The sequence below is a fragment of the Vulpes vulpes genome, chromosome 12, assembly GCF_048418805.1.
Source record: "Vulpes vulpes isolate BD-2025 chromosome 12, VulVul3, whole genome shotgun sequence".
NCBI lineage: Eukaryota > Metazoa > Chordata > Mammalia > Carnivora > Canidae > Vulpes > Vulpes vulpes.
Window position 1 is genome coordinate 133,293,747 of NC_132791.1, and position 60,948 is coordinate 133,354,694.

At 45.2% G+C, this 60,948-nt stretch overlaps 1 protein-coding gene and 2 long non-coding RNA genes across 3 annotated transcripts; 1 reads left to right on the plus strand and 2 right to left on the minus strand.

Moving 5' to 3' along the window:
• Window positions 1-22,609: 22,609 nt before the first annotated feature.
• On the minus strand, window positions 22,610-26,288 carry LOC112924734 (uncharacterized). The gene is made up of 3 exons (XR_003235953.2): window positions 25,477-26,288; window positions 25,123-25,199; window positions 22,610-24,324 (listed from the first exon to the last, which is right to left on the minus strand). It is a non-coding gene; the product is annotated as an uncharacterized lncRNA (long non-coding RNA).
• A 14,150-nt stretch (window positions 26,289-40,438) lies between these two features.
• On the minus strand, window positions 40,439-43,198 carry LOC140594716 (uncharacterized). Its single transcript, XR_011995883.1, has 3 exons — window positions 43,066-43,198; window positions 42,817-42,976; window positions 40,439-42,701 (listed from the first exon to the last, which is right to left on the minus strand). It is a non-coding gene; the product is annotated as an uncharacterized lncRNA (long non-coding RNA).
• LOC112924804 (polyunsaturated fatty acid (12S)/(13S)-lipoxygenase, epidermal-type-like) lies at window positions 42,864-49,007 on the plus strand. Its single transcript, XM_072731950.1, is given in 17 exon segments — window positions 42,864-42,926; window positions 43,174-43,372; window positions 43,520-43,586; window positions 43,673-43,795; window positions 43,886-43,989; window positions 44,340-44,500; window positions 45,302-45,326; window positions 45,329-45,444; window positions 45,537-45,740; window positions 47,125-47,210; window positions 47,654-47,698; window positions 47,700-47,785; window positions 47,788-47,827; window positions 47,954-48,076; window positions 48,369-48,468; window positions 48,570-48,737; window positions 48,852-49,007. Coding segments are annotated over 17 exon segments (1,866 nt in total).
• Window positions 49,008-60,948: the final 11,941 nt, after the last annotated feature.

The window sequence follows — 60,948 nt, forward strand, 5'->3', positions numbered from 1 at the left end:
TGTCTTTCATGTAATCTTTATAATCAGTTTATAGGTAGTCCTTTCAAATCCCGGGACTCCTGGGTGCCTCAGTGGTGGAGCATCTGCCTTTCTCTCAGGTAGTGATCCTGGGGTCCTGGGATCGAGTTCTGCAATGGGCTCCCCGCAGGGAGCCTGCTTCTCCCTCTGCCTGTGTCTCTGCCTCTGTGTGTGTGTGATGAATAAATAAATAAAATATTTTAAAAATCCTTCCAAATCTTTACTGTAGCAACTTTATGCCAATTATTGATATGTAGATGTAAAATATTACATGCTTTGTATTTTATTTGCTAATGACCCTATTCTATCTTCTTTTCCTCCCTATTGTAAATTCTGGGCATCTCAGGGCAGATTTCCTAATGGAATTTCACTGCTTGGCCTTGAAACTCTAGGTTCTTCTAACTACCAGTGTAAGAACTCTCTGCAAGATAAGAGAAAATGTTGCATCTTCCCCTACAACTGCAGAGAAAAGTAGGTGGCATTCTGTCTGGTGAAACTATTCTTATAGACTCTCCTCAGTTAAATAGTCTTGTAAATCACCAGAACTTAGATATTTTTGCTACCTGTGAAAGTATTCCACAACTTCTAAGAAGTCTGTCATTCTGATTGGCCCATTTTGATTAATAATGTATTGTTCTACAAACATTTTTAATGGACATTTATGTTTTTAAAAAAGTATAAATACTTGTGAACTGCCTTTGTTTATGCAGAAAGGATCTTTGGCACTTCCTCCTCCTCCATGCATAAAACATAAAACAACAATTCTTCTAAATTTTTTTCAATTCTTCTAGATTAAAAAAAAAGATTTATGTATTTATTTGAGATAGATAGAGAGAGAGAGCTCACAGAGGGAGAGGGAGAAGCAGACTCCCCGCTGAGCAGGGAGCCCAATCCGGGGCTGGATCCCAGGAACCTGGGATCATGACCTGAGCCTAAGGCAGAGACTTAACCAACTGAGCCATACAGGTGCCCCTATAATTCTTTTAGGTTTTTTATTTCAGCAAAGATTTAAAAATTTTCATCTTATCTAAATAAACCAATGGTGCTGTGATGCAATTTTGATGAACTGAACACAAAGTGGTGCCCTGGGGACAATGTGAGCCGATGCACTAGCCAAGGAAAGCAAGTGAAGTTTAACTGTTGGTAGTCTACTGTGGAGTCCCTTGGCTTCTACCCACCATCTCCAACCAGTGGAAACAATGCTGAAGTGCTATTTTGCTTAGAAAATCAATGGGGACATTGCATATTAGGGTAGATTATAGTTATGATGAAGAGACCCCAAATATGCAGTGGGTAAGATAGGATCGCATTTCTCCTCATTGTACCAATCAGGCTGTCATTTTGAGTGAGTTAAGGAGTCTACTACTCAATTCAAGAGTCCAGTTTTCTTCATCTTGTTTTTCTTCCATTCCATAGGATATGATACTCCATGTGATTGAGGTTGGGTTGTAACCAGTAGGAATGAGAATATGACAGCATATTCTCTGTCGACGACAGTAAATAAAGCTGTATTACATACTTGAAATTTGCTAAGATTTAATCTTAATGGTTCTCCTTTTAAAAGAAGGTAACTGCCTGACTTTGACCACATCAACATTTTTTCCAGATAAGTCTCCTGAGGCAAGGAAAATAATAGCAAAAATAAACTATTGGGACCACATCAAAATAAAAAGCTTCTGCACAGCAAAGGAAACAACAAAGCTAAAAGGCAACCCATAGACTAGGAGAAGATATTTGCAAATGACATAGCTGATAAAGGGCTGGTCTCTAAAATCTATAAAGAACTGATACAACTCAACATCTCCCAACACAAATAATCCAATTAAAAATGGGCGGAAGACATGAACAGACATTTCTCCAGAGAAGACGTCCACTTGGCCAATGGACATATGAAACGATGCTCAACATCACTCATCATCAGGGAAATGCAAATCAAAGCCACAATGGGATATCACCTCACACTTGTCAGAATGGCTAAAATCAAAACCAGAAGAAACAGCAAGTGTTGGTGAGGATGTGGAGAGAAAGGAACCCTCTTGCACTGTTAGAAGGAATGCAAACTGGTGCAGCCACTGTGGAAAACATATGGAGGTTCCTCAAAAAGTTAAAAATAGAACTACCCTACTACCTAGCAATTATACTTCTGGGTATCAACCCAAGAAATACAAAAACAGTAATTCAAAGGGATACATGCACCCTATGTTTGCTGCAGCATTATCTACAATAGGTAAATTATGGGAGTAGCCCAAATGTTCATCAATAGATGAATGGATAAAAAAAGAAGTGGTATATAAATATAATGGAATATTATTCAGCTGTAAAGAAGTGTAAAATCTTTCCATTTGTAAGACATGGATGGATCTAGAGAGTGTAATACCAAGTGAAATAAGTCAGTCAGGGAAAGACAAACACTATATGAGCAAAGGGGAAAAAAGAGAGAGGGAGGCAAACCAAGAACCAGACTCTTAACGATTGAGAAGAAACTGACAGTCATTAGAATGGGTTAAACAGGGATCCCTGGGTGGCTCAGTGGTTGAGCATCTGCCCTCGGCTCAGGTCATGATTCTGGGATCCTGGGATGGAGTCCCACATCGGCCTGCAAGGAACCTTCCTCTCTCTGTGTCTATGTCTCTGCCTCTCTCTCTGTGTCTCTCATGAATAAATAAATAAAAGCTTTAAAAAAATAGAATGGGTTAAACAGGTGTCGGGGATTAAGGAGGGCACTTATGATGAACACCAGGTGTTGTATGGATGTGTTGAATCACTATTATTGTATGCCTAAGGCTAACATTACACTGCATGTCAACTACCCTGGAATTAAAATAAAAATTTAAAAAACCCATTTCTGGGGATCTCTGGGTGGCTCAGTGGTAGCGCTGCCTTTGGCCCAGGGCGTGATCCTGGAGTCCCGGGAATCTAGTCCCACGTCAGGCTCCCTGCATGGAGCCTGCTTCTCCCTCTGCCTGTGTCTCTGCATCTCTCTCTCTCTCTCTCTCTCTCTCTCTTTGAGTCTCTCATGAATAAATAAATAACATCTTTAAAAAAATTTAAAAACCCATTTCTAATGGGAAAAAAATAAAATACAAACAGGTAACTGGGAGACAATGGATATGTTCATTAGCTACATTATGGAATCACTTTTACCATGTGTACCTGTATCAAAACACTGCATTGTGCACTTTAAACATATACAATGTTTGTCAGTTATGCCTCAGTAAAGTAGGGAGAAGAAAAAGAAAGAGAATATTGAGGAGATGGGGTCTAATCTTGAGATGTTCCCCCGGGGATTAGCTGACATTGCACCTGCTTGCATTTGGTGGGAGAGGACTAAGTCACGTGACCATACCAAACTGCAGAGGAGGCTGGAAACTTCAGGTAGTTGGCTAGCCAGGAGGTAGGCTGCACTGCGAGTTGGATTGAATAAGGATAGACAGGACACTGCGGACAGGTGGTGACCGACATCGCACCTTGGAAAGGGCAAGAATTAGGTCTGCTGTCTTGCTGTTTTCTGTTGTCGTGGATCATTGTTTCTAATGTTTTTCTTTTGACAGATGGCATTGGGTGTGTGTCCGTGGAATACAGGTGACGTTTGATCCGTGAATCAGTAGCAGAGCTCAGAGGAAGAATTGCCTTTCTTGGAAAGAGTGTTTCTAGATCCAAAAGTTGGGTTTCCTTTGTTTGGGAACATTAAGACTCAACTGAGTGAGTTTTCTTGAGATGCTACTGGACCAGGCATAGAGTATGTAGTCTCCAAGACGGAAAGCGGGAACCTGAAAAAATGGCCTTTTCTCAAAATAGTTGCCTTCTAGGAGTATAGATAGAGGTGAAGTTTTGGGTCAGAGCTGTGCTTTCTATTCTGAATGCATGTGTTTTCCCGCTTTCTTTCCGTAAAGTAAGACATTCCACACAGTCTGCACTTGTGGAATTTATTTCTCACATTGTTTGAATATGAGATATTATGACTCAAGATATAGCCTCGAGTCAAAATCCATGTGAATTGAGGATTAAGAAGTGAAAATTGCAGGAAAATTCAACGACTCTAGTGGACACTAGATTTTCTGGTGTTAAAACAGTATGTTTGCCAAAGTTGTCAATTCCCCAAGGATTGGTACTATATAGACTCCGTGAATAAGAAAAAGATAACTTCCTTCAGGAAGTTATTTCCTTTAAATAGAAGCATTAGAAAATAAATATAATAAAATTCTTAAAATTAAAGAGCTTCTGTTTTGTTTAATTATAACAAATTAATAAGTGCCTATAAAAACCTAAAATAAGAAATCCCAGAGTGGCCAGCCTGTGAGAAAATAGAAATAAAGCCAAAATTGACAACGTTTTAAATATGACAGTCTTCTAAGAAAGATTCTCTTTAGGCTAGAAGTAAGAGACATACTGTCAGAAAAAAATGACATCTTAAAACTTCTCAGTCCTTGGAAAGAGAGCCAAGTCATTAATTACATTTATTACCTTCCACAAATACATTGACCCTGTTGGTTACATTAGTCTCAGAGGGATAAAATCTTATGGCTTTTGTGTTGTAAAAGCATATTTTTAAGTGAAAAATATTAATCAAATGATAAAATATTTAGTGAAAAGAATAATATTTCGCACTGATGAGAAAAAATAAAATCCACATGTTAACTGCGCAGAACAACTGTAATCAAAATTTTAATCAGTATTCTTATTTAAACACATTTTTTCTATCTCTCAAGTTTCTGAATGAGTAGAAGGAACACTTTTACTCATCCCTGCTGAGTGGTAAGCCAAAGGAAAAAAAATGTGTGAGTTTCTATCACACCAACTATTAGCAGTCATAAAAAGCTTTAAAGAACACTTTATTTTTTTTTTAAAAAGATTGTATTTATTTATTCATGAGAGACACAGAGAGAGGCAGAGACACAGGCAGAGGGAGATGCAGGGTCCCTGTGGGGACCCCGATGCGAGACTTGATCCTAGGACCCTGGGTTCATGACTTGAGCTGAAGGCAGACGCTCAACCCCTTAGCCCCTCAGGTGTCTTAAGAACACTCTATATGGCGATTTTTATTTATGTATTTATTTACTCATTAAAAATTTGTAAAAATGTAAGTATAGTTGACACAATGTTACATTACCTGCAGGTGTATAGCACAGCGATTTGACATCTCTATGTGTTATGCTGTGCTCACTGCAGGGGTAGCTACCGCCTGTCACCACACTGAGCTATTACAGTATGTGGACTAGATTCCATAAGGAGTCTTTTTATTCTTATAACTGACTCTGTAACTGGAAGCCTGGACCTCCTGTTCCCCACTTCACCCCACTTTCCTTTTCCTCAGGCCATCATCACTTTGTTCTCTGTATTTATAGGTCTGATTCTACTTTTTGTTTATTCCTTTGTTTTCTTAGATTCCATATATGAGTGGAAGCATATGGTATTTGAGTTTCTCAGTCTGACTCACTTCACTCAGCATTATACTCTTTAGATCCATTCATGTTGTCCCAATGGCAGGAGCTCATCCTTTTTTTTATGCTGAGCAATGTTGATATATGTGTGTGTGTGTATATTTATATATATAAATATTATATATATTATATATTTATAAATATACACACACACATATATCACATCTTCTTTTTTTTAGAAAGATTTTATTTATTTATTTATTCTTGAGAGACCCAGAGAGAGAGGCAGGGACACAGGCAGAGGGAGAAGCAGGCTCCCTGTGGGGAGCCTGATGTTGAACTCGATCCCAGGACCCCGAGGTCACGCCCTGAGCCAAAGGTAGAGGTTCAACCACTGAGCCCCCCAGGCAGTTTAATATGCAAACTTTCTCTTTTGGAACCGGATTTCATGTTTAGACGTCTTGTACACCTAATTGTTTGCTGTACCTGAGCATGCACACCATTGCATGCTGGGATCCCCATTCTCACTCCCGGCTCAGAGGAGGAGTGGGGCTCCAGGGGGGCATTGTTTGCTTTTCTTGCAGGAGGATCTTCCCCCGGTGATGGTGATGTCACCATCACCCAGGTCTAAGCTCGGGGGGGTGGGGTGGGGGGTGGGGGGGTGGGGGGGTGGGGGGTGGTGGTGGTGGTGGCGAGGGGGTGGGTAGTTTCTCCAGGATGATGACTCCCTTTCCTGGATGAACTTTGGAATTTCCCCTGATGGGATAGTCAGAAAATAAAATTCTATGAACCACCACCTCACCCCCCGCTGCCTGTCTCTGCCTCTCTCTCTGTGTCTCTCATGAATAAATAAATAAAATATTTTTTAAAAATGAAAGAACTGGGGAGCTGCACTACACATCCCTTTTTCAGACTTTCCCTCGGTCACCCCACTGCCTGTGGGGTGAAAGCTCTGCACTTACCCCTGCTCAGTGTTCACCTGACTGAACCAGTGCCTTGGCTTTGGAGCTGTGGAGCAGTTCGCAGCCTGCACAGAGCCTGCACGGCGTCCGCTCCAGGGAGGGCCAGCGGGAGATGCTTCAGAGGAAGTTTGGGGCAGTTTCCAAGTTTTATATAATTTTCCCGGATAACCCATCCCAATGCTCGTTTCTTCGTCAATACCCTCAGTCCTCTGTGATGGGACTTGATAATATGCATCCAACTAACTCTGATTCTGCACCCCACAGACTCTCTAGCCTTTTTTTTTTGAAGGCAACTCAGGAGTTAGAAAAGAAGACAAATTCTTTTAGAAGTGGTCATGAAATGTGTTTTACTCTGTGTTGAAAACCGGGATATAGACCCAGTGAGGTCTTTTTGCCTTCAAAGCCCTGAGAGTAGATTGCAGAGCTGAGGTTTATTTACAACATGACAGAATGTGAAAGCTCAGGGAACACCTATCTTTTCTTTTTCTTTTCTTTTCTCTTCTCTTTTTTCCTTTCCTTTTCTCTTCTTTTATTAATTTAATTTTAACTCCAGTGAGTTAATGCACAGTGTAACATTAGTTTCAAGTGTACAATACAGTGATCCAAACATTCTATACATCACTCAGTGCTCCTCACAAGTGCCCTCCTTCATCCATCACTCCATCCCCTCCCCTTCAGTTCGTTCTCTAGAGTTAAGAGTTGGCTTCTTGATTTGCCTCTCTTCTTTATCCATTGCTTGTTTGTTTTGTTTCTTAAATTCCACATATGAGTGAAATCATGCGGTGTTTTGTCTTTCTCTGACTGACTTATTTCACTTAGCACTGTGCCCTCTAGCTCCACCCAGATTGTTGCAAATGGCAAGATTTCATTCTTTTTGATGGCTGAGTCATATTCCATTGTATATATACAGCACATCTTCTTTATCCGTTCATCAGTTGATGGACACTTGGGCTGTTTCCCTATTTTGGCTGTTGTTGATAATGTTGCAGAAACACCCATATTTTAAAGGATAGGTCAGAAGGGGAAATGAGCAAAGGGGACAAGGGACACAACAGAAAGAGAAGACTAAGGAAGGGAGGTGTCTGAAAGCCATGGGTGGGTGTCAGAGTGCAGTAAACCTTGTGCATTATTAAATATTCTATGCAAAAAACATCTACTCAATAGGCAAGAATTAAGCAAAGAAAACCTTTCTGATTTAACTAGTTTGCTGTGCGCGCTTTGAATTGTTTTAACTTAAAAACATCAGATGAGCTCAGAGGGGCTCAGAGGACATGAGCAGAGCTCACACAGTGTTGGCTGCAAGTCACAGACATACCTCCACCCACCCACAGGGCCCCCTCACCGACCCGACCCTCCCTCGGGGGAGCAGGAGACCCGAGGCTCACTCTCTAGAGAAGGTGGGCTCTGGGCTCACCGACACCTGTGGGTAGCTGAGGATGGGAGGAGATGTAGTCCTAAAAACAGGGGATTGCATGAAAATCTAAAGGATGACCTCTGAGGTCCCCCCATTTCTTTCTCACACCAAATGCTGGTGGCCAACAGCCTCTTCCCCAGAAATTCCTATCAGATGAGTCTGATCGTCTTGAGGCAAGTACGGACAGCTGGGTTCTCCTAAGGACAGAGGAGGCTGGCAGCTGGCAGCTGGCAGCGGCAGGGAGGTCTGCCCTAGGGCGGGCCTCCCCCAGGCCCCAGGAGCTTCCCACCCTCTCCTCAGCCGCCCACTTTCTGGAAGAACCTCCCGCAGGAAACCAGTCTCTGCTCTTCCTCCCTCCCTGACCTCTCCGCCTGGGCCTTCTTTGCTAACACCCACTTGTGTCTAACTCGGGCCGGAGTACTGGTGGAGGTCGGGTCCCCGGGGAAGCCGGCACAGCAGGGGACGGCACGCTGTTGACACCAGCCCCCCGAGAGGCCGTGAGGGACCAGGATGGACACACAAGAAGACCCGCGGTGATGCTGATGGCGCAGGGAGGCCGGGGGGCGGAGCGGGGGGGCTGGTCCTTCAAGCTTCTCTGAACGCGTGCAAAGTTTGCCCTCCCACACTGACCCTGGTCTGATGTGGGTTAGGTCTCCTCCACGTGGGGAGGGTTTCTGGGCAGCGTGTCAGCCCTGCGGGGGCAGGTGGGGGACGCACGGCAGCTCCGCTCGGAGCACCGCCGCTCGAGCCCTGGGTCTCCTGCTCTCACCCCCTCGCGACCTCGTGCACGCAGGTGTGAAATATCACCTGTCTACTGAGACTCCCAGAATGCGCCTTCAGCGTGGCCCCACCCCTGGGCTCCAAGTCAGAAGCTGTGACTTCCCTTAAAATATCGTCGCCTGTGACGTCACAGCGTCTCACACCTCCGCTCCCCCCTCCCCAGTGCGCCGGCTCTGGGGGGAGAGCACCCCGGCCCTGGAGGCTCCCAGGAACGCCCCTCCGGGTCTCCTCCTGTCAGCCAGGCTTGTCTGCTCCCCCCGCGGCCCGGAGCCTCTGGGCCCCTGCTCAAGACCGCCTCGTGCAAGCCTGGAGCTCCGCCTGCGCTGTGGACAGCATCTCAGGAGCCCCGACTTCTGTTCCCATCTCGCTCCCCTCTCCGCAGGCTGTCAACCACCGCTGCCCCCCACTCTGCTCCTGGGGCGCCTCTCCGTCAGCGTCAGCGCCCAGCGCCTTCCCCCTGATTCCGAGTGAAAAGTGAGGACCCCGTGGTTCTCCCCACGGCCCGACCCATCGGGCGCCCCATTTCCTCTCTGAACTCATGCTCTGCCTCGCTTTCCATGGCTCACTCGGCTCTAGCTACAGGGCTTCTTTTCTCTTCCTCAAACATGCCAGGCACGCTCTCACTTTAGGATTTTTTTTAAACCCTTTACTTGCTGTTCTCTCAACAGCAAATGCTTTCCTTCTAGAAGTATCCATGGCTCACACTCCCTTAAGGATTTTCCTTAGAGGTCACCTTCTTAGCCGGGGCTTCCCTGGACACCTGTAACCCTCCTCCGCCACTGCCACACCTGCTCTTCTATTCCTCCATGGCACTCAGCAGTTTTGGGGGGCATATTATGTGCTTTACTTATTTACCTATTGTTTGTCTTCTTGTACTAAAATCTCTGGGCTCTGTGAGGCTGAAATTTTTCCTTCTTTATGTTTTGTTGACAGATTTATCCTCAGTAGTGGGGTGCCAAGGATGCTGTTCAAATTTGGGGCTCCTGTTGGCGTTTAAAATGTATACATCTAGGGATCCCTGGGTGGCGCAGCGGTTTGGCGCCTGCCTTTGGCTCAGGGCGCGATCCTGGAGACTCGGGATGGAATCCCATGTTGGGCTCCCAGTGCATGGAGCCTGCTTCTCCCTCTGCCTATGTCTCTGCCTCTTCTCTCTCTCTGTGTGTGTGACTATCGTAAATAAATTTAAAAAAATTAAAATGTATACATCTAAAGCACTGTAAGAATGGTGAAATGTGGGCGCCCAGGGGGCTCGGTGGGGGAGCGTCTGCCTTCGGCTAAGGACGTGACCCTGGGGTCCTGGGATGAGTCCCACATCGGGCTCCCCACAAGGAGCCTGCTTCTCCCTCTGCCTGTGTCTCTGCCTCTCTATGTGTCTCTCGTGAATAAATAAATAAAATCTCTAAAAAACAAAAAAGAATGGTGAAATGCATACCTACATTTTTGGCAAGAAAAAATTTACTACATGTGTGATATATTTGACAGACTTTGAAAACCATCTGTAAAATTAGAGCTTGAAAAAAAAAATTAGAGCTTGATCTTTTGCTACTTGCCTTAAAACTTAAACCGCCATAAAAACAATGACTGCTGTTTATGAGTGCATGGCTTTACTGGAAACTTCATCTCATAGAGGAGGGCAGCTGTGAGAAAATAACCCATTCCATGTGTCAGCTTTGCTGAGTATGTCACTTTGCTGAATTCTCAGAGCTTGGAACAGTGCTTGGCACAGACAGCATGCCCAGTATTTGTTGGGTGGAAGGATGAGTTGGGGAGCAGGAGATCTTTCAGAGGAGAGAGGAAGTGGATTTCCCAGATAGTGAAGAATTCACAAATGATAAGTGTGCAGCTGGTCCAGCGGGATGAGAGCCCAGTGGCAGGAGGAGCACGGAGGGCTCCTATAGAAATGATTCCAATCAGAAAATGAACTGCCAGCTTAACTTGTGTGTCTAGAAGTATAGGGAAGACATTTACCATCTTAATAAGAGTTTGGAGATGAATTAATGATAAGCATATAGGAAACTAAGTCAATGAAAAAATTTGGGCTATTATTAATTCCTAGAAAACATTTTTTTTTTTTTTGTAAGAAAAAAATACAAGAGCACCTGGCTTGGTCGGCTAAGCATCCAGCTCTTGATTTTGACTCAGGTCATGATTTCAGGGTCGTGAGAGTCCTGTGGAAAATATTCCACACTGTCTCCTGTGAAAATAACCCCAAGCCTCTAGAAAAAAATTTTTTTCAGTGAGGATGATAATAGCGATAATGTTTTTCTCTGACAGGAGTATTCATATTACCACCCTTGTTTTCATCCAACTAGAAACATCTACACATTTTATATCTTCATCCAGAAAAGGATCAGTCTGGCTTTCCTTTCTCCCCCATTCATGAAGAAAAATATAACAGGGGTGCCTCGATGGCTCAGTTGGTGAAGCGTCTGCTTTCCGCTCAGGTCATGATCTCAGGATCCTGGGATCGAGTCCCGCATTGGGTTCCCTGCTCAGCGGGGAGTCTGCTTCTCCCTCTCCCTCTGCAGTTCCCCTTGCTCATGCTCCCTCTCTCTCAAATAAAAAGTAAAATCTTTGAAAAAGAAAAAAGAAAAGGAAAGAATGACTCTTCTTGATTTCTTATTTAAGCAAAGAGCATGGAAGTCTTGCTTCATTAAAATTAAGAAAGAAAGGGTGCCATTATGTGGTTTGGCTGAACTGAGCAGAAAGTGGTGGATTGAAGGCTGTACCCACACCACAGCCGACCTGAGGCCTTGAAAGAAAAGTAAGATTAGCCTCTGTTCTGCACTGAAAGTTTGTGTCTCCCCCAAATTGGTATGTTGATACCCTCATCCCCAGTGTGATAGTGTTTAGCATGGGGTGTTTTGGAGGTCATTAGGTCATGGGGCTGGAGGCACCATGAATGGGGTTAGTGTCCTTGTAAGAAGAAGCAAGGGAGAGCCTGTTTCCTCTCCTCCACCCTCCGCCATGTGTAGGAACAATGGCATGATGACCAAGTGACGACCTGGAAGAGGGCTCCCACCGGGCACCGGACCTTGGAGGAATGGCCCCTGTTGGGTCCTGGTGAGGCCTGCCCACTCCACCATCTGTCTAACCAACGGTTAACGATGCCGCTGAAGAGCTACCATGTGAAAACATCTACAGCTATGAGTATTGATCAGGGTGGGTTGAGATCAATAGCTCCAGGAAATAGAACTTTATTTCTCTCTAAAGGAACAGCCCAGGGCAGGTGCTCCAGGTAACCTGGAAGCTTTACTCCATAGATCAAGGGCCTGGGTTTTGTAGCCGGGGGGTTTTATTTCCTGATCAAAGCTGAGTTGTGGTCAGCAGGCAGTGGAACACCATCTGGTCTTAGGGTGTGCCACTGGAGGCATGAGAATGGCCAGGCCACCTGCAGGGTCCAGCTCCCCTATAATTTCATCATTCCTCAGTCTTGAGGGATTGGGTGACCTCCGCTCTCCTACTTCCTTCTGAAAAAGGGTACTGTGTTGGGGATTTGGGGAATGAAACAACCCTGGCACTTGGCTTGACATGTGCAGTCTGTATGACTCAAACCTTAGCTGCCTCTTTGGTTCTTCTGGGGAAGCATGGAAAAGCACATTCTTAAAAAATTACATGTCCAACTAATGAGATGCAGAGTACAAATAACCCAAACCTTAGCATTCCTTGTGACATTGATCTAATCCCTTGAAGAATCCTGGAAAAGAGTCCAGTAAACCAATCAGTTCCTGCAGGCATCTCTGGGGAAATCTGCCACAGCCAACTGGCTTGCTTTCTGATTTTAACTAAATGAATTTTCACTTCTGGAGAACTGTTGATATAAACATAGTAAATTGTGTTAGTAAGGACAATGCACTCCACCCTGTTCTGCAAGAAAATAGTCCCAAGCAATTAAATTATCAAGCACTACTTCGGCTAATGAACTTCTTTCCTTTTGTGGCACAACAAGGCCAAGAGTAGTTTCTGTGGGCCACAGCTTCATGAGTGGTTTCTGCCACTCCTTGGAAAGGGAGAAAATTATTTTTGCTTTCTGCTAGGTTTTTCTTCTCTTCTGTTTGTTATATATTTTTGCTGGATGACACAGGGTATGTATTCATGAAATACAGATGACATTTATCTATGAGCTGAGGCAAGTGGATTTTTTCTCTTTGAGAAAATTGCAGCCCCTATGAATGAGTTTTATACTTTGCTGCTGGACTGTTGTGGGGTCTTGAATCTCAAAGAAGGAGAATCAGTGACCTAAGAAGGCTTCTTGTTCTCGATGACAGGAGCCTATCATCTTCTGAGTCCAGCTGAAGCTCAGGGCTGAGTTGTGTTTTTTGATTGCATACATTTTCCCCCTTCTTATCCTTGGAAGAAAAGAGATTGTATAAATACCCAAAGTTGCTCATCTCAATTCAATAGTTTTTTCCCATTGTTCATATAAGGAATGTTTTCCCCTGCATGAAAACCTATATTAATTGAGAGATGAATGATGGAGTATTGTTGATAATTCTGGGATTCTAACGGACTCTGGTTTTTCTGATGATGAAGAAATACATTTGAGGAAGCTGTATGTTCTTTAGTTTTTAAAAATATTTATTTATTTATTTTAGAGAGAGAGAGAGAGAGAGCATGTGCAAGCAAGTGCATGTGAGTCGGGGAAGGACAAAGAGAGAGAGAATCTCAAGCAAACTCTCCACTGAATGTGGAGCCTGACTGGATGATCCATCCCAAGACCCTGAGATCATGACCTGAGCTGAACCAAGACTGGGACGATCACCAGACTGAGCTACCCTGGTGTCCCTAAGCTGTATGTTCTTTAAAAAGTACTGGCATAAAAAAAAAAAAGTATTGGCATGGGGACATCTGGGTGGCTCAGTGGTTGGGTGTCTTCAGTGGTTGGGTGTCTCCAAACTGCCTTCAGTTTGGAGCATGATGCTGGTACAGAGATTGAGGCCCACATCGGGCTCTCTATGGGGAGCCTACTTCTCCCTCTGCCTATATCTTGGCTCTCTCTCTGTGTCTGTCATTAATAATAATAATAATAATAATAATAATAATAATAATAAAGAACTGGCACAATATTAGCAAACCAAATCTAACAATACATTAAAAAAAATCATTCACTACAGTCAATTGGGATTTATTCCTGGGATGCAGGAGTGGTTCAGTCTTCACAAATCAACCAATGTGATGCATCATATCAATGAGAGAAAAAAATGGGAACTGTAAGAACATTTCAATAGATACAGAAAAAGCATTCAACAAAGTATATCACCCCTTCATGATAAAAATGCTCAATAACTGGGCGTTGTATGTAAATGATGAATCACTAGAGTCTACTCCTGAAACTAATATTACACTATATGTTAACTAATTGGAATTTTTTTAACTAATTAGAATTTAAATAAAAATTTGGAGAGAAAAATCCAGATTAAGCAGACTGCAAAGCAAGACGAATGTGAATATCAGCAGAAAGAGCTGGAGAAAGTCTATAATTCCATCATTACCAATATGTAACAGAGTGCAGGAGGTGTGCCAGGAGGAATGTCTGAGGGCTTCCCTCATGGTGGAGCTCTTCCATCTGGTAGTGCTTCCTCTGGGTCCACCATTGAAGATGTTCATTAAGCCTGCCTGAGCATAGATTTAGCATTGTTCCACAAAACATCAGATGACTCAAATTTGTAGTAAATTCCATGGCATTTTAAAAGTTGAGCTTCTATAGTAAATAACTGGGCATTCTTAATAATTGAATGTGGAATATATGTACAGAGAAAGGAAATAACATTACACTTTATAAGTACTGTAGGTGGAAAATGCAATGTCTTAAATAAAAGTATATTTAAAATTGGCACCAAAACAAACAAAAAATCCCAAAAACCCCCACAAAAAATGCTCAACCAAGTAAACTTAGAAGGAATATACCTTAATGTAATAAAGGCAACATATGAAAACCCCACAGCTAACATACTCAATCGTGAAAAACTAAGAGCTTTTCCTCTAAGATCTGGAACAAGACAAGGATGTCCACTCTTCATCACTTTTATTCAACATGGTACTAGCAGTCCTATCCACAGCAATCAGACAAGAAAAAAGGAATAAAAGACATCCAAATTGATAAGGAAGAAATAAAACTTTCACTATTTGCAGATAATATGATGCTATACATAGAAAACCCTAAAGACTCCCCCCAAAAGCTACCAGAACTGATAACTGAATTCAGTAAGGCCCCAGGATACAAAATGAATATACAGAAATTTGTGGCATTTCTACACACTAACAATGAAGTATCAGAAAGAGAAATTGAGAAAACAATACCATTTACAATTTCACCAAAAAAGAATAAGATACCTAGGAATAACCTTGACCAAGGAGGTAAAAGATTGGTACTCTGAAAACTATAAAAACATTGATGAATGAAATTGAAAATGACACAAACAAATGGAAAGACATTTCATGCTCATGGATTGGAAGAACAAATATTATTAAAATGTCCATACTACAGATTTATTGCAACCTACAGAATTAATGCAATACTTACCAAAATACCAACAGCTTTTTTTTCACAAACTATCCTAAATTGTATATGGAACCACAAAAGACTAGGGTCTTAAGGTAGCCAAAGCAACCTTAAAAATCAAAAACAAAACTGGAGGAGTCACCATCCCAGAGATCAAGTTATACTACAAAGCTGTAGTAATCAAAACACTATGGTACTGGCATAAAAACAGACACATAGATCAACAAAACAGAATAGAAAGCCCAGAACTAAACCCAAACCTATATTAACCTTCAACAAAGGAGGCAAAAATTACAATGGGAAAAAGATGGTCTCTTCAATAAATGGTGCTCGAAAACTGGACAGCTACATGCAAAAGAATGAAAACAGGCCACTTTCTTACACCATACACAAAAATAAAATGGATTAAAGACCTAAATGTGAGGACTGAAACCATAAAAATCCTAGAAAAGAGCACAGGCAGTAAGATCTCTGACATCAGCCATAACAACTTCTTTCTAGATATGTCTCCTGAGTCATGGAAAAAAATTGGCTATTGGGACCACATCAAAATAAAAAGCTTCTGCACAGCAAAGGAAACAATCAACAAAACTACAAGGCAACCTACAGAATAGAAGATACTTGCAAATGACAGACCCAAAAAAGGATGAGTATCCAAAATCTATAAAGAACTTATACAACTCAATACCACCCCCGCAAACATACAATTGAAAAATGGGCAGAAGACATGAAGATATGTCTTCTCCAAAGAAGACATCCAGATGGCCAACATTATTCATCATCAGGGAAATGCAAATCAAAACCACAGTCTGTCAGAACAACTAATATAAAAAAGATGAGAAATAACAAGTGTTGGCAAGGATGTGGAGAAAAAGGAACCCTCGTGCACTGGGTCGGTGGGAGTGCAAACTGGTGCAGCCACTATGGAAATCAGTAGGGGAATTCCTCAAAATATTAAAAATAGAAATACCATATAATCTAGTAATTCTACTACTGGGTATTTACCCAAAGAACATGAAAACACAACTTTGAAAAGACATGCGCACCCCTATGTTTATCACGGCATTATTTACAATAGCAAAATTATGGAAGCAGCCCACATGTTCACTGATGGAGGAAAGGATAAAGAAGATGTGGTATGTGCACACACACACACACACTGGAATATGACTCAGCCATATAAAAGAATGGAATCTTGCCACTTGCAACAATGTGGATGGGTTCAGAGGATATCATGCTGAGCCCAAATAAGCCGGTCAGAGAAAGACAAATACCATATGATCTCACTCATGTGTGGAATCTAAGAAACAAAGCAAACAAAGAAAAAAAGAGACAAATCAAGAAACAGACTCTTAACTCTAGAGAAGAAACTGATGGCCACCAGAGGGGAGGTGGGTGGGAGGATGAGGGAGACAGGTGATGGGGACTAAGGAAGGCACTTGTCCTGATGAGTGCCGGGTGATGAGTGGAAGAGTTGAATCACCGTAATGTACACCTGAAATGCATACGATGCAGTATGTTAACTATCCTGGAAAGTTTTAAAAAGTACTGACATAATACTACAGATATGAGGAAGGAAAGTAATTTCCTTTAGAGAGCACTTCATTAATGATATGGGATGACCCATTTCTGGAGGTCACTTGAAAATAAAGAGTGCAAAGTCAAATTCAGCAGAGCTTCTATTTTATTAGTTATGAGACATCTCCAGGTGTTGATCACCACCTTGGGAACCTCAGACTCCAGTGCTCTGAGAAAGTCTTGGACAAGTCGAGGAGCCACAGGACAGAAATTCCTCAGTGAAGGAGTCTTGCTGCAGACAGAAATGGCCCAGCGGCTCTCTGGGGCTGGGGGGCATCCTGGGGAAAGCCCAGCCCGGGTGGGAGTGCCACAGTGATAGCTGGGGACGTGTGACAGCTGGAGGCTGTGTCCCCCCCTCCCCCACATTCCCTGCAGCAGACTCTCTTGAAGGGATCTCTGAGAGTCTCACCTCCATGGCCACTCTGGGGAGAGAATCTTATCCTTCCTCTTCTAGTTGTGAAAGGGAGTTTTTGAGTGAAAAAATTCACTCACTTTATGAAATATTTGGTTAGAAGATAAATTTGATATGCTTGTGGGGATATAAGGAAATCCATGGAAGTAATCATGCACAAATATTACTAATAAAAATTAAACTAATGTCTACTGAGTTAGCAGGTAAAGAGGAAATGTGTCAACTCTACTTCAATTTTAAAAATCCTTCCTTACACACAAATATCAAAAGAATGAACAGTTGACCATCAACAAATACTAGTAGATGTAATCTTAGAATAAAGAGCAGCTGTTTATATTAAATAAATCTAGTCTTATCAAGACTTTTTTTTTAAAAAAAGAACAAATATATAAATTTGTATCAGGCTAACTATTAATTAAAAGACTTTTAAGAAACTTAAAAAAATGATTTTATTTTTAAGTAGTCTCTACATCCAACATGGGGCTCGAACCTACAACTTCTAGATGAAGAGTCCCATACTCCACTAACTGAGCCAGCCAGGGGTGCCTAAGAAACTCTTCTATTAATTTTTTAAAACTATTTAATTAATTTATTTATTTGAGGGAGAGAGCGAGAGAGCAAGAGAGCACAGGAGCAGTGAAGAGGGACAGAGGGAGACGAGGAAGCAGGCTCACCGCTGAGCAGGGACCCTGATCAGGGACTCGATCCAAGGGCCCTGAGATCATGACCCACTGAACCACCCAGGTGCCCCAGAAACTCATTTCTATTGGGAATTCTAATCATAATATAGATGGTTTTAATATTACTTAGCAAAAGCAAAATGAGGGAATTATATACATATAAAGGAGCCCTATGTGGGCCCCGACCTCAGGACCCTGAGGTCATAACCAAGAGTCCGTTGCATAACTGATTGAGCCAGTCAGGCATCCCTAGGGAATTACATTTTAATTCAGATTCATCTAATTGTTCTCATCAAGGCAATCCTTTTGCAAAATTAAATGACTGTGTAAATTTTGGAGTTAAGGAATGGCTGTACATCATCTTGTGATTTTTTTCCATAGTGGGAAATAAAAATGCCAACTTGCTACTTAAGTTTGCTCAAGACTTTAGATCTTTTTAGAAGATTGTTGTGGCCTTTCCTAAAATCTTTACACTTACTATATAGGTCAGATAAATCCCTATATACACATTAGTACTTAAAAGTATGTGAATAGGTACATGACTTTAGTCAAAATTTTTACAATTCAATAATTAATAACTTTATAAACTGCTTCTTATTAATGTCAGATAATATTGCAGTATATGTGGTTTGACCGACTTACTCCATTCATTTGGATAGGAATTTTTTTTTAAAGACTTATCTATTTATTCATGAGACACACACAGGGAGGCAGAGACACAGGCAGAGGGAGAAACAGGCTTCCTGCGGGGAGCCTGATGTGGGACTCCATCCCAGGACTCCGGGGTCATGCCCTGAGCCAAAGGGAGATGCTCAACTGCTGAGCCTCCCAGGTGCCCTGGATTGGGAATTTTTAAGATGCATCTCTCTGGCAAATACTTAAAATCATGAATTGTTGTGTGGTGTTATGATGTCACTTATATGTACTTTATCGAATCCCTAGTTGGGATGGCTCCCTGGGCTAATGCAAAATTCAGGTAATTACTGAGTGATCTTAATTTATCTAGAAATTTGTCTTGAATTAAAATTCACAGGCACAGACAATCCCCAGTTTGTATGTGTGTGTGTATGTGTGTGAGCGTAAATATACTAGTTGTTTTTATTGAACACTCAATAAATCTCACTTAGAGGATATTGCCTCTTCAACTCTGGTAAAGAACAATCTTTTAGGTCCTCCCAGGGGAAGTAGTGTGAGTTCGGGCGGGTGGGACATTTGTGATGGAACTAACACAGCATTTTTCTGTCCCAGATCTTTGAAGCCCTTCTGCAACATGTCAAGAGTTTTATAGCATCTGAACTTCCTTTGCGTCATCGGACAGATCTGAGGACGTGTCATCCAGCAGAACCAAGTGTGAGAATCTTACCCACATGTGCAAATGCAGAATCTCTGTTAAGACCACACACTGCGGGGGTGCCTGGGGGGCTCAGGGGTTGAGCATCTGCCTTCGGCTCAGGGCGTGACCCCGGGGTTCCTGGGATCGAGTCCCGTATCGGAGTCCCCACAGGGAGCCTGCTTTTCCCTCTGCCTGTGTCTCTGCCTCTCTCTGTGTATCTCAGGAATAAATAAATAAAATCTTAATAAAAAAAAAAGTCCACATACGCAGATAGATTCAGCCTGACGTCATGTTCCTCTTCCATTGATTGATCATCCTCAAAAATTTCCGTAAGCAGTCTGTAAATTATTCCTTATATAAATACACAAATTCTGAATCCCATCAGCAGGTAAGGTTTCTCTTTCAGAGTCCGATTTTACACCTTACACCTGGACCCCTGGGATCCCACCCTGATTCCCAGCTTGTGGTGGATGGGGTTTGGGTCTGAGGGAAATTGCTATTATTATTATTTTTTGCATGGAGCCTTCCTCTGGCGAGGCAGTGACAGCACCTCTAAGCCAGGGAGGAGCAGCTCCTCAGCATCTCTAACGGATGGATGCCAGGAGCATGACTGTGTTTCTTGGGAATCTGCTTAACTCCAGAATTTCACCTAATGGGGCTAGTCAGAAGATAGTGTTCTATGAACTTTCTTTTTCAGGCAACAGCCCAACTGTCTAAATAAGACATATGCCATGATACTTAACAGTTCTGTGTGGGACCCAGGAAATTTAACAAAAATCCCCTACCCCTGGACAAGCAGAGCAGGACTGATTCCATTTTGTGCTACACCTGCCACCTCCTGTATGACCCCCACATGACCTGCTTATTGCTTAAGGCGCTGCCCCCCCCTAGTCAAGCCGCTGGGCACACCCTAATCAGAAATCGGCTCATAACAATGTAACCCTGCTTTGTGCCCACCAAAACTGTGCGCCGATTCTGACCAAAGTAATAGGCCAGCTCAAGTGGATACTAGAGGGTAAGGTGTAATTCAATCGGCCACCTGCGTGTGGACCGACATGACTGTGCAACTTTCTGCGTATCCCATGGGCCACTGGCCCCTATAAAGCTGCTACGCCTCTTAGTCTCGGGGTCCAAGTCCCTGCTCCGCTGTGTCGGGTGCACTTGGACCCAAGCTCGAGCTTGTAAATAAACCCTCGTGTGTTCGCATCGGTGTCGGCTCCTTGGTGGTTTCTCGGATTCGCAATCTTGGGCACAACATTCTGGTACAAATAAAACAATTTATTATGTAAGAGCTTTTGATAACAGAGGACTGACCAAGAGAAATCAAACATTTGGAGCCAGACTAGTGGCTTCTTAAATGCAATATGAGGCTCCGGGCACCTCCAAAACAGCAGGACGGAGACAGTGCTGGTTCTCTGCACTTGGGGGGACCCCACTTTGTAGGGTCTACTGAGTAAGTTACTGCCAAATGTCTTTGCAAACGTTCCATTGGTGGCTTCCCGACCAACACAGTAGATCTCCAGGTTTCTACCCTTGAGTAAATGTTGGTTTGACTGAACATCTTTGTCTCTGTGTTTTTGTTTTCAAACAGGATACACAGCCGTGGTTGGGTCTGGCATAGGGAGGCTAAGTCCGGAGCATGTCAGGAGGGTTTGGGTCTACCTGCAGCCTGCAAATGCTCCCTGATACCCTATTTGAATGAGTTGAGTCCCAGTTGCTCCCAGCCTGTGGCTTTCTTCAGTTCACAAAATCACATGGAACCTTCCTTTTTGTGTCCAGGTGGATGCTTTACGAAAGGTAAGGGACTCTGACCCAGCCACAGAAAGTCTCTGAGTTGGGATACCTGAGTGGCTCAGCGGTTGAGCGCCTGCCTTCAGCCCAGATCGTGATCCCGGAGTCCTGGGATCGAGTCCCACGTCGGGCCCCTGCGTGGAGCCTGCTTCTCCCTCTGCCTGTGTCTCTGCCTCTCTCTCTCCATGTCTCTCTTGAATAAATAAATACATTCTTAAAAAAAAAAAGTCTCTGAGTTGCAGTCACCTTGAAGCAATACATTAAGGATCTGAACTTGACGTCCTTGTTCAGTTTTCCATGGGCATCAGCAACAATCCTTGTGCCGTCCCCACAGTTCTGGAATTCCTAGTACTTTCCATGTCGCTATGTAGAAGAGGTGACCCTGATACACACAGTCCTGGCCTTTCTGACATGCCAGCTGCCAGGTGACCGCAGCAAGAACTTCATCATTCCATCACCAGATCCCAAGAACTCCTAGGGTCCCAGGCATTAGAATATTAACAAGAACTTCATCATCTGCTTCATCACCACCAGGTCCCTGAATCCAAATACCCCGTTTTTCCCTGAGATTCTGGGGTTTGCAATGTACTCTTTCTTCCCTCTTAATTTCTATCTTAGTCAACATTTTTTTTAAATTTGTTTTCAAGCAAAGATATCAGTTCCTGTCAACTCAAGCAAGTCTACAGTATATTCTAGATGCAATACCCAGAGAGGTGCCATTTAACATTTAAACATTAGCCTGATGGTGTCACTTCTCTGCCCAAGACTTCAATGTCTCCTGCCTCATTCAGTGTAAAGCCAAAGTTCCCACTGGAGCTCATTAGGTCCTGTACCATGTGGTTCTTATTCCTTCTTCGGCTTCACCCATTGACCCGTTTTCCTCTTCTTCACTTATTGTTACCCACAACTAGGCCACACGTGCTCCCACCTTGGGACATTTTTACTTATTTCTTCCTCTACTTTTTTCCCCCTACTTCCCAAGCTATAGGTACGTCTCATGCCTTCCTCCTTCAAGGCCTTGCTGAAATATCACCTTCTCTCTGAGGTCTCCTCTGAAGACTTTATTTAAAATTATAGGGGCACACTAGGGTGGCTCAGTCTGTTAGGTGTCTGCCCTTGGCTCAGGTTATGATCTCAGGGTCCTGGGATTGAGCCCCGAGTTGGGCTCCCTGCTCAACGTGGAGCCTGCTTCTTCCTCTGCCCCTCCCCTGTGCTCATGCTCTGTCTCACTCTCTTGCTCTCAAGTAAATAAAATATTTAAAAAATCATAACCCTCCTATCAGTCTTCTTCTCCCCCTCTTTGTCCTTTCTCCATCTCTCTAGCCTGTATCACCATCTGACATATATACATATATATTTTACTTCATTAGCTCTCGGCTCTATAAGGACGATCTCCCTGCTCCTGTTTTGCTCACTGATGTAACCTTAGCTCCCGGAACAGTGCTGCTGTGCTCAGCATACTAATGCCCTTTGTTTAATGTTTTTGATTCTTTCTCTACTTCTATGTGGCTGTCATCTGTAGAACTGTCTCAGGTTTATTAACCCAGTTTTCTGCTGTATTTTTCTGCTGTCTATCCACTGACTGAAATCATATCTCAGCTACTGCAATGCACAGTGCTACTGCTTCAATTAGACTTATTTCTTTAATCAGATTATGGGTCTGTGGTGAACTTTTTTTTTTAAATTTTATTTTTTTTAATTTTTTTTAAAATTTTTATTTATTTATGATAGTCACAGAGAGAGAGAGAGAGGCAGAGACACAGGCGGAGGGAGAAGCAGGCTCTATACACCGGGAGCCTGACGTGGGATTCGATCCCGGGTCTCCAGGATCGCACCCTGGGCCAAAGGCAGGCGCCAAACCGCTGCGCCACCCAGGGATCCCTCTGTGGTGAACTTTTTAAACCCTTTTGCTTATTTTCCTAAACTTTCTCTCCACTCCTGCAATAATTTGTTATCTTACAGATTCTGTTTTGTTAACTTTAATTTGTATCATTTGTGATTTTTTTCCCCTTTGGCTTTTTTTCCTTTGCACTTCTGTCTATGGTCCTGTCTCTTGGCTTGACTAGTGCTTTTTGATCGAATGCTGGAAAAAGTATGTAAAAATTGCAGAAACTCCAGCTGTCTTCCTCTAAAGAATTCTTGCCTTTCCTTCTGCTCGTTAGATCGCTCCAAACTGTATTCTAAACTATGTGATAATCATGTAGTTTGAATTCAGTCAACTGGCCCTTATCACTACTCTTTCAAGAGTAGCTGTAAGAATCCGTAATGTTGCAGATGCAATTTCTGTAAAAGTCTCTTCATTAGTGTTCATGGCCATTTTAGCTTTTGGGAGGCTTGGATCCTGCCTCGCATGACACCTATCCAGAAATAAATCCTTACATCATGAGAATTTTGACCTGTTTGAAAAGCACTAGATCACCTACTTCATCTTGAGTGGACCGCCTCTCATGGTCCTCGAGGAGGAGAATTTGAAAGCTATTATAGTGTGTGTGGTGGGGGAGGAGCCTTTGCCTGTGAGGATGCCTCCCATCTTTAAGCATTTTGTCAACCCTGATGTTGAATAGCCACCTGCTGGTTATGACTTAGATACTTCTTAGTGGTTTATAGTTTATGTGTGTGTTTGTATTAGTAAGATGATACTTTGTTTAAAAAAAATATCCCAACTTGGGGCTCTTGGGTGGCTCAGCAGTTGAGTGTCTGCCTTTGGCTCAGGTCACGACCCCGGGGTCCTGGGATGGAGTTCCGCATCGGGGTCCCCACAGGGAGCCTGCTTCTCCCTCTGGCTACGTAGAAACACAGCCTCTCTCTGTGTCTCTCATGAATCAATAAATAAAATCTTAAAAAAAGAAAAAAAAAAAAAGAAAAAGAAAATCAGGATCCTGGGTTCCTCAGTTAAGTGCCTGCCTTTGGTTCAGGTCATGATCTTCAGGTCCTGGGATTGAGCTCCTTGTCAGGTTTCCTGCTCAACCAAGAGTCTGCTTCTTCCTCTGCCCCTAACCGCACTTATGCTCTCTCTCCCTCAAATAAATAAATACAATCTTAAAAAAAAAGAATGTTGAAAAACTTGTATCTGTCTTCCTGGTAAGATTTTAGATTAAAGGAAAAAATAAATTTCAAAGCTAATATTATTTTTCAGTTCCTCTGTACAAGAAGCAGTTGGGCTTTTTTTTCTTTTAGAAAGAGAGGACTCCCCCCCCCCCCCCCCGATATCAAAATAATACCAATAGAAGTAATATTTTACTCTCCTCTTCATGGACATTAAGGAGCCTCTGGTAGTTATTTCAGATCCACGATGCTTAAAGATGTGTATCAGTAAATATAAAACACCCAACAGTAGGCTTATTCAGCTGTTCTTAAAGGAGCTCTGTTTGTATTCAAATCTTGTAACAGCCCAGTTTGTCTTGAAGATTTAAGATGAACAACTCAAAATTCATCCTCCTCCTTCAGTAGAAATAAAAGTGACTCTGATGGTGCTGAAAGCATAAACACAGTGCATAAGCTTGTTTGCTTAATTAACGACTGTGCCAGAGACACCCCTCCACCCCTCCTAACCTTTGCCTTCCCCAATTGGTGTGTCCTTGAGGCTCTTTCTCTCAGTGGATCTCCCTGGGCAGTGCTCAGAAGACCCTCAAAGCTCCCCTGGGGTGGGTGGGCTTCACCTAACTTTAGCATTGCTAAAGAGGCAATACCTGCTGGGGGGTTAGTGCATCTGGATCAGCACACCTAAGGTCCCTGGCTACATGGGGTAGGAGCTTCAATCTGCCCTCCACTGGCAATTAATATGAGGAAACAGAAGGTGACTGGGAGTTCACAGTGCTCCTATGTGCAGTAGGGTGCTCTGAGATAAAGCTGGACCATTCTGGAGTCTGGCTGGTGCTTCCCTGAGGGCGAGCAGTTGTCAAGGTGTGTGGAGGGAGCTTCAGATATTCCTTCTCCCACCCAGGATCTGGCCGCTTGACCTAAACTGGTTAGAGCCCACGCTGAAGACGCAGGCAAAAATCCACTGGTCATCGTGGTCCAGTTCTACTGCTGGCACTCTGGGGACCCACCTGCCTAAGGGTTCCTTAGGAAGGACCTCTTGGTAACTAACAGTGGCAGAGATGCAGCTATCCGGGGACCAAGCTGAGAAGGAAGGTCAGAAGCAGAGGCTAGGAGCCCAAAATGTGGTGCTGCCCCAAGGTGAGGGAGAGAGAGGGAGAGAGAGAGAGAGAGAGAGAGAGAGAGAGAGACAGAGAGAGAGAGGAAGCCACTGGCCTTGTCCAGAGACATACCCGCAAAGTGTACAATGTCAGTCTCTATCCAGGCACTTCCATCCTTAACCAGGGAGCTGAAGAGACGCATATGTGACCTGCAAGGAATAATAAGGTAAGGAAAGGGGGGAAGTCCCCTCTGCCCAATAGATCCTGCTCACCCTGGCCTTGGGCCACAGACACACTCCTGAAGCTTGAGCTTCCATGGTTGCCTGGACCTGCATCTCTTCTCGTGAAGAAGAGGATCCCTGGGGAACCAGGTCCTCAGGCAGCACCTCTGGACTGTGAGCCTCTTGGGTCGTTCACCTGGCTACCCTTGCATCACCTGTCCTCTCCCACCCTCCCCCTCCAGCAAACAGTTTCCAGGATTCTTACCTTTGTACCTGCTGTTCTCTCTGCCTCTGGGAACAAAAACAGGCTGGGGCTCTTCTGCACGTGCAACATCCCCTGGACTCCACTAAAGGCAGAAGTGACCCAAACCTCCTCCTCTTCTTCCTCTTCCTCTTCCATACCTGGGCCTGGCTTTTGTGAGTGTTTGAAGCTGACTTTCTCCCATCCTTGTCAGCACCCCTCCTACTGTGAACTCCATGAGGTCAGAGGTCATATCTTACTCACTTTTTTCTTTGGATATCTCCTCCCCCATTCCTCCACCCCAAACAGGCTTAGCAAAGCCCCCTTTTGGATGATGTCCAGCGGCCCCCTTACCCTTGCTCCCCAGGTCTCCAGGTGCAGGTGGCTGTGTGCAGGGCAAGGCCCCTCTGCGTCCCCAGGGAGAAAGCCCCCCACCCCCAAGGTGAGAGAAGGGGGTGGGATGCAAGGCATGCTCTCAGCTGGGCTGTGGCCGCTGCCCTAGCAGGCTTTGCTCCTAGCCCAGCTGGAGAACTGCCGGTCCGCCTGCACCCGGAGCCCCCATAGGGGTGGGGGTGGGGGGGCACTCTGCTGGCCCCGAGGTGTGGCATTCAGCGGCTGCACCCCAGCATCCTCTCCCGGTGAATCTCAGCCTTGGATTCTGGAGGCTGCCCTGCAGCTCCGTCCACGTTGCCCTCCAGCCTCAGAAGGGGCTCGGGGCGCCCCTGACACGGGGCAGGCTTCACCGGCTTAAAAATAGCAGAACTTTCTTCAGCAGCTGAAGAGGGTTTGCACTGCAGGATTCCGCCTCCAAGACCTGACCCTCCGGACCTAATAGTGATGGAGGGGAGGGAGGGAGCTGGAAGCGGGCAGGAGTGGAAAGGACCCCTTTTGTTTTGCCGGGGAGCTCTCAACGACCCCCCACCCCAGCCCTGAAGCCCATTCTGAGCTTTGGGCGCCACCTGCTGGCCGCGGGGCAGGACTGGACGGAGAGGACCTGCCTGCGCCCAGAGAGCAGGGAGAAGGCCCCCCCAATCCCCCCCACCCCCGCTGGCCTAGGAGCTGCGGCCACTTCCGCCCAGGGGAGCCTGGTGCTGGATGCGCCTTGGGCGCCATCGGGTCCACATCTTTAGCGGACAGGACAGACAGTCGCTAAGTCCAGCTTATCTTGTGTTTCTCATTTGCAGACCGTCTTCTGTCCCTGTCTAGATTCTCTGCACAGCCATCCTCCGCCTTCAGCAAAGATCTCATGCAGCATCTCCATGAGCTAAGTACTCTCCAGTACGTGATGTTGCTAACATCCTCAAGACACAGTGGCGAGGAAGGGGTTTGTTTTGCAAGTAGAGGCGGGCGGGGAAGGAGGCTGTCCCTTACCTCAAGGCAGGTTTACTCTTTACAAAGCCTGGAGGTCTGCCATCCTCCTTCCTGCAAGGCAAAGTCACAGATCCAGCCCATAAACCGTTAAACGAAATACTTTCTTCTACCTTGACAAATATTTCTTTGCATGGCCGGAATGAAAACCCGAGAAAACCAATGGGAAAGGAGATGGTCTGCAAATTATGAGAGGCGCTTGGATTTAACTACGATTGAGACCACAGGAGGAGATCCTGACCCTTGGGCTGGCAATGTCTGCATCCGTAATAAAATTAAGACACCCTTAAGACCTAAATTATAATGGGGGTGGGGCAAGATGGTGGAGGAGTAAGGTCCCCAAGTCACCTGTCCCCACCAACTACCTAGATAACTTTCAGATCATCCTGAAAACCTACGAATTTGACTTGAGATTTAAAGAGAGAACAGCTGAAACACAACAGAGAGAAGAGTTTGCGCTTCTCACAAGTACAACTCGTTTCTGGCCACTCTGCACTGAGCAAAATGACTAGAAAGAAGAACTCACCACAAAAGAAAGAATCAGAAACAGTACCTCTGGCACAGAGTTACAGAATTTGGATAACAATTCGATGTGAGAAAATCAATTCAGAAGCACAATTATAAAGCTACTGGTGGCTCTGGAAAAAAGCATAAAGGATTCAAAGGACTTAATGACTGCAGAATTTAGATCTAATCAGGCCAAAATTAAAAATCAATTAAATGAGATGCAATCCAAATTGGAGGTCCTAACGACGAGGATTAATGAGGTAGAAGAAAGAGTGAGTGACATAGAAGACAAGTTGGTGGCAAGGAAGGAAGCTCAGGAAAAAAGAGAAAAACAATTAAAAGACCATGAAGGAAAGGTTAAGGAAAATAAATGACAACCTCAGAAGGACAAACCTGCATTTAATTGGGGTTTTAGAGGGCGCTGAAAGGGACAGAGGACCAGAAGGCATATTTGAACAAATCATAGCTGAGAACTTTCCTAATTTGGGGAGGGAAACAGGAATTCAGATCCAGGAGATAGAGAGATTCCCCCTAAAATCAATAAAAACCATTCAACACCTTGACATTTAGTAGTGAAACTTGCAAATTCCAAAGATTAAGAGAAAATCCTTAAAGCAGCAAGAGACAAGAGATCCCTAACTTATATGGGGAGAACTATTAGATTAACAGCAGACCTGTCCACAGAGACCTGGCCGGCCAGAAAGGGCTGGCAGGATATACTCAGGGTCCTAAATGAGAAGAACATGCAGCCAACAATATTCTATCCAGCAAGGCTCTTGTTCAGAATAGAAGGAGACATAAAGAGCTTCCAAGATAGGCAGAAACTGAAAGAATATGTGACCACCAAACCAGCTCTGCAAGAAATATTAACAGGGACCCTGTAAAAGAAAGAGGAAGCCCAAAGAAATAAGCCACAAAAACAGGGACTGTATTATGATACTAAATTCATATCTTTCAATAGTACCTCTGAACGTGAATGGGCTTAATGATCCCATCAAAAGACGCAGGGTTTCAGACTGGATAAAAAAGCAAGACCCATCTATTTATTGTCTACAATAGACTCATTTTATTTATTTTTTTTAGATTTTATTTATTTATTCATGAGAGAGAGAGAGAGAGAGAGAGGCAGAGACACAGGCAGAGAGAGAAGCAGACTCCATGCAGGAAGCCTGATGCGGGACCTGATCCCGAGACTCCAGGATCATGCCTGAGCCAAAGACGCCCAACCATTGAGCCACCCAGGCATCCTAAGAGACTCATTTTAGACATAAGGACACCTACAGCTGAAAATGAAAGGTTGGAGAACCATTTACCATTCAAATGGTCCTCAAACGAAAGCAGGGGTAGCCATCCTCATATCAGATAAATTAAAGTTTATCCCAAAGACTGTAGTAAGAGATGAAGAGGGACACTATATCATACTTAAAGGGCCTATCCAACAAGAGGACCTAACAATCATGAATATTTATGCCTGTAATGTGGGAGCTGCCAAGTATATCAATCAATTAATAACCAAAATAAACACAAAGTTAGATAATAATACACTAATACTGGGATACTTCAACATGGTGCTTTCTACAAATGACAGATCTTCTAAGCACAACATCTCCAAAGAAACAAGAGCTTTAAATGATACACTGGGCCAGATGGATTTCACAGATATTTACAGAACTTTACATCCAAATGCAACTGAATACATGTTCTTCTCAAGTGCATATGGAACTTTCTCCTGAGTAGACCACATACTGGGTCACAAATCAGGTCTTAACAATACCAAAAGATTGGGATCGTCCCCTGCATATTTTCAGACCATAATGCTTTGAAACTAGAACTAAATCACAAGAAGAAATTTGGAAGAAATTCAAACATGTGGATGTTAAAGACCATCCTGCTAAAAGATGAAAGGGTCAACCAGGTAATTAGAGAAGAATTAAAAAGATTCTTGGAAACTAATGAAAATGAAGATACAACTGTTCAAAATCTTTGGGATACAGCAAAAGCAGTTCTGAGAGGGAAATACGTTGCAATACAAGCATCCCTCAAAAAACTGGAAAAAGCTCAAATACACAAGCTAACCTTGCACCTAAAGGAACTGGAGAAAGAACAGCAAATAAAACCTACACACAGCAGAAGAAGAGAGTTAATAAAGATTCGAGCAGAACTCAATGAAATAGAGACCAGAAGAACTGTGGACCAGATCAACAAAACCAGGAGTTGGTTCTTTGAAAGAATTAATATGATAGATAAACCATTAGCCAGCCTTATTAAAAACAAAAGAGAAAAGACTCAAATTAATAAAATCACGAATGAAAAAGGAGAGATCACAAGCAATACCAAGGAAATACAAACGATTTTAAAAACATATTATGAGCAGCTATACACCAATAAATTAGGCAATCTAGAAGAAATGGATGCATTTCTGGAAAATCACAAACTACCAAAACAGGAGCAGGAAGAAATAGAAAACCTGAACAGGCCGATAACCAGGGAGGAAATTGAAGCAGTCATCAAAAACCTCCCAAGACACAAAAGTCCAGGGTCAGATGGCTTCCCTGGGGAATTCTATCAAATGTTTAAAGAAGAAATCATACCTAGTCTACTAAAGCTGTTCCGAAAGATAGAAAGAGATGAAATACTTCCAAACTCGTTCTATGAGGCCAGCATCACCTTAATTCCAAAACCAAAGACCCCACCAAAAAGGAGAATTATAGACCAATATCCCTGATGAACATGGATGCAAAAATTCTCAACAAGATACTAGCTAATAGGATCCAACAGTACATTAAGAAGATTATTCTTAAAAAAAAAAAAAAAGAAGATTATTCTTCTTCTTAATGGAGATTTATCCCTGGGATGCAAGGCTGGTTCAACACTCGAAAAGCAATCAACGTGATAGATCATATCAACAAGAGAAAAGACAAGAACCATATGATCCTCTCAATAGATGCAGAGAAAGCATTTGACAAAATACAGCATCCATTCCTGATCAAAACTCTTCAGAGTGTTGGGATAGAGGGAACATTCCTCAGCATCTTAAAAGCCATCTCCGAAAAGCCCACAGCAAATATCTTTCTCAATGGGGAAGCACTGGGAGCCTTTCCCCTAAGATCAGGAACAAGACAGGGATGTCCACTCTCACCACTGCTATTCAACATAGTACTGGAAGTCCTAGCCTCAGCAGTCAGACAACAGAAAGAAATAAAAGGCATTCAAATTGGCAAAGAAGAAGTCAAACTTTCCCTCTTTGCAGATGACATGATACTGTACATAGAAAACCCAAAAGACTCCACCCCAAGATTGCTGGAACTCATACAGCAATTTGGCAGTGTGGCAGGATACAAAATCAAAGCCCAGAAATCAGTGGCATTTCTATACACTAACAATGAGACTGAAGAAAGAGAAATTAAGGAGTCAATCCCATTTACAATTGCACCCAAAAGCATAAGATACCTAGGAATAAACCTAACCAAAGAGGTAAAGGACCTATACCCTAAAAACTACAGAACACTTCTGAAAGAAATTGAGGAAGACACAAAGAGATGGAAAAGTATTCCATGCTCATGGATTGGAAGAATTAATACTGTGAAATTGTCAATGTTACCCAGGGCAATTTACACATTTAATGCAATCCCTATCAAAATACCATGGACTTTTTTCAGAGAGTTGGATCAAATCATCTTAAGACTTGTGTGGAATCCGAAAAGAACCCCAAATAGCCAGTGGAATATTGAAAAAGAAAACCAGAGCCGGGGGCATCACAATGCCAGATTTTCAGGTTGTAGTACGAAGCTGTGGTCATCAAGACAGTGTGGTACTGGCACAAAAACAGACGCATAGATCAATGGAACAGAATAGAGAACCCAGAAGTGGACCCTCAACTCTATGGTCAACTAATATTCGACAAAGCAGGAAAGACTATCCCCTGGAAAGAGGGCAGTCTCTTCAATAAATGGTGCTGGGGAAATTGGACAGCCACGTGCAGAAGAACGAAACTAGACCATTCTCTTACATCAGACACAAAGATAAACTCAAAATGGATGAAAGATCTAAATGTGAGACAAGATTCCATCAAAATCCTAGAGGAGAACACAGGCAACACCCTTTGTGAACTTGGCCACAGCAACTTCTTGCAAGATACATCCACGAAGGCAAGGGAAACAAAAGCAAAAAGGAATTATTGGGACTTCATCAAGATCAAAAGCTTCTGCACAGCAAAAGAAGCAGTCAACAAAACTAAAAGACAACCTACAGAATGGGGGAAGAGATTTGCAAATGACGTATCAGATAAAGGGCTAGTTTCCAAGATCTAAAATGAACTTATTAAACTCAACAGCAAAGAAACAAACAATCCAATCATGAACTGGGCAAAAGACATTAACAGAAATCTCACAGAGGAAGACAGACATGGCCAACATGCACATGAGAAAATGCTCCACATCACGTGCCATCAGGGAACTACAAATCCAAACCACAATGAGATCCCACCTCACACCCGTGAGAATGGGGAAAATTAACAAGGCAGGAAACAACAAATGTGGGAGAGGATGTGGGGAAAAGGGAACCCTCTTACACTGGGGGTGGGAATGTGAACTGGTGCAGCCACTCTGGAAACTGTGTGGAGGTTCCTCAAAGAGTTAAAAATAGACCTGCCTTACGACCCAGCAATTGCACTACTGGGGATTTACCCCAAAGATACAGATGCAGTGAAACGCCAGGACACCTGCACCCCGATGTTTCTAGCAGCAATGTCCACAATAGCCAAACTGTGGAAGGAGCCTCGGTGTCCATCGAAAGATGAATGGATAAAGAAGCTGTGCTCTATGTATACAGTGGAATATTCCTCAGCCATTAGAAACGACAAATACCCACCATTTGCTTCAACATGGATGGAACTGGAGGGTATTAGGCTGAGTGAAGTAAGTCAGTCGGAGAAGGACAAACATTATATGGTCTCATTCATTTGGGGAATACAAAAAATAGTGAAAGGGGTTAAAGGGGAAAGGAGAGAAAATGAGTGGGAAATATCAGAGAGGGTGACAGAACATGAGAGGCTCCTAACTCTGGGAAACAAACAAGAGGTGGTGGAAAGGGAGGTGGGCGGGGGGGTTGGGGTGACTGGGTGACCGGCACTGAGGGGGTACTTGATGGGATGAGCACTCGGTGTTGTGCTGTATGTTGGCAAGTTGAACTCCAATAAAAAATATACAAAAAAAGAACTAAATTATTACAAATTTATGTCATGTAATTTGTTTTTCTCGTTTTCAGAAAAGTAGTCAAATATGGTTTTTATGATCAGGATTTCACGACATTTGTCACCTAAGTGACAGCCCTGCCACATAGACAATCTTTGTTGGTCCAACTGAGTCATTGCAGTTCTTGGGATAATTTTGGAGAAACTTTACTTTGTTGATGCAGTTATAACTAGAAGGATCAATTCTTCAGGGAATAATGAGATTCATGAATAAGCCATGAATCTGACATCTTCACGTAATTTCACATATAGCCACGTGAGCTCATCCAAGACCATACTGCTCAAGCCCAGACAGGGGCACAAACCCGGATGCTTCGCCTTCAGATGGAAGCCCTTCATTCCATTTTCCTGGCACCAACGCGTGCTGTCCACACCCCCACCAGAACGATCGTCCTTAACCAATGTGTTCACCATCCCCGGTCTCTGCCTGGCTTCTCTCGGGAGTAGTTTAGGCTGGCTGTCCGCTCCATCCGACCCATCTTGACATCTCAGCTGTGCTAACCTTCTCCCTCCCTCATCTTGAGCTTCCTATCCTTACATTTTCTTCTTCTCAATGTGTTCTTTTACTTTGTCATGGTTGACGAAACTTTCTCAGCAGGCCCGAGTCCTTTTTAGTGAGAGACATGGTATGAACAAAGAGTCTAGGTCTACTCTCAGCTCCATGTAGAAGGCTCTCCACCAACTCAAATCCCTCACCTCATCCATGGGGTTTTTTCATTATTCTTGTTTGTTTGGACTTTGGTTTTGCCACCGACCTCCTACCTGAAATGCTGACTCTGCAGATCTTCAGACACGCCATGCGTTACTGTGCTTGCAAAGCCAGGTCAAAAATCACCTTCTCCAGGGATGCCTGGGTGGCTCAGCAGTTGAGCGTCTGTCTTTGAGTCAGGGCATGACCCCAGGGTCCTGGGATTGAGTCCCTCTTCGGGCTCCCTGCAGGAAGCCTGCTTCTCCCTCTGCCTGTGTCTCTGCTTCTCTGTCTCTCATGAATAAATATATAAAATCTTTTTTTTTTTTTTAAGTCACCTTCTCCAGAAAGGCTTCTCTGGTTTCACTAAACTCCTTCTGGCTCTCTTCTGGCTCTTCCTGAACTCCACATCCCCTTAGCACCGCACACCATCTGGGACCAAGGTACACTGAGCTTGAGTGGACATGTTCCTGGAGGAGCTCAATTGCTAGAATGAATTTCTGTGCATTAAGTCTCATTTTTCAATTTCCTTTTATTACAAAACTGGAGAAGAATTCCTTTTGTCATAAATACTTTGGTGGGGGAGAGAGCACTTTCACCACCAGGAAGATGCTGGTTATGTTTAACCATCTCTTGCCACCTCTGCCCTCTCAAAAATCTCTCTCTCGGGATCCCTGGGTGGCGCAGCGGTTTGGCGCCTGCCTTTGGCCCAGGGCGCGATCCTGGAGACCTGGGATCAAATCCCACGTCGGGCTCCCGGTGCATGGAGCCTGCTTCTCCCTCTGCCTATGTCTCTGCCTCTCTCTCTCTCTCTCTCTCTCTCTCTCTCTCACACACACACACACACACACACACATACACATTCGTACATCATCAAAATTCAGCCAATCACAGATTTCCATCTTGACGAAATGGGTAGATGATAAAGAAATGAGTAAGACTGGCTGTTTTCAGCAGTTAGTGTGGATCAGATTTTATCAGATTTTCTGATATTGGGTTGTAATAGTTCTTTATGTATTTTGGATATTAACCCCTTATCAAGTAGATAATTTGCAAATATCTTCTCCCATTCAGTACGTTGGTCTTCCTCCTTCTTCCTCCTTCTTTGGGCCACTTTCAACTACTATCTCATTTCTGGCAATATTGACTGGTGTCCCAGCATGTTCAAGGTTGCAGGGAAGTCAAGGGTGGGGATTACATTAATTATTAATTAATATTAATAATTAATTAATAATTAATAATAATTGCATAATTATGTATTGTGCATAATCGGTGTTGACAGAGACTGATGCTTTGTGGTCTGCACCCTTGAATCTTTGACAAATCAATTTTATTTTTTTTAAGATTTATTCATTCAGAGAGAGCAAAGAGAGAGGCAGCAGAGACACAGGCTTTGTGGTCTGCACCCTTGAATCTTTGACAAATCAATTTTATTTTTTTTTAAGATTTATTTATTCATTCAGAGAGAGCGAAGAGAGAGGCAGCAGAGACACAGGCAGAGGGAGAAGCAGGCTCCATGCAGGAAGCCCGATATGGGGCTCGATCCCAGGTCTCCAGGATCACACCCCGGGCTGCAGGCGGCGCTAAACCGCTGCGCCACCGGGGCTGCCCGACAAATCAACTTTTTTTTTCTGGTTGGCCTATTTTATTTATTTTTTAAATAAATTAATTTTTATTGGTGTTCAATTTACCAACATACAGAATAACACCCAGTGCTCATCCCATCAAGTGTCCCCCTCAGTGCCCGTCACCCATTCCCCCCCACCCTCCTCCCTCCTCCCCTTCCACCACCCCTAGTTCGTTTTCCAGAGTTAGGAGTCTTTATGTTCTGTCTCCCTTCCTGATATTTCCCACACACTTCTTCTCCCTTCCTTTATATTCCCTTTCACTATTATTTATATTCCCCAAATGAATGAGGACATACACTGTTTGTCCTTCTCTGATTGACTTACTGCACTCAGCATAATACCCTCCAGTTCCATCCACGTTGAAGCAAATGGTGGGTATTTGTCGTTTCTAATGGCTGAGGAATATTCCATTGTATACATAAACCACATCATCTTTATCCATTCATCTTTCGATGGACACCGAGGCTCCTTCCACAGTTTGGCTATTGTGGACATTGCTGCTAGAAACATCGGGGTGCAGGTGTCCCGGCGTTTCATTGCATCTGAATCTTTGGGGTAAATCCCCAACAGTGCAATTGCTGGGTCGTAGGGCAGGTCTATTTTTAACTCTTTGAGGAACCTCCACACAGTTTTCCGACAAATCAATTTTAGATGGAAGTCCATGGGAGTAAACCTAAGGCTTTCCTCCCCACTGTCCAGGTCCATGACAGGTCCCAGTCTATCTTGGTTTAACTGTACATCTTTATTATTTTGGTCTTCTCAAACCACAGGGAGACATCTCTGGGTCCTACAAGAAACTGCACTATCGATAAAGATCTGAAAGCCCTGGAGAATAGGACCCTAAAATTAACCTAAATAGTGCAGAAAATCCCTGCCTTCAAAATAGTTTAACTTTCAGGTATTCACACAGCCACAGCATGATTTGCAATTGCAAACCACTGTAATTAATGACTTCAGCTTGGTCCAATTGTGCCCAAGTATGAGTCTTCTTATGTTTCAGTCACATGCTCTGCTTCCTTTTAAATCTTGGGGTTTCCTTGTGCATAATAATCATCTCTACCATGTGTTGAATGCTTATTAAATATTATATATTGTGTTAAGAGCAGAGTTCATTGTAACTTTTAATGTCTAAGCAGCTCTATGATGTAAGTGTTATTATTTTTATTTTGTAGGTGAGGACGCAGGGACTCTGAGAAGCTCAGTAATGTATCACAGATACAAGTTAGAGGGAGGATTGGACTCAAATGTGGCTGGCTCAAAAGCTTGTGCCTTTAACCACTACTCCAGACTTCCTCCGTCATCTCACACTCTGAGATTCTTCCCTTGACATGGTCTCAAATCTTCAGGTCTCACTCACAGCAGATGACTTTGTTTGAATATGACTTAACCTTGTTTTGACTTGGGGGATTGTCCCATCGTCTAAAGGTTGTGCAGTAGTGAGGAAAGGGTAGAACTTCCCAAAGTCACCTCAGCAAGTTTAATATTAATTTTTTGATTCACATTTCCTAATTTGGGATAATGGATATAAATAATTTGTAGTTTCCCTCCTAAAGGGGATATTTGCTGAAGGCATAGTACCATGGCCATCTCTTGGCAGCCATACTCACTTTCCTATGTTGTAGAGGAAAAAAAAATTCTATATTCTCTCCCTCTCTGTATAGATATCTATAGATCTATATCTATAGAAGTAGATCTATATCCATCTAATTATATTTAGCTATATCAATATATTTTTAACCATCTCCCCTATGATTCCTGTCTCTGAGAAAGAAATTCACGTAGAAATCTGCATAGAGGGCAGCCCAGGTGGCTCAGCGGTTTAGTGCCGCCTTCAGCCCAGGGCGTAATTCTGGAGACCTGGGATCGAGTCCCGCATCGGGCTCCCTATATGGAGCCTGCTTCTCCCTTTGCCTGTGTCTCTGCCTCTCTCTCTCTCTTTCATGAATAAATAAATAAAATCTTTTTTAAAAAAGAAATCTGCATAGAAGTTTATTTTTTTATTTTTTATTTTTTGCATAGAAGTTTAGCATAACTATTTGGTGCAAGGGTAATCATTAGAAACTTAATGGCCACGTGGAGTTTAAGTGTCTTGGCATTGAGCCTGAAACTCTACGTATCTCTGCTGACCTCTTGCCTTGACTTGGGGGCACAGATGGGCAGTGCAGAGCAGCATGGAAATCCAGCTCTTAAACGTTACCATCCTCCTGCTCACATGCTGCATTCACATAATAATGGTGGAAATCACCTAACAGTGAAATATTCTAATACCTTTGATCATAAGTGGACCAATCCTTAATGGATTGGTGAGGCCTGTGGAGAGAGCTCCCTAAAGTCTCTTGTTCTACCTAGGTATCTCCTTCAGTTAGATTCTCTACTTTCACGGATATTAATACCAACTCTGCTGTTAGGAACCAGGTGCTGAGATGATTTGGAAGTCATTATTCATTAAGACTCACAATCAATTTCTTTTGGTACCCATTGTCTCAAATCCCTGACTATGATCAAAAAGTGTGCCCTCACAGCACAGAGTTATGTAAGTATTCTGCTTTTCCATCTGTCTTCAGAGGGGAAGGCGTCAACTAAATTTGTCTCTCCTGCTGCATCATAGAGTCACAAGAGTGCTATTCTTAGATTTGGCTACGACGTCCCCCAAAGCCTTGCCCTTAGTGGTCATACAGTATGAGCCCCAGAAGACAACTGGCCATTGCTTAGCCAAGTGTTTTTCTACTGCCTATTTCCCATCCCAGGATGGCAGACCCTCACTGGCCCCCCCATTCCATCTCAATTTCTCCACCCCATGCAGAGCTTACTGAAGGCATCAGTTCAAAAATGATTCTGGTATCAACCACCTTATTCTGGTCAATATAAAAAGGGACAGAACAAGTCACCAGTGTTCATGGAGTTCAGTGCTTCGAAGGGAAATTTCCTGCCTTCCTACCATCATGAGAGAGGGACAGGGTTGTTTTCTTTATTTGATTTTTTACAAATACTTTTATTCATGAGAGGCACACAGAAAGAGAAAGAGAGACACAGGCAGAGAGGGAGAAGCAGGCTCCATGCAGGGAGACTAACATGGGACTCGATCCCAGGTCCCCAGGATCACACCCTGGGCTACAGGCAGCACTAGACCACTGCGCCACCCAGGCTGCCCTGGTTCTTTTCTCTTTAAAGCCAAGGGTGGAGGGAGGGTGCAAGAGAAGTTCTCATAAAGACTGAGGATGTCTGGGAATGTTCTGGATAAATTCCTTTTGGGTCTCTAAATCCATTTTGTACTTTTATGCACTGTTCTGTTTGACCTGGGAAAATGATCTTAGGGGATATATATTAAAATATATTTTAATATATTTTAAAAATATATTATTAAATTCAATATACTTTCAAATATATATTTTAAATTTAATATATTTTAAAATATTTTTAAATTTAAATAAATTATTTAATTTTTGTCAGTTAGCATTAGTGCAATATTGGCTTCTGGAGTAGAATTTAGTGATTCATCACTTACATACAACACCCAGTGCTCATCACAACAAGTGCCCTCTTTAATACCCATCCCTCACACCCCTCCCTCCATCAACCCTTAATTTGTTCTCTGTTGTAAGAGTCTCTTATGATTTGTTTCCATCCCTCCTTCTTTTTCTTTCCCCCTCTTCCCCTGTGTTCATCTGTTTTCTTAAATTCTATATATGAGTGAAATCATGTGATATTTGTCTTTCTCTGACTGGCTTATTTCGCTCAGCATAATACACTCTAGTTCTCTCCACGTTGTTACAAATGGCAAGATTTCATTCTTTTTGATGGCTGAAAACTGTTCTGTTGTATATACGTACCACATCTTTATCTATTCATCAGTTGATGGACATTTGGGTTTTGCCATGGTTTGTCTATTGTCGATAATACTGCATAAACATCGGGGAGCATGTACCCCTTCAAATCAGTATTTTTGTAGCCTTTGGGTAAATACCTAGTAGTGCAATGGCTGGATTGTAGGGTAGTTCTATTTTTAACTTTTTGAGGACCCTTCATACTGTTCTCTAGAGTGGCTGTATCAGGTTGTATTCCCACCAACAGTGCAAGAGGGCTCCCCTTCTCCACATCCTCGCCTACACCTGTTGTTTCTTATGTTGTTAATTTTTGCCATTCTGACAGGTGTGAGGGGACATCTCATTGTGGTTCTGATTTGCATTTCCCTGATGATGAGTGATGTTGAGCATTTTCCATGTGTCTGTTGGCCATCTGGATGTTGTCTTTGGAAAAATGTCTATTCATGTCTTATGCTCATTTCTCAACTGGATTATTTGTTTTGGGGGTGTTGAGTTTGGTAAGTTCTTTATCGATTTTTGGATACTTATCCTTTATCAGATATGTGGTTTGCAAATATCTTCTCTCATTCCATAGACTGCCTTTTAGTTTTGTTGATTGTTTACTTTGCTGTGCATAAGCTTTTTATGGGTTGTATTAATGGGCTTTCATACCCCCTTGGTTTCTAGCTAGATTTGTCCAATGGAGAGCTTCCATAGGAGGTCAAAGGGAAGGAGGAGCATGAGGTCAGCATGTTTATTACCCTGGGTCCCTCCCTAAAAGTTCATTTTAGGCTATGTGACTTGACAAAAGGACACTGCACCTTTCAAGGAAGCCTTCCCTAGAAAGCTTTCTCTTTCTAGGTTTTAGTAATCTTTTCCTCGGCGGGTGGGTGGTGACAGCTTTAGGGCTGATGGACTCAGGATCTTGTATTCCTTTGTGGTTCTCTCACGCCCTACCCCTTCTTTATCAATTGTCTCCTCCAATTATCCTATTTTAAATGTGTCATCTGTCTTCTATTGGGTCCTTGGCTGATGCAGGAAACCAGCAGAATGTGAATCTCCCAGAGCCATCACTGGCATGTAGGACAGTGAAATAAAAGTTAGTCTAAGGGTTCTGATGCCCCAGGAGTATGGAGGATTGCCATTTCAGAAGCACAGGGAATGATTTGTCTTCTGAATTTGGAGACATACTTTAAAATAGAAACTTGTGTTTGCTACTGGTCTGGAGGCTTTGGAATGAAGGAATCTTATTGGGGAGTTTTGAATCAAGTAAAGAGTTCCAAGAAGGCCTGAAAGAATCTTAATATATTTTGCCCTGGATCCATTGTCAACTCATCCTACTTCTCTGCAGTCTTTAAGGTGTACAGAGGAGGGTATCAGTGATTCCTGTGGCTCCATGTGAATGGGCAGAAGCCAAGGGACTGCAGGTTTTTCCAGGTCAAACAACGGGACATCTAGCCTGAACGTGGCATTGGAATATTGCACTGAAGAAGCCTGGCTCCTGCTCTAGGAGTTGTTTCGATAGGAAGGATAAGCATGAAGCTAAATGCTGCTCCAAGGACCAAACATTACTTGTATAGACCATCATATCCACACAAGCAACCAGTGGTGGATGGCAGACATACCTCTGATGAGCGACGTCAGTGAGATTTCTCTATGGTCTCCTTCGAAGGATGTAAGAGAGCACAAAATTCAAAGACAGAGAAAGAAACCACAGTAAGAGCGACATACTGCAGGTGGGTTTTTTTTAAAGATTTTATTTATTTATTCATGAGAGAACCGGGGAGAGAGAGAGAGAGACAGACAGAAAGAGAGAGAGAGAGGCAGAGAGAGGAGAGAAGCAGGCTCCATGCAGGGAGCCCGATGTGGGACTTGATCTCTGGTCTCCAGGATCCCACCCTGGGCTGAAGGCGGCGCTAAACCACTGAGCCACCCGGGCTGCCCTGCAGGTGGGTTTTAAGTGATAATAAATGGTGTGTAAATTGTGATCGGATTGGCAGGCAACTGAAATGTGAAATGTAGGATCTGGGGGCTGAGTCGGTGGAGAGAGTGTCAGAAGGTTCTTCCTTAAGTAGAATTTGAGGCTCTGGAGGACAATGGTAGGTTACAGAATAGAGGTGATGTCTGTCAGGGGTTGGAGTCAATGTGAAGAAGAGGAGAATGCCTCTAATTTGGGGGGAGGAAGAAAACAGGGTTTACTGGCAACGGTGTAAGCGGTGCAGAAGAGAGTCCCTGAGGGATGGCAGTAACACTGCTCTGTGGGTGTGTTGTGTGGTGAGCATTGAGGTTGCTCATGGTCCCTGATTCTTGAGTATTAGGAGAGGTGGCTTCAGTAGACAAGGTAGCATCTGAGAATGACTCGATTTTACAACGAAGCTTCCAAATCACCTATATTGAACCATCTTATCAGGTAATAGACACTGAGCATCTCTCCAATGAACACGGACAGGCCCACAGTGTGCCAGAAGCACATGGCTAGTGGACTCATTCCTGCCATACTTGTCACCTGATGCCCACCCCTGGAGGCCTTCTGTTTATCACGAATAGTGTGTACACCCCCTAGACTATCAATGTGTCTCATACTCGTTATTGTAACTATGCAATTTACAAACAAACTGATGGAAAGAGTAAACAGAAAGGCATTGTTTTTATTAAAACCAAGTTGACTGCTTTACGACCGTGAACAGGGATCGTTTAAAAAAAAAATCACTGCCAATGCGTAGGAGTAGACAAGACAGCTGTAAATGGTTTGAGGAAAACTGGACATATCTGAAAAGATATTGAATGTAGTCTTTCCTCCACAAGAATCTTTAGGTTTGAGCTCCTTTTTAAATAATGTCAACTCACCTGGGTGTAGTTTACACAAGAAAGACCCAGGGAAGCTCTTATTGTGGATTCATGCTCAGAAAACATTTGAGCGTGACTGTTCATTTTTGGTTCTGTTTTATTTTTTTTAAGATTTTATTTATTTATCCATGACAGACACAGAGAGAGAGGGAGAGACACAGGCAGAGGGAGAAGCAGGCTCCCTGCGGGGAGCCCGATGCGGGACTCAGTCCTGGGACCCCAGGATCACTCCCTGAGCTGAAGGCAGACATTCAACCACTGACCCCTTTGGTTCTGCTTTAAAGCAAAAATGTTTAAGATTTGTATGTCTACTTTTTGAGTCCCTCTTGATCCAGCTATTTTGACTAACCAATTATAAGTCAATATGCAGAGCTAGAAGCAACGTTCGAGCAGAAGGCTGTGGATTCAAGGCCTTCTGTTCGCAACAGAACAGGAGGTCCAGGCAGGAGGCAAGCCCACGATGCGCAGGAGTGCTGGGGAGGGATGGATAGAAATGAGTATCTGAAGAAGGAATCTGGGAGGGATTTGTGCCTGGACAGCAACTGTCCCTAAGCAGGAAAGGATAATAAATAGCAAAAATCAGATAACAATACTTCTATTATAATAGACACCATATTGCAAGTGCATTTAAAATTAGCAAAGATCAGGAGGTAGCAGGGGGAAGAACTGATCCTGATGGGACCCTTTACAGGTGCTCAGCTGAGGTGCTGGCTCCACAGAGCCTGTTTCAGGAAAGCCCCATGGAAACTTCATGATTGTTTTGAAGAAGAATTCCCAACTCTCCCTCTTGACTCCACTCAGGACAACATGCCCGACTCCTTCACCTGTCCAGCAGTATCTCATACTTGTCCTCAACAACAAGCCCTGGATCCTTGTCAAGATGGTTTACTCACTTTCCACTGAAAAAAACACCCCCGCACTTCAAACCTCCCACGGCTCCACTGTTGTCACCTCATTCATATACTCATTTATTCACTATTTGGGGGGTGGCTCGTGGGCCAGTCTGAAGGCCCCTGTGTGTAGTTGGCTACTGGGTGTGGACCTGATACCAGGGAACGTTTCCAAATGGATCCGGGTGGGTTGTCCCTTCAGGAGCTGCCGTGAGAATCCTCGGGTGTGGACGGTGGTAGGGACACAGGTGTCTGGGTGGAGCGGACCTGTGGGTGGGAGGCAGGGACCTTGGGAGCCGAGGCCGCAGGGACACTGGTCTGGGGCGGCCTCCCGGGGAGGGGGGGCAAGGGGGCTGGGCCTCCCACTGGTTAAATTGCTCACCTTCCCCAGCCCCGCTCCAAGTCCGAGCGGCTCCAAGCCTGAGCGCGATGGGCAAGTACACGATCCGCGTGGTCACCGGGGACTCGCCCCTGGCGGGTTCCTGCAACCAGGTGCAGCTGTGGCTGGTCGCGAGCACGGGGAGGCCGACCTGGGGAAGAAGCTGAGGCCCGTGCGCCGCGGGGTCAGTGCGCAGCCGGCGGGGTGCGGGGCTCCGGGTGGGGGACGGGTGGGGCCGCGGGGCCGCCTCACCTGCAGGCTGACTCGGGTCTCTCCGGGGGCGACTCCGAGGGGAAGGGGGCTCTCTGAGGGGGCGTACCCCCCCACCCCGTCTGAGCTCGCTCCCCGCCCCACCGACAGACCGAGTTCAAAGTCCGCGTCCCCCTCCACCTGGGCCGCCTCCTGCTGGTGAAGCTGCGCAAGGACGAACACTTGGGGGACTTCGACTGGTTCTGCAAGTGGATCTCCGTGCGCAGCCCCGGGACCAAGGGCGAGGCCCTATTCCCCTGCTACAGCTGGGTGCAGGGCTCTGGGATCGTCTGTCTGCCCGAGGGCACCGGTGAGGGCCGCGGGGCAACGCGGGGGGCGGCGGGGGGGGGGACGCCGGAGGAAGAGGGGTGGGGGATGCTGTGATGTAAGAGGGGAACACGTGAGGCAGGACAGGTTGTGCAGGGTGAAAGGGTGGGCGCCGTGTCCCCTTCCCCAGCCCGGACCCAGAGCCTGTTTAAGACGCACCGAGAGCAGGAAATCCAGAAAAGAAAGAGGATGTACCGGTGAGTCCAAGCAAGCCTCTGATCCCCCACCAGATCCCAAGAAACCGACCGCCCCACTCATCCCCGATTCCGTGTTCTCCCTCCAGGTGGGGCTCCTGGAAAGATGGGTTAATCCTGCCTGTAGCAGGGAGAACACCGTGGGACCTCCCCAAGAATGAGAGATTCTGGGAGGATAAGGATTTTGACTTCTCTTTCTCGCTGGCAAAAGCGTATGTGCCAGGTAGTAGGTTGGCACCTGCACCTCAGCATGCAAAGTAGGGTCCTTTCTTGATCTCCTAGCATTGCCATTCTTTCGGCAGGTTGGAGGGCTTGGTCCTCAAGGGGACACTGGAGCTCACAAATCCAGTTAAAAGACTGGAAGATTTCAAAAGAATATTCCCAAGTGCGAAGACTGCGCTGGCTGGTCAGTTACTACAATCTCCCCAAATCTATGTACATATTTCCAATGCAAGGCTTTGTGGGTTTTTTTAAATAAGATTTTATTTATTTGTTCATGAGAGACACACAAAGTGAGGCAGAGACTCAGGCAGAGGGAGAAAAGCAGGCTCCCTGCAGGGAAAACGATGGGGGATTTGATCCCAGGACCCTGGGATCACAACCTGAGCCAGAAGGCAGACGCTCAACCTCTGAGCCACCCAGGTATCTCTCCAATGCAGGGCTTTGACAGAAGAGGGGGAGAGGGTAGGGAGAGCGATCTGTTAGTAGGATCAGAGGCACAGAACTTACAGCATGCTCCCCACCTGATGTCTTTAGAGAAGGTTCGAAATTCCTGGAAGGATGATGCCCTCTTCAGGTACCAGTTCCTCAGTGGTGCAAACCCCATGCTCCTGAGGTGCTCGAGCAGCCTCCCAGCCCGGCTGGTGCTGCCTCCAGGGATGGAAGACTTGAAGACCCAGCTGGAGAAAGAACTCCAGGTGCTGTGCTCTCTCTTGTTCATCCACAACCCCAGCCATGCTGCCTCCTTCTCCTACCCGCCCCTCCTCATTTCCTCCATCAAATACTTTAATCTACACCCTCCTCCATCTACACTTAGGGTTTCTCAACATTGACAGCCGAGATTTAGGGACAGATAACTGTCGTGGGGGCTGTGCTGTGCGTTGTAGGATGCTTAGTGGTATGAGATGCTAGCAACACCACCCTCATCGTGACAACCAGAAATGCCTCCAGACATTGCAAAATGTCCTCTGCGGAGGGCAAAGATCACCCCGGGTTGGTGGAGGACCACTGAATTAACCATCTGCTCCTATTATCCCTCTTTTCTTCCCCCTCTTCCTCCTTTGTAAGAAGCATTCCAGCCTTTGGGAAAAGCTCAGGCTTCTGGAAGGAAAGAAGAAGAGAGATTGAACAAAGCCCCAAAGAGCTCTAACTATGGGGTTTTTTTTTGAGGAGAGGATACAGGAACTCCTGTGTGCTACATTTAGCTAAAGCCTGAGGGGGGATGACTTGATTGTGGGGGTTGAGGGCATGGTGGAGAACCAGGAAGTTCACCTCAAGAAGCTCCAAGTCTGATGGAAGATACTGGGTGTGGAAACCTCAAATTCGGGGCTTGGATTAAGGGAAAACAGATTGATGTTGAAAGGAAAGACTTAAAGAGAGAGAGAGAGAGAGAGAGAGAGAGAGAGAGACTTGATGGACAGAGGAAGGGACCAGCCTCCCAAATGAAATGGGAGGGTCCAGAATGACCTCATTATCTACCCCTGCTCCTCACCCTCCAGGCTGGATCTCTATTTGAAGCTGATTTCTCCTGCTAGATGGGGTCAAGCTTAATGTAATCATTTTAAAACAACAATATGTGGCCGCCCCTCTGGTTATGCTGAAGCTGCAGCCTGATGGGAAGCTCTTACCCATGGTCATCCAGGTAAGAGGCCCCAGGTATCTTTTGCACAGACACGGATCCCCTTAGAGACTGGGGCACACAGGTCCCGACCCCTCCCCTCTCTCCTGCTCCAGCTGCAGCCTCCTCATCACGGCTGCCCCACACCCATGCTGCCCTCCAACCCCCCTATGGCCTGGCTGCTGGCCAAGACCTGGGTCCATAGCTCTGACTTCCAGATGCACCAGCTACAGTCACATCTCCTGCGGGGACACCTGATGGCTGAGGTTATTTCTGTGGCCACGATGAGGACCCTGCCCAGCCTGCATCCTATCTACAAGGTATGTCAGCATCTCTTCTGTATTTGACTGCACTTTGTGTCACACACCCTTTGAAGCCTCGGGAAGCACCTCCACAGAGTCTGACCTTGTACTAGAGGAAGTCGTCTGGGGTTTGTAGCTACAGTGGAGGATTTGGCCTAGGACATAACAGTAGGTAGGATGTGCCCGGCCTTTATAAACTGTGAGTGAGGAGTGAAGGAAGACACGGAGCAAGACAAGGGACATCCACTGAGGTGGGAGGGAAACAAAAGGCTTGGTGTCATGGAGGCCAAGGAGAGAAAGCACTTGAAGAGGGAGGCATGGTTATCCGTGTGACATGCTGCCAAGAAGCCAGCGACATCACAGCCAGAGGAGCCACATCTGGACGTCAGTGTGGAGGCCATTGGTTAATCCACTGACGAGTGATGTCTGGGGGAGTGGAGGTGGCGGCAGGTGACGCAGGTGATGGGGGAGAGATGGGGCAGAGGGAGCCTTTTGAGAAGACTTGCTGTGGAAGGGAAGCAAGAAGTGAGGAGGCTGCTGGGAAGGCATGCATGTGGGGAGAAGCCAGGGTTTTCTGTGCGAAGGTATCCAGGATGAGGCATGTGTGTGTGTGTGTGTGTGTGTGTGTGTGTGTGTGTGAAAGAGAGGGAGACAGAGAGAGGGACAGGACGGGGGCGAAGGACAGGGTGGAGAGAGGAGGAGGAGGAGCGAGGAGGAGAGGAAGGAGAGATTGCCAGGGGTGACATCCCAGGGAAAGCACAAGAGGACAGGAGACATTTGCCTTTGCAGGGAGCAGAGATACTTCTTCTTCTTCTTTCTTCTTTCTTCTTCTTCTTCTTCTTCTTCTTCTTCTTCTTCTTCTTCTTCTTTTAGATTTAATTAATTTATTTATTTAAGAGAGAGAGAGAGAGAGAGAGCATAAACAGGGGAATGGGCAGAGGGAGAAGCATACGCCCCATGGAGCAGGGAACCCGATGCAGGACTCAATCCCAGGACCCCGGAATCATGACCTGAGCTGAAGGCAGAGGCTTCACCGACAGAGCCCCCCAACCCTGGTGCCCCCCACCGATACTTCCTTGAGGGGAATAAGACACAGGCATGAGATAGTTTCACATGTGGGACCTTTGCTAGGTTTTGTGGTGCGAGACCAGAGAGTCCTGGGATTCTTAGAGATCATGTGAGACTGTACACTCCTCAACCTGGGGAGACCTTGGGAAGACCTTTCCCCATCTGTCTTCTCCCACATCTTACCCTGACCCACTCCAGTCCAGTGGGAGGTCTGTCATTCTCGTGGAGACCTGCCCTCTGCCTTCTTCTCTATCCTTGCTCCTTAAATTTCCACTCCCCTCCTGGACCCCAGGATCCCCCCCTTACCAGTCCTGTTCCTTTCTCCCACATTCAGCTCCTGATCCCACACTTCCGCCACACCATGGAGATCAACATCCCCGCCCGGAGCAATCTTGTCTCCAGATGGGGAATTTTGACCTGGTACGGAGTAGGATGGGTAAGGAGGGCAGAGGGCTCAACAGTGAAAGCACCCGGGGATCCCTGGGTGGCTCAGTGGTTTGGTGCCTGCCTTTGGCCCAGGGCGCGATCCTGGAGTCCCGGGATCGAATCCCACGTCGGGCTCCCGGCATGGAGCCTGCTTCTCCCTCTGCCTGTGTCTCTGCCTCTCTCTCTCTATCATAAGTAAATAAATAAATCTTAAAAAAAATAAAACATTAAAAAAAAAAAAAAAAACAGTGAAAGCATCCCGATGGGTGTTTGGCTGGCCCCACCACCGCCAGCCCTGCATCCCCCATGAAGGCATCTCCCTGATTCCCTCACACCCGGGCAGGGACCTGAGAGGGACCATTGACTAGAATCTGACCCTGAAACCGGCCCCCCACCTCCACCCCCCGTGGCTGATCCTGGCATCTGCGGTGGGGTAGTCCTCAGGGGGTGAGCACCAGTAGCGGAGGCCATGTGGACATTCTCCAGAGCCACAGCTTGCTTGACCTATCATTCCCTCTGCCCTCTGGCCGACCTGGCTGACCGTGGGCTCTTGGATGTGAAGGCTTCTCTCTAGGCCAAGATGCCCTCAGGCTGTGGGGGATCATCAGCCGGTGAGGGTGACGCAGAGAGGGCGACCCAGCAGGCTTGTTGGAGAGAACGAGGAGGGGGTGGGCCACAGGTCCAGCTGGCCCCGCGGTCGGCCGCCTGGGACCAAGGGCTTTCTTGCCGGGGAGCAGGTACGTGGAGGGGATGGTCGGTCTTTTCTACATGACTGATGAAGCTGTGAGGGATGATCCAGAGCTGCAGGCCTGATGCAGAGAGATCACTGAGACGGGGCTGCAGGGTGCCCGGGACCGGGGGTAAGTGTGAGCCCCTCCCCACGACCCGTGTCACCTCACCCGCCCATCAGCAGTGCACACTCACAGTGTCGTAAGCCCCCTACCGTGGGTGCCCTGAGCACCCCGGGGGGCTCGCCGGAGCATCTTCCAGAAATCCTCTTGCCCTCGTGCACCCAGAGCTCCCTCCGCAACCAGACCCTTTTCTCCCAAGTATTTTCCATCCTTTCTGTAGCACCTGACAGTGCCTTTCACTGACATGATGCTTCTGTCATGTCCTGGTCTCAAAGTCGCTGCTTCCCTTCTAGTCACCCAGGTTCCCCGTCTCCTTAGACACCTGGGTTCAGCTCTGCCACTTTGTCACCATGTATATCTTCACGTGCCCAGGTCAGCATGCCTCTGCCCACCTGGGCCAGGTAAGCGGCTGCGATCAACCCTAGGGGCTCCCGGGATGGAGTCGGCAGGAGGTCGAGTGCTCTGTGGTCGGCCTGGGTTCCTGAGGCTCCTGCACCTGCAGCTGGACTGGTACTCCTGGATCCCCAACGGCCCGTGCACCACACGGAAGCCCCCGCCTGTCTCCAAGGACGTGACAGAGAAGGATATAGTGGACTCGCTGCCCACAGCCCACCAGGCCCACAAGAAGAAGACCTTCACAAAGTTCCTTGGCAGACGCCAGCCCATCATGGTAGAGACCGATGCCTGGGCCCTGGGGGCTGGCGGGGAGAGGAGGCGGCTTAGGAGGGGTGGTATTCTTGGCTGAGGGGCCCAGGGCTGAGCCGTTTCGTTCTCCCCTTCTCAGGTGGCCTTGGGGCAGCACAAGGAGAGATATTTCTCAGGCCCTCGGCCCCAGGCCGTGGCTGCTGTGGACCAGGAGATAGAGGCCCACAATGCAGGCCTGCAGCTGCCCTATGAGTACCTTCGACCCAGCATGGTGGAGAACAGTGTGACCATATGAGAGGGGTCACCCCGGAGCTCCGGCCTCCCCAAGTGCCTCTGAGCACCCTCCACGTTCCTTGGCCACATCCTCTTGTGACCAGACTGCCCTCCCCCCATGCTGTGTCATCCAGGCGCCCAAGGCTGCTGCCTCAAACAGCTCCAGGGGACTCACAGGGAGGGGTTCCTGTGGACTTCTGGAGCCCAGCATCCCCTGTGCCCACCCTACCTTAATGTCCAGCCTGTCCTGCACTTCGGCCCTCTCCTTTTCCCCAGAGGATCTGGCTTACCCATCAGTAAAGAAAGACCTGATTAAATAATAAAGTTGGTTTTGTGAGGTCTGTTGCCCTGCCCTCATTCAGATTTCAAGGAAGAAAAATAAGTGCTGTCCTGGAGTAAAAAGGTCTTCCCGCAATGAGTGGTCCCTTCAAGGGCTTCCTTCCGTCCACCGACAGAAGTTTTGAGCGGCTTCTTGGAACCCGGCTGCGGACAGTAGCTCTTGCCTTGATGCTTCTTGGAGTCCTCACCCACCGCGTCCCATAGGCTGCCTCCAAAGGTCTCCAGCGTGACCCCCTAGCCCCGCCTTCCCTCCATTGTGTTCCTTGCCTGGGCATCCCCCACGTCCCTCCCCAGGACTCCCGATAAACCCTCCCCTCGTTTCTGCTTCTTCCTCCCTCTGGCCATCCAAATGTACATGGTAGCCCACAGTCTGAGACGCTGCAAACAGACAAATAAGGAACTAGCTAGAGCAAGTACCAAGGGGTTTCAAATACATGATCTCAATTTATCTACATTGTACTGATGATGATGATGATTATTTTTATTTTGCCCAGGCACTTCTGCGTACAGCAGGCGTACTGTTGCCTCATGAGAGTACTGTGGTTGCTCATCTCCAGCTCAGGAAATGCACTAAATCACATGCCTGGTTGGACCTGCATTCTGGTGCTGTTTTGTGCTATTTTACCAGAATGATGGTGTTATCTGGAATTTTGCGGCACAGCAGCCGTATGTGGGGGGCAGGGGGAATGAATGTGTGCAAACATCCTGAGTTCTTGAGCCCCCGCACCATTCCATTAGGCTGGGCACCCTGTTCCAAGCTCATCTCTCCATCTCTGTCGCATTCTATTCTGTGGTAATGTAACAGCAGGTCCTCCATATTCGTTTCTGGCCCATAGAGGGATTTCGATTCAAATATCACAGGATTGTCCAAAAAAATTTTTATATCATCTATCTATTATCTATCTATCTATCTATCTATCTATCTATCTATCTATCATCTATCTATCATAGAATTGTCTCCAAACCTCTACCAGGCTGCCAAGCGGCCTTAGTATGCTTCCTTCTTTGGAGCATTTGCATTGTTTCCCCCCCTTCCCTTGTTTTGCAATAAGCCAAAAGCAACCTAACAAAACCAATCTCCTATTATTTACAAATAGAATAGTTAATGGTTGGACATGAAAGGATAAAGGGCCACAGCATTTGGCCAGTGTGGACTAAGTACTTTGGACAAAGCAGTTCTATTACATCTGGGTTTTAAGTCTGCTAGTGTAGATTCTAACTAGATTTTTAGTTTCTAGTCATTCTTACTAGATTTATCTGCCTTTGAATAGGATGCTAGGCTTGAGGGGTACTAGTGATGGATCGCAGATCTCCTTAATCCCATCAGGGGCTAAGTTTATTGGATGTCGGGCTTCCATTCTATGAGGCCAGAATGTCTAGCCCACTCCTCGGGTGGCCGATCTTTCAGGTCCCAACCAAAAGTGAGACAGAGGGGACACCTGGGTGGCTCAGTCAGGGAAGCATCTGCCTTGGGCTCAGGTCATGATCTCAGGGTCCCGGAATAGAGCCCCCACGTTGGGCTCCCCACTGAGCAGAGTCTGCTTCTCCCTCTCCTTCTCCCTCTGCCCCTCCCCTCTCACTCACTCACTCACTCACTCACTCACTCTCTCTCATAAATAAATAACATTTTAAAAAAGAGTGAGAAAGAGTGAGCAACAGATATGGTGAACAATTAATCACACACATCAACAGCCACAGATTAAAATACTCCTAGAAGCCCCAAACAGGACACAAAAAACCAAAACAAAACCACACTTCTTCCTAAATTAAGGGGGGGGGGGGGGGAAGCATGGAAAGAAATGTAAAAATGCTGAAAACCAAAGATGGAAGAAAAACTTTACAAGCAGCCAGAGGGAAGAAAAATCCCCTTAACTTCAAAAGGACATCAAGAAGAGTGTTTTTCTTCTTTCTTTTCTTTTCCTTTCTTTTCTTTCTTTCTTTCTTTTTCTTTCTTTCTTTCTTTCTTTCTTTCTTTCTTTCTTTCTTTCTCTCTCTCTCTTTCTTTCTTTCTTTCTTTCTCTTTCTTTCTTTCTCTTCTTTCTTTCTTTCTTTCTTTCTTTCTTCTTTTTTCTTTTCTTTTTTTTTTTTTTTTTTCAAATGAAACACTTGGAACAACACGCCGGGTGCTGGAAGACAGAAGGATATCTTCCGAGTGGTAAAAGAACACTGCAGGCTAGAATAAATGAGGAATTTCTACAAATCAATAAGAAAAGGCAGGCAACCCCGTATAGGAATGAACAGAAGACTTATGGTCCCCAAGGGGACACCCAAAGGGCAGCAAATAGACGGAAGGGGTTATACTCATTGATTGTGTCAATTCTGCATCACTTTAACATGTCTGAGGTACCTAGAGGCAGGTGCAGCCTGAGCTTCCTAGGGGCTTCCCCGATGGACTTTGAGGACCACCCATTTCACGGCCACTGAGTGATGGTTAGTGAGGGCTTTTTTTTAAAATTGAAGGATAACTGACATACAATATTGTATTCATTCCAAGCATACAGCATAGTGATTTGATATTTATATACATTACAAAACAGTCACCACAATGAGTCTAGTTACCGTCTGTCACAAAACAGAGTTGTTTTAATATTATTGTCTAGACTCTCTATGCTGTGACTACATCCTGGTGTCTTAATTATTTTATATCTGGAAGTCTGTACTTCTAAATCTCCTTTCCCTATTTTATAAAAGATGTTATTTATTTATTCATTAGAGACACATGGAGAGAGGCAGATACACAGGCAGAGGGAGAAGCAGGCTCCCTGTGAGGAGCCCAATGCGGGACTTGATCCTAGGACCACAGGATCATGCCCTGAGCCAAAGGCAGACGCTCAACTGATGAGCCACCCAGGTGTACCACTTATTTTATTTTCAGAAGGAACCTACTAGAAGATTTCAGCAACTAACATAACACTTTTTACTGGGAGAGGCAATCTGCTCTGGACCCTGAGTACCTCTGAGTACCTGATTGCTCTTGGGCTATTTCTCGGTGTTGTTTTCACAACAAGTAACCATAACAAGGTAATATTACCCAGAGACAAAGAACAGAGTTGAATCCACTCATTATAAAAATGTTGGGTTTTCCCCCAAACCAGTGGTCTCTCCTATCATGCAACCTGTTTGTGTGGTCATCCATCTAGACCCGCTGTACCTCACTCATGGGTCATGGGAGAGTGTGAGGGACTCATGCCAACATGGGCTCTTCTATTGCTCTTCCTTTGTGTAACCATGTTCTTTGTCTCCAAAGTGGGAAGCTTGAGTCTTCTGCAAACCCCCCAAGAGTAGCAGGCTAGCTGGCTAGTTTTATTATTATTGTTATTATTCATGAGACACACACACACACACACACACAGAGAGAGAGAGAGAGAGAGGCAGAGACACGGGTAGAGGAAGAAGCAGGCTCCATGCAGGAAGCCCGACATGGGATTCGATCCCAGGTCTCCAGGATCACGCCCTGGGCTGAAGGTGGCGCCAAACCTACGAGCCACCCAAGCTGGCTAGTTTTGAGTGGGCTAAAGTCTCTGACCCTTCACAGTTAGTTCTTGACACAGTTATCCACTGGCAAAAATTAAAAAGTGACAACATTCTGTTCTGGTGGGGGTGTAAAGAAAAAGGCACCCGAATACTATCCTACAGGCTTTCTGGATAGCAACTTGTTAATATCTAATATACTTTGAAGTATGTGTGTCCTCAGATTCACTGAGTTTATATATTAATTATGCAGAGCTTTTTACATGTCAGTCGTTTGACAATGACTCCCACGCAGATGAATCAAGATAGTGCAAAAGTGGCAGCAGTGACCTCAGCCTCATGATGTTAACATCTCCTTTTGAATAGTCATCCCAGTTGCTAACAAATGGAACCTGCTTTCACTCTTTCTGGGGTGACATGGCTTCAGGAATCATTCCTGGTGATCCCCCTTGTTTGTACAAATACAAAAGCTCCCCCGGGGGTGGACTCTGTGTGTAGCTTACCAAGGAGCGGGCCCACTTTGGTTTGGTAAACACTAGGAGCAATGATCTTACTTGTCTCTGTTTGCAATGTCAAGCATGGTGTCTTACGTGTGATTGAGGTCAGTCAATGCTTAATTCCCGTTCACTGCAGATCCAGCATCCCTCACCTCGCTGCTGTTCCTGCCCTCAGACCCCCACTTGCCTGGCTTCTGGCAAAGGCCTGGGTTCTAAATTCTGATTTCCAGCTGCACCAGCTCCAGTATCATTTGCTGAACACTCATCTGGTGGCCAAGGTCATGACTGTGGCCACCATGAGGCACCTCCCAGGGCTGCACCCTATCTTCAAGGTACATCCTCTACCCTCCACGTCCCATTTCTCTTCCATATCAGAGAAAGCAAGCAACCTAACAGCTGCCTAGATTTAAAAAGCCCAAGCCATCTGGCTGGGAACACATCAACAAAGCTGCTTGGAATTCAGCAGGCATCTGTATGTTATTGGAGCAAAGAATCTTTGTAACAATTTGTGAATGGGGGAGAAAAGAAGGATAACTCATCAAGATCTTGAGCCTTGTAGCTTTATTTCTAAAGTTTACATTCTTTTTTTATTTTGAGATAATTATACATTTTCTAACCATTTTAAGAAATAGTACAGAGGGATCCCATCAACTCTATTAAAATAATCACTTAGCATTTATTCAGCACATGCTGTAAGGCAGCTCTGAAATTCTCCAGTGATGGGTAGGAATATGATTGGATATACAGAAGTGTGGCTCTACTTTGGGAGAGTTAGCATGTAGCTGAGAAGACAAATGGTATACATAAGAAACCACCAGAGGACGATATTTGGAGATTGAAATCAGGAGAGAAAGCAATAAACACTACATTATTGATGGAGAATGTTCTAACACAATTTAGAAGCCATTAAGTAGAAGATTAAAGGGTAAAGGGAGCAGCTTCACAGGGGCACTTTTGCTACTTAAGGAGAGAGATGCAGTACCTGGTGGTTAGAGGAATAGAAGGAAAATGGAAAGACTGCGGAGAAGCAGGACTTGCAGCGTGCATGGATGCAAGGCTGGAGAGAAGAATCTGAATGAAGTCCAAGCGGCTGCCACGCCCAGAGCTCCTCAGGGTGGCTGATGTTGTAGTGATCCAGAAACCCCGTGATTTGTAAAACAGCTGAATCCAGTGGCTATTACTAGGTAGAAGCCAGGAAAAATAGCCTTGTGCTTGCTTTAAAAATGTCTTTGAAATCGTGATGCCACTTTGCATATAGTAGAAAGGGCAAAAAAACAACACAAGCTTATGAACCAGAGCAAGGGTCAGAAATAGTGAAGTTAGAAGAAGCCAATTAGGGGTCAAAGATGTGTTCAGTTAGGACATGGAGTCTGAAGTGTTAGCAAGATATGGAAGCAACTACTTGCTAGGCAAAACATCTGAGTTGTGTTTCTTCTAGAGTTCTCCACTTGCACCCTCAATCTGTCCATTAGTTAACAATAGCTCTTCAGGGTTCTACAGTAACACAGACAAGATAGACACTAACAGAATTCATGCAGTCTTGGATTTGATTGACTTTATGATGTCTTTGCACCACCATCTTCTTCGTACCTTCATGGTTAAGCTTATTTTTACTCCTCACAATCCCCCTTTGCTAGCTCTGTCCCTCCAAGCAGTGTCTCATGACCATAACAAGGTCATCCCTTGGCAAACCACTGAGTTGCTGTCAGGACACCCAGTGGAGCTGAGCCTGCACACTTTCATAAAGATTACATGTGCAGGCTCTGGATTCAGACTGCCCGGGGCCTAAGTTTTGAGTCTTGGCCTCACTTTCCAGATGCATATGCAGTGTCCTCACCTCTAACTGGGATGACAGGTGCTCCCTAATGGAGTTGGTGAGGGCTACGAACAGTGTGACACACTCCAATGCTACAAAAATATTAGTTCTTGTTCTTGTTATGATTAGTTCTTTGTCCTCAGGTATCTCCTTTTCTCATGTGGACTTCAGGCTTTCTATGACACTCAGAGACTGATTGAGAATAGATCACATATTAGGTCACAAATCAGGCCTTGATAAATACAAAAAGGTTGAAGTCATACCATGTGCCTTTTCTGACCACAACACTATGAAACCGTAAGAAAAAATTGTGTTGACCACAAATACATGGAGGTCAAACAACATGCTATCAAACAATGAATGGGTCAACCATGAAATCAAAGAAGAACTAAAAAAAAAAAAACGATATAAGAAACAAATGAAAATGAAAACACAGTTGTCCCAAACCTTTAGGATGCAGCAAAAGTGGTCCCAAGAGGGAAGTATGTAGCAGTACAGGCCAACATTAAGAAGCAAGAAAGATCTCAGATAAACAACCTAACCTTCCACCTAAAGGAGCTACAAAAAGAACAACAAATCTCCACATAGTGTCAACCGATTCTCAACAAGGGTGCCAAGACCATCTGCGGACGGACGGGGGTGAAGACGGGGGAAAGAAGGTCTTTTCAACAAACGGTGCTATCTAGGAAAACTGGATGTCTTCATGCAAAAGAATGAAGTTGGAGCCTTACATTGCACATTTACCAAAGTTAACTCTAAATGGATCAGAGACCTAAATTTAATATCTAAAGCTATAAAATTCTTAGAAGAAAATATGAGGGAAAATCTTCATGACCTTAGATTTGTCAATGGCTTTAAAAATATGATATTAAATGTGCAGGGAACAAAAGAAAAATTAGATAAAATAGATTACATCAAATTAAAAAAAAAACTTTTGAAAAAAAAACAAAACAAAACTTTTGTGCTCCAAAGGCCCCTATCAAGAAAAAGACATCCCATGTAATGGGAGTAAATACTTGTAAATCATATATATGCTAAGAGATTAATATTCAGAATACATAAAGTTAAGTTATTCATACAACTCAAAACAACAACAATATAACTCAACTAAAAAACTGGCAGATGACTGGAATAGACATTTCCCCAAATAAAATACACACAAAGCCAACAAGCACATGAAAATATAATTCAGCATCATTAATCACTATGGAAATGAAAATAAAAACCACAATAAAATTATCACCTTAACACCCACTAGGATGGTCACAATTTCAAAATAAATAACAGAAAACGATAAATGTGGAGAATGCAGAGAAATTGAAACCTTGTACATTCTGGTAGGAACGTAAAATGGGGCAGCTGCTGGGGAAAACAGTTTGGCAATTTCTCAGAAAATTATACATAGAGTTACCATACGATCCAGCAATTCCACTCTTAGGTATATACTCAAAAGAATTGAAATCACGGGTTCAAACAGATACTTGTACATCAACATGCACAACAGAATTGTTCATGGTGGCCCAAAGATGGAAACAACCCAAGTGTCCATACACAGATAAATGGATTTTTAAAAATGTGGTATAAAATAATAAATAAATAAATAAATAAATAAATAAATAAATAAATAAATAAATTTAAATGTGGTATATATACACAATGAAATAGTGTTGAGCCATAAAAAGGAAGTTCTGATACAGGATACAAAATGAGCAAACCTTGAAAACCTTCTGCTAAGTGAGTTAAGCTAGATGCAAAAGGACGAATGTTGTACGATTCTACTTCTATGCTGTGCCTGGAACAGGCAAATTCATAAAGTCTGTACCATAGAAGTTACCATGGGCTGGGGGAAGGGGAAATGGGGAGTTATAGCTTAGGATATAAAGTTTCTGTTTGGATGATGAAAAAGTTGTGAAAATAGCAGTGGTGGCTACACATCATCGTGTCTTCCTAATGCCACTCAATGGTACGCTTAAAATAATTAGAATATTAAATCTTTATGTACATATTTTAGTAGACTTTGCTTTTTAGAGAGAGAGAGAGAGCAGAGTTGAGGAGAGGGAGAGAGAGAGTCTCAAGCAGGCTGCAAACACAGTGCAGAGTCGGATATGAGGCTCAATCTCACCACCCTGAGATCATAACCTGAGCTGAAATCAAGAGTTGGACGCCTAACCGACTGAGCCACACAGGCGCCCCAGAATAGACTTTATTTTTTAAAGCAATTTTAGGTTTTAAGCAAAACTGAGCAGAAAAATACAGAGAACTCCCCAATTCCCCCCACTTCCATACCTCCTCCCCCACCACCAATACCTCCACACCAAAGTGGCACATTTGTTGCAATTGATAAACCTTCATTAACACATTATTATCACCCAAAGCCTATCATTGACATTAGGGTTCACTCTTGATTTTGTACAGTTTATGGGCTTTGACAAATGTGTAAAAATATGTATCAGCCATCAAAGCATCACACGGAGTAGTTGCATTGCCCTCAAAATCCTCTGGTTTCCCCCCTCCCATTCCTCCCTCCTAATGCCTGGCAACCACTGACCTTTTCACTGTCCCTCATAATTTTGCCTTTTTCAGAACATTATTGTCTTAGTCATTTGGGCCTGCTATAACAGGAATACCATTGACAAGGTGGCTTAAATAACCAACATTTATTTCCCCCAGTTCTGGAGGCTGGGAAGTCTGTGATGAAGGCAGTTGGGTGTTTGGTGAGAACCTGGTTCCTAGATGGCTGTCTTCTCATAGTGTCCTCACCCTGCAGACAGCTAGGGGTCTGGGGTCTCTTTCCTCAGGGCACTTAATTCCATTCAAGAGGGTTCCACCTGCATGGCCTAATTACTTCTCAAACATCCCACGTCCTAATAGCATCATATCAAGGGGATCAGGATTTCCACATAGGAACTTTGGGGGTAATGCAAACCCTTCAGTCCATAACAAATATGCAGTTGGAATAACTCAGTACTTGGCCTTTTCAGACTGACCTCTTGTACTTAGTGGGATGCATTTAAGGCTCCCACATGTTTTCTCATAGCTTGATAGCGCATTTCATCTTAGCGCCATTTGAATAATGTTTCATTCCCAGCATGTACCACAGACTCTTCCTTCTCTGTATATCTACCTTTCTGGCTTTGACATCCTTTTTGCTGTCTGGGCTCTGGTCTCTCGGCCTCGAACTCTTCTGATTTTACCCAGTGTCCACATCTCCTTAGAGTGTCCCCAGCTCAGCCGTGATGCCTCCATGTGCATCTTCATATATCCACGTGCTTCTGCCAACCCAAGCCAGGTCACATGTCCTGGGGGGATGGCAGTGGGAGGAGAGAATGCATAGGTGGGTCAGCAGCCTGGACCCCTGAGCGGTTCTACTGCAGATCAACCAGCATGCCTGGAACCCTGTACCATGCACCCATCTCCAATCATATGACCAAAAGAAAGAGGATATTGTAGACTCCGCCTTGTGTCCATCAGGCCCGTATGGTTTAAAAGGTTAAGAAACGCATGGCATACAACCACATATAACAAGATCAAGGGCCAATGGAGAGAGGAAATGAAAGCTTGAATAACAAGAACATGAGCAAAACACTGTATATAAAAAAGATTAATTTTGGGCCTCTGGGGGCTCAATTGGTGAAGTGTCTCTGCCTTCGGCTCAGGTCATGATCTCAGGGTCCTGGGATCGAGCCCCACGTCAGGCTCCCTGCTCAGCAGGAAGCCTGAGGGGAGGGGGCAAGATGGCGGAAGAGTAGGGTCCCTAAGTCACCTGTCCCCACCAAATTACCTAGATAACTTTCAAATCATCCTGAAAACCTACGAATTTGGCCTGAGATTTAAAGAGAGAACAGCTGGAATGCTACAGTGAGAAGAGTTCGCGCTTCTATCAAGTACAACTTGTTTTTGGCCACTCTGCACTGAGCAAAATGACTAGAAGGAAAAACTCACCTCAAAAGAAAGAATCAGAAACAGTCCTCTCTCCCACAGAGTCAGTGGGAAGCCTGTGTCTCCCTCTCCCTCAGCCTCTCCCCCTGCTTGGCCATCTCTCTCTCACTCTGTCAAATAAATAAATTAAAAATCTTAAATTAAAAAAAATGAATCTTCAAACGTAGAGATCAGAGAACCAATCTCTGGAAATTATTGCCATCTCAGTGTAAGGAAATGAAAGCCTGGCCTGGGCGAAGGCTGTGGGGTGGTCAAGGCCAGGGGAGAGAAAGTCCAAATCCTCAAAACATCTTAAATATTTGGTGTATTGATGCCCCATAGCTCTCCGCAACTATCTGAGGCCAATATAAATAAGGCTGACATCATACAGTGAGGGAGGCAGAAACACATGCATGGTCATCGAAATCTGCCCACGGATGCCGCCAACCTTGTAAGCCCCTGATCACTGTGTTACCAAGCAGGAGGTGGAGTTGGAGCTCAGACCCTGCCCTCTCAGACGAGTAATAAAAGCCTTGGGCGTCACAGACTCTGAGAGTGTCTGCACTGCACTAAGATACTCTTCTGGAGACGCTCTGTGGGGCAGAGACTGGAAGGTCTTGGAGAGAGAGAGGGGAGGAGGGAGGTTAAAAGGGCAGTTGGAGGGTGTGGGTGTGCACATGACAGAAGGCAGACTGTTGAAGTTGCGGTACAGTGGGATGGTACCATTATAACCCAATAGTAAGTAGAAAAGGGCCACTTGGAAAAGGGGCCACTGAGGTCCAATAGGGGACTGAGTGAGGGTGGGCCCCAGGCTCTTAGGGCACACCTGCTGTGGAGGTGTGAGACAGGAGTGGCACTGGGGAGGGAGGGGACCAGCTTACCAGACAAGGGACAGGGGGCTCTCCTCGTGCGTGCTTCACCTCTCCTTCAACGCTCTCCCTCTATTGCCCCCTCTTGTCTTCCCCGAGGCTTCTCAGTCCAGCTACCTGGACATTCCACCCTACACCCCCGCCCCCCGCCCCTCAGAGTCTGGCACAACCATCTGCCCTTCCTGAGGGATCTGCACACCTGTTTGCAGTGACTCCACGTGGACCACACATCCCTAACTTTCCACCCGCCATCTCTCTTCCTCTTTTTTTTTTTTTTTTTTTTAAGATTTTATTTACTTGTCAGAGAGAGAGCATAAGCAGGGGGAGCGGCAGAGTGAGAGGGAAAAGCGGGCTCCTCACCTAGCAGGGAGCTCCACGTGGGGCACAATCCCAGGCCCCCGGGATCATGATCTGAGCCAAAGCAGATACCTAACTGACTGAGCCACCCAGGCGCCCCCTCGCTCCCCCTCTGGACACCAGGCAGGATCCTGGTGGGACTTCCTGGAGCCGACTTTAGTTCTTCCCTCCTACTCTCCGGGAGCCCTGCACAACTCCAGGGTGGGCACTCATGCTGCATCCCTAGGGAGCCCTTTCCACCGCAGCTGGGCGACACGGTGGCCACCGAAACGGGAGGAGCGAGGCCCGAGAGTTCGGATGCCGGGCCTGCCAGGCGGTCCCTTTAGGCGAAAGCTCTGGGCTGCAGCCCCCCAGCGGGGCCGGCCTCCCGGGCTCCCGCACCCCGACAGCAGCCTCTGCAGCGCCTGCCCTTCCGTCGCTGGCCCCCAAAGGGCGCGCCTTTGAAACCGCGGGCGACAAACCCAGGAATTTTTTTTTTTGGTAAAATTTTTTATTGGATTTCGATTTGCCAACATACAGCACAACACCCAGTGCTCATCCCGTCAAGTGCCCCCCTCAGTGCCCGTCACCCAGTCATCCCAATCCCCCACCCTCCTCTCCTTCCACCACCCCTACCTAGTTCGTTTCCCAGAGTTAGGAGTCTTTATGTTCTGTCTCCCTTTCTGATATTTCCCACACACTTCTTCTCCCTTCCCT